This window comes from Microcaecilia unicolor, chromosome 12 (genome assembly GCF_901765095.1).
Source record: "Microcaecilia unicolor chromosome 12, aMicUni1.1, whole genome shotgun sequence".
Taxonomy (NCBI): Eukaryota; Metazoa; Chordata; class Amphibia; order Gymnophiona; family Siphonopidae; genus Microcaecilia; species Microcaecilia unicolor.
In genome coordinates, this window is record NC_044042.1 from 105,909,653 (window position 1) to 105,981,741 (window position 72,089).

The 72,089-nt window shown below is 47.4% G+C and overlaps 1 protein-coding gene across 1 annotated transcript; it reads right to left on the reverse strand.

Moving 5' to 3' along the window:
* Nucleotides 1-11,099: 11,099 nt before the first annotated feature.
* SGCA (sarcoglycan alpha) lies at nt 11,100-57,121 on the reverse strand. Its single transcript, XM_030220948.1, has 10 exons — nt 57,061-57,121; nt 37,178-37,309; nt 35,640-35,794; nt 35,268-35,340; nt 34,384-34,582; nt 32,964-33,126; nt 23,408-23,616; nt 19,134-19,160; nt 15,582-15,767; nt 11,100-11,454 (listed from the first exon to the last, which is right to left on the reverse strand). Exons 1-10 carry the CDS (start codon nt 57,095-57,097, stop codon nt 11,451-11,453), a joined length of 1,185 nt encoding a protein of 394 aa, XP_030076808.1. The 5' UTR covers nt 57,098-57,121; the 3' UTR covers nt 11,100-11,450.
* Nucleotides 57,122-72,089: the final 14,968 nt, after the last annotated feature.

A 72,089-nucleotide genomic window follows, 5' to 3' on the forward strand; every position in this document is an offset into this window, starting at 1 on the left:
GCATTGGATAAAAATAATACTTGGATTCTTACAAAATTACCTCCTGGCAAGAAAGCTATAGGATGCAAATGGGTATTCAAGTTAAAAAGGAATGCACAAGGAAAAGTGGAAAGGTATAAAGCCAGATTAGTGGCAAAGGGATATCTTCAAAAATATGGAGAAGATTTTGATGAAGTGTTTGCACCTGTAGTGAAACACACGACAATAAGAACACTTCTGAGCATTGCAGTCTCAAAAGGCATGCAAGTCAAACACATTGATGTGAAAACAGCGTTTCTTCACGGAGATATAACTGAAGACTTGTACATGGAACAACCAACAGGTTTCATAAATACAAAACAAAGACAGCTAGTGTGTAAATTAAACAAAGGTCTTTATGGATTAAAGCAAAGTGCAAAATGTTGGAATGAAAAATTGCATGAAATATTGACAAATTTAGGATTTAAGCAAGGTGAAGCAGATAAATGCTTGTACACTAGGTGCACAAATGGACAATATGCATACATTTTAGCTTTTGTTGATGATCTGCTCATTGCAAGCAAAAGTGAGCAAGAGTACAAGGACATTGTAAAGTGTTTAAACCACAATGTTGAGATAAAAGAACTTGGTAATGTGTCATACTATCTTGGTATAGAAATTGAGAAACAAAATGATGGTTCTTATCTTCTAAGCCAGAAGCAGAAAATAAATGAGCTTATTGAAAGTTTAGGTATGCAAGATGCCCAAGTTGTAAGCACTCCCATGATCACTGATTTTCTGAAAGATGAAACAGTAAGAGAACCTTTACCAGATAACATCCAATATAGATCAGCCATAGGTAAGCTTTTATATCTAGCTACCACATACAGGGCTGATATAGCAAATGCAGTAGGAATTTTGAGCAGAAGGGTCAGCTCACCTACCAAATCAGATTGGACTGCAGTTAAAAGGATGGTAAGGTATTTAAAGGGTACCATTGATTGTAAATTAAAGATTTCAGCCAATAGTAATCCAAAACTAATATGTTACTGTGATTCAGATTGGGCAGGGGATCATTCTGATTATAAGTCCACAAGTGGATATGTGTTTATGTATGGAAATGTACAAATTTCATGGGCCAGTCATAAACAAAGTATTGTGAGTTTGTCTTCTACAGAAGCTGAATATGTGGCCGTATCGGAAGCGTGCAGAGAACTGATGTGGATTGAAAAACTTTTGCTGGATTTTGGAATAGCTGAACAGAGACCAATCCAGATAATGGAAGATAATCAGAGCTGCATCCGACTGTCACAGAATGACAAGGTTCAGTCACGCACCAAGCACATCGCAACGAAATACCACAACGTGCGAGAGTTGGCGAAAGAAGGGGTCATCAGTCTACACTATTGTCACACCAGTGAGATGACAGCTGACATCATGACCAAACCGTTACCCAGAGAACATTTTGTGAATCTGCGTATAAAGCTTGGACTTTGTATGAATAAATAATTGCATGACAGTTATGCATGAGAAGGGGTTTGTTGGAATGTAATTGTATTTTACATGCATTGCCTGTCACCTATTATTTCTCTGTGATTACTCTGTGACCTCTGATGTGAATTACTTAGAGAGGTCACACTGCTATGCAACTTCCTGTGGGGGTTACACACAGCAGATGCAGCAGATGCAGCACATGGAGCACATGGAGCTCATGATCTCTCCTAACCTGAGAGGATCTATGGTGGTGTGAGCATCCATTACCATCTAAGCACATGGAAGGAGCTGATAATACAAATGTATAGTAATATGTATATATAAGCCTGTCTGATTATAATCTAACTACAAACTGTGAGTAAACAGATGTTTTGTTACTTCAACTTTAAAGTGACTCAGCAGTGAATCATTCAGGGGTGAATGAGAGAGAGATGAAGAAAGAAATTAACATTTCTAAAGCTGAAGCTGTGTGTACTAAAATCTGCTAATTATTTACTACAAATAATCCAACAAGAGGCTCAGCACCCGCCTCTTCCCCTTTACTGCGGCTGCCTGAGCCTCTGACGAAACAGGAAGTTACATCAGAGAGGCAGCCGCAGTAAAGGGAATAGGCGGGTGCTGAGCCTCTGACAAAACAGGAAGTTACATCAGAGAGGCAGCCGCAGTAAAGGGAAGAGGCGGGTGCTGAGCCTCTGACAAAACAGGAAGTTACATCAGAGAGGCAGCCGCAGTAAAGGGAAGAGGCGGGTGCTGAGCCTCTGACAAAACAGGAAGTTACATCAGAGAGGCAGCCACAGTAAAGGGAAGAGGCGGGTGCTGAGCCTCTGACAAAACAGGAAGTTACATCAGAGAGGCAGCCGCAGTAAAGGGAAGAGGCGGGTGCTGAGCCTCTGACAAAACAGGAAGTTACATCAGAGAGGCAGGCCACAGTAAAGGGAAGAGGCTGGTGCTGGCAGCAGCAGGGCAGCGTATGGGAATTGCTGCCACTGTGGGGTTTGGAACTTCTCCGTGATGAGATAAAATACCTGGGGGGGGGGGGGGGGGGCGGCATCTCAGCCCAGGAGGGGCAGAATTTCTGCCCGGGGAGGATGGCATGTTAACTCCGCTTCAGGTAGCATCTTGCCTTGGGCCGACCCTGATGGGCTTAGTAAAAGGGCTGCTTCACTGGCTATGCTTTAGCCAGCAAAATGCTGAACTCCACTGGCTGACTATGGACTCCATATATTTTAAACAATGCATGACGTGGTAGGAAAGAGGGGGGTGGGAGAGAAAGGATAAAGGAAAAGGGATAGAGGGACAAAAGTCAGGAGGGGCTGAATGGACAGGGAAGGGCAAGAAATAGAGGAACAAGCAGAGAGGACGGAGAGGGACAAAGGATGCCCAGATGCAAAATTCCTGCTTTCCTGATCTTTTGCATTCTTTCTCCAGTATGTAAATTAGAATTACAAGTCCCTGCATGCAATGGGGTAAAACCAGGGCCAGCATGGGGAGGGGGGGGACTGGGCTCCCATTCTACAGGGGAGCCACAGGCTGTCTGAAACTGAAGGCGATACAGCCTGCTACTGGGCTTTGGGCATGTTTAACCAGACCTGGATAAACGTGTCCTAAAAAACCTGAAGCCAGTTTGCAATCCTAGAAAGACAGACTTGAGACAAGAGAGAGAGAGAGGGAATAGAGAAGGCCGTTTTTGCATTTTATCCATGTGGGTTCCCAAGTTGGACATCAGTGTTACTATTCAGTGATGTTTCTTTATTACAGAACACACCCAGCCCTGTCCTTTCCTGCCCTGTCTTCTCCTTCCCCTTTCCAAAGGGCAAACCAGGAGAGAAGGGTTAGAGAACTGACAGGGAAGTTAGCAACCATTAGTCTGAGAAAGCCCTAGACATTCTTCACATCGGAATGTGCCTTCCTCATGGGATTTTACTCTGGAAAAAAATAAATAAATTTTTTTTGACTCTTCAGCCCTCTGCCGGTCAAATTTTTGTCTCTTCTTTTGGTCTCAGCTCTGGTCTTTTCAGGATGATTAAGCAATGCAAATGAACAAAGGGGCCCTTTGACTAAGCTGCGGTAAAAGGGGGCCTGTTTTTAACACGCTGAGGCCTTTACCGCAACAGGTAAAAAGCTGTCTTTTTTTTTTTTTTTAATAGAAATGGCTGTGCGGAAAGTGAACCACTTTCCGCCAGTCATTTCAGGGGAGAGAGCATTTACCACAACCCACTGCGCTGGCGGTAAGGACTCCCAAGCTAACCCGGTGGTAACCTGAGGCAGTGATTACCGCTGGGTAAGAGCCGGCGCTACAAAAATACAAAACTATTTTTGTAGCGTCAGAAATTGCGTGTGCTGGGGGTGGGAACCACCACCGGGCTCCTGCAGTAGCCCGACGATAGTTCCCATTGCTGCGTGCCAACCCTTTAGTAAAAATGCCCCTAAGTTCTTAGACCATTTATACACAAATGTGTCTGATAAATTCTCTTGGTGGATCTCCAGAAAATCAGACCTGTACGTAACCCTCATCGAAAAGAGATCAAACAACAGTCGTCAGACAGTCTGAGAGCCCTGTGGGGTTTTGGTTTATTAATACCTGGTCAGAAGGACTGACAGATTTCTGTCTTTGAGTTTTGCTTGGACAACTAGAGGAACTACAGATCACAGAATGCTTAGTGACCAGGACATGAAACCAAACACTGATAACCCAAAGGATGCTTTTCAGCTTAGAAATTAGTGATATTAATTTATCCACAAATTACAGCTGCACCCAACAGAAAGTGTCCATCATCTGACACCAATTTTAATTTTTGGAACTATACTGTTAGCACATCTTTCTTTTTTCCCCAGGCCTTCAACAACTAGTCAAGGTACAGGCTTGAGAGATCCAAGCAAACCAAACTCTATCCCAGGGGCGTAGCCAGACACCCAATTTTGGGTGGGCCTGGGCCCAAGATGGGTGGGCAGAAGAACCCCGCCTCATCCCACAGATGATGTGGTCTCTCCTTCTCTCACCTGCATGCCATATGGTCTCTCAAATATCCTCCCTCTCCCGCATACCTTTTAAATAGCAGATTCTCACCGGCAACGGGCAGCAACTAATACACACTGTTGATGTTGGCTCCATACCCTTCCCTCTGATGCAACTTCCTGTTTCCGCCTAGGCAAGAAGAATACATCAGAGGGAAGGCTGTGGGGCCAGTGTGAGCAGTATGCATCAGTCACTGCTCACTGCAGGCAAAGATCTGCTATTTACAAGGTATGCAGGAGGGACAGTTGTTGGGAGTTTTCGGCTGGTGGGGCTTGGGGATCCCTGCCAGCCACATTATAGCTATGCTGGTACTGGGTGGGCCTGAGCCCACCCAAGCCTACCCTTGGCTACACCACTGCTCTATCCCCAGCCCGCCCCAGCCCCGTGACCCGCCCCACCCTGTGCCTATGATCAAAGAAAGAAAAGATAAAGAAAAGTGTCAGCTCTTCACATCTGAAGGTAACAACTGAGACCTCCAGGAACCAGTCAAAGAGAAGGCATGAGAAGGTGTATAGATACCTGATGTTAATGGCTGGGACCTCCAGAAACCTGTCACGTTTTCAAAGCTGGAAACTGGGTTTGTGAGCCCTTGGGCCACTGCCGAGGCGCGGCAGTGGCAGGCAAAACCACCCCATGCTAGAGACAGGGCAGATCTCTGACAAACAGTTAGGCTTCACCTGCACCTGACCACTTTCTACCAAGAGTTGAGCTCAAGGCTTCAGCTGGCCGGCAGGACTTACTGGACAGGGCAGGACTGGCTAACAGCTAGGCAGCACAGGGACAGCAAGGCAGGGAAAGGATAGGCCAAAGGACAGGACTGAAAGCTGCGAGCAGCCACTGAAACAGGGAACAAACACAGATAAACCCAGAACTAGGCAAAGACATACAAACAAGACACAAGACTGGGAAACAAGCAATACCCTAAACTATACATAGACTAACTAGAACAGGCAAGACTTCAGGCAAGAACAAGAGCAAGGAAACAAACTCAGGCTGAAGTGCAAAAGCACCAACATACCAGGGCCTTAGACGCAATGCAAAGGCAACGTAGCAAGGTTTCAGAATGGCTAATAAGCCCAGCAGCACCTGGAGCTCACTGCAACAATCACCAAGAAAATACGGGTGCTGTGTAGGTTCAATCCAAGCAAGCAAGTCTGGCAGATCCGGACCGGACTAGCCTGAAATCTGGAACGGATGACGGTCCACAGCAGCCACCGGTTCTGGCCACCAGAGGGCGAGGTGAGCACAGACGTAACAAAACCGGTCAAAGAACAGATAAGGGAAGGGAATGGAAGGGAAATGGGACTTGATATACCACCTTTCTGTGGTTTTTACAACTACATTCAAAGTAATTTACATAGCATATACAGGTACTTATTTGTACCTGGGGCAATGGAGAGTTAAGTGACTTGCCCAGAGTCACAAGGCCCTGCAGTGGGAATCAAACCCAGTAACCCCAAGATCAAGAAGATATATAGATACCTGAACTTAATGACCAGGACATAAGTACATAAGTACATAAGTAGTGCCATACTGGGAAAGACCAAAGGTCCATCTAGCCCAGCATCCTGTCACCGACAGTGGCCAATCCAGGTCAAGGGCACCTGGCACGCTCCCCAAACGTAAAAACATTCCAGACAAGTTATACCTAAAAATGCGGAATTTTTCCAAGTCCATTTAATAGCGGTCTATGGACTTGTCCTTTAGGAATCTATCTAACCCCTTTTTAAACTCCGTCAAGCTAACTGCCCGTACCACGTTCTCCGGCAACGAATTCCAGAGTCTAATTACACGTTGGGTGAAGAAAAATTTTCTCCGATTCGTTTTAAATTTACCACACTGTAGCTTCAACTCATGCCCTCTAGTCCTAGTATTTTTGGATAGCGTGAACAGTCGCTTCACATCCACCCGATCCATTCCACTCATTATTTTATACACTTCTATCATATCTCCCCTCAGCCGTCTCTTCTCCAAGCTAAAAAGCCCTAGCCTTCTCAGCCTCTCTTCATAGGAAAGTCGTCCCATCCCCACTATCATTTTCGTCGCCCTTCGCTGTACCTTTTCCAATTCTACTATATCTTTTTTGAGATACGGAGACCAGTACTGAACACAATACTCCAGGTGCGGTCGCACCATGGAGCGATACAACGGCATTATAACATCCGCACACCTGGACTCCATACCCTTCCTAATAACACCCAACATTCTATTCGCTTTCCTAGCCGCAGCAGCACACTGAGCAGAAGGTTTCAGCGTATCATCGACGACGACACCCAGATCCCTTTCTTGATCCGTAACTCCTAACGCGGAACCTTGCAAGACGTAGCTATAATTCGGGTTCCTCTTACCCACATGCATCACTTTGCACTTGTCAACATTGAACTTCATCTGCCACTTGCACGCCCAATCTCCCAGTCTCGCAAGGTCCTCCTGTAATCGTTCACATTCCTCCTGCGACTTGACGACCCTGAATAATTTTGTGTCATCGGCGAATTTAATTACCTCACTAGTTATTCCCATCTCTAGGTCATTTATAAATACATTAAAAAGCAACGGACCCAGCACAGACCCCTGCGGGACCCCACTAACTACCCTCCTCCACTGAGAATACTGTCCACGCAATCCTACTCTCTGCTTCCTATCTTTCAACCAGTTCTTAATCCATAATAATACCCTACCTCCGATTCCATGACTCTGCAATTTCTTCAGGAGTCTTTCGTGCGGCACTTTGTCAAACGCCTTCTGAAAATCCAGATATACAATATCAACCGGCTCCCCATTGTCCACATGTTTGCTTACCCCCTCAAAAAAATGCATTAGATTGGTGAGGCAAGACTTCCCTTCACTAAATCCGTGCTGACTTTGTCTCATCAGTCCATGTTTTTGTATATGCTCTGCAATTTTATTCTTAATAATAGCCTCCACCATCTTGCCCGGCACCGACGTCAGACTCACCGGTCTATAATTTCCCGGATCTCCTCTGGAACCCTTCTTAAAAATCGGAGTAACATTGGCTACCCTCCAGTCTTCCGGTACTACACTCGATTTTAGGGACAGATTGCATATTTCTAACAGTAGCTCCGCAAGTTCATTTTTTAGTTCTATTAATACTCTGGGATGAATACCATCAGGTCCCGGTGATTTACTACTCTTCAGCTTGCTGAACTGACCCATTACATCCTCCAAGGTTACAGAGAATTCGTTTAGTTTCTCCGACTCCCCCGCTTCAAATATTCTTTCCGGCACCGGTGTCCCCCCCAAATCCTCCTCGGTGAAGACCGAAGCAAAGAATTCATTTAATTTCTCCGCTACGGCTTTGTCCTCCCTGATCGCCCCTTTAACACCATTTTCGTCCAGTGGCCCAACCGACTCTTTGGCCGGTTTCCTGCTTTTAATGTATCTAAAAAAATTTTTACTATGTATTTTTGCTTCCAACGCTAATTTCTTCTCAAAGTCCTTTTTTGCCCTCCTTATCTCCGCTTTGCATTTGGCTTGGCATTCCTTATGATCTATCCTGTTACTTTCAGTTGGTTCTCTTCTCCACTTTCTGAAGGATTGTTTTTTGGCTCTAATGACTTCCTTTATCTTACTGTTTAGCCACGCCGGCTGACGTTTAGTCTTTTTTCCCTTTTTTCTAATACGTGGAATATATTTGTCCTGAACCTCCAGGATGGTGTTTTTAAACAGCATCCACGCCTGACGCAAGTTTTTTACTCTGCGAGCTGCTCCTTTCAGTCTTTTTTTCACCATTTTTCTCATTTTGTCGTAATCACCTTTTCTATAGTTAAACGCTAGCGTACTTGATTTCCTAGTTTCACTTCCTTCAATGCCAATATCAAAACCGATCATATTATGATCACTGTTGTCAAGCGGCCCTCGTACCGTTACCCCCTGCACTAGATCATGAGCACCACTAAGGACTAAGTCTAGTATTTTTCCTTCTCTTGTCGGCTCCTGAACTAGCTGTTCCATGAAGCTGTCCTTGATTTCATCAAGAAATCTTATGTCCCTTGCGTGTACAGATGTTACATTAACCCAGTCTATATGCGGGTAATTGAAATCCCCCATTATTATTGTGTTGCCCAGTTTGTTTGCGTCCCTGATTTCCTTTAACATTTCCGCATCCGTCTGTTCGTCCTGGCCAGGCGGACGGTAGTACACTCCTATCACTATCCTTTTCCCCTTTGCACATGGAATTTCAATCCACAGTGATTCCAAGGAGTGTTTTGTTTCCTGCAGAATTTTCAATCTATTTGATTCAAGGCTCTCGTTAATATACAATGCTACCCCTCCACCAATCCGATTCACCCTATCACTACGATATAATTTGTACCCCGGTATGACAGTGTCCCACTGGTTATCCTCCTTCCACCAGGTCTCAGAGATGCCTATTATATCTAATTTTCATTTAGTGCAATATATTCTAACTCCCCCATCTTATTTCTTAGGCTCCTGGCATTCGCATATAGACATTTCAAACTATGTTTGTTGTTCCTAAGTACATCATGCTTAGTACTTGACAGTATTAATTGGCAATCTTTTGTCTGATTTTTATTGTTATTTAAGGATACCCGATCTACTACAATCTCTTTTGCAACCTCACTATCAGGATACTCTATCTTCCCTGTTATGGTGATATCTTTGAAAGATACCTTATCCCGAACCATGCTCTTTTGAGCGACTGTCGGCCTTCCCCCCATCCAGGACATCCAGGAACCAACTTATATGACAACTTTATTAACTTACGTTCATCTGTACCGCATTTTACGATGATCAAATCAATTGATGCTTAATTTTCCCTCAGTCAAGGGTGCTCCCTTCTACCACTAATAATAAGATATGACCCTAACTATTTGAGGTCTGGAAAAAAGCTGAAGCCTTACTTTGTACAGAGAGTTCTTAATCAATGTAATCTCTAAGATTTAAATGTGCATGTAGTATTGTAATAATGGTATTAATGTTTGGAAACCGCTTCGAATCAATATTGTTGGGTGATTGCGGTATATAAAACCCGTATTGTATTGTAATGGCCGGGACCTCCAGGAACCAGTCAAGGATAAGACGCGGGAAATGTAGGATTCCCTTGAAGGCTGCGGAACTTTTATTTCAGGCCCTTTCACTGTCTGCAGCTTGGAGTTTTCCTGTTGCCTATCCAAAGCTTTGAATAAGGCAGGGTTAGTCTCCTAGGATCTGTAGAAATAAATGCAAATCAAGAAATGTACATTGCTGAAAAACCAGCTCTCCAAAGCCAGTACAATAGAAGCAGCTGACCATCTGAGTTCTACATCTGCTCAATGTTACGTTTGTATTTGTGATTGGTTAAATGGAAATCGGGAGGAGAAGGGCTAGATAAGTGGGGAGAGAAGAGGTGGATTGTATTGAGGGAAATAGTGCTGATTCTATAAAATCCACCCCTATAGGATCCCAAAACAGACAGCTTTCAGAATGCTGGGGAGACATGTGTGCAGCCACTGCTGGGGTGGAAGGTCTGGTAGCACATAGTTGACATCTGGATTTCACATCTTCAATGTCGCCTTCGACACCTAACCTCTACACAGGAAATCTAGACTGTCCCAACTTGACATTTCGTTCTTTAGATTAAGTCGAGGAGTGTGGTAGCCGTGTTAGTCCACTCTTAAGGTTATCAATAGAAATCAAACAAATAAAAAATGGAAAAGAAAATAAGATGATACCTTTTTTATTGGACATAACTTAATACATTTCTTGATTAGCTTTCGAAGGTTGCCCTTCTTCCTCAATTTACATAGACATCAATTTACATAGACATCACATGAACAATACTGGTGCCAGCAGGGTTCCCACGCCTGTTGGTCAACATTTTACAGGACCGGGACACTGTACCAGTGACTTCACAGTGAGAATCCTCAAAGGTAACTTTAAAACCATACAAGAACGTAAGACCTTTGAAGTCAGAATGATTGAATATTTTAACACCCAACAGAAAGGACTTAACAAGGATCTGGGGTTTCTAGCCCATTATAAACTATAAAGCTGTATGTCTCTGTTGATCACCCTCCCCTCACCTATCCACACCCATCCTGTTAGAATATCAATGATATGCTTTGATGTCCCCATGCATACCTCCTACCCACCCACATCCTCCCACCTTGTCAGAGTGTCATAGTAATGCTTGAATGTTTTCACTTATATACACTGTCAGCTAGCACATTTGCTTATTTCCGATCTGAGGAAGAAGGGCAACCTTCGAAAGCTAATCAAGAAATGTATTAAGCTATGTCCAATAAAAAAGGTATCATCTTATTTTCTTTTCCATGTTTTATTTTGTTTGATTTCTATTGATAACGTTCTTTAGATTGTAAGCTCCTTTGAGCAGGGACCGTCCTTCCTTGTTTATTTTGTACAGCGCTGCGTAACCCTAGTAGCGCTCTAGAAATGTTAAGTAGTAGTAGTAGATGTACAGTATTATTGCCAGAAATTCCCTGCTTCAGAGGGAGAGGAGAAGGTGAAAAGGGCTTTTCTGTACCTACACAGAGAGTCAGCAGCAAGACTCCTTATCGTTTCCAGGCCACTTACACAGAACAAAATTTGTGGTCTGTGATAAAGCTTACAGAACTGGTTTTCTGGACATAGAGAAGCAGACAAAGCAAGTTTTAATCACACGTATATATTTTAAAAAAAGAATTCAGATTTGCTCAGCATTTCACCAAGTCAGCGCTCACCTTCACCCACAAGGCTGCTTCTGTTCATTCACACATTGCCTCTGTGTGCCAGCAATCACGAGCAGACAGTTGCTTAAAAGCCTTGGCATCAGGCTTCCTAAACCGAAGAGTTGATAACCAAATCCCGTCATTTTCTCTGTTTAATGTATGAGCACAGTGCTGGATTTGAACCTGAATTCCTGTACTTCGATTGTTGGCATACGCAGGTCAGAAATCTGAATGAAAAGTGAGGTGTTCATTCCTGCTTGACAAAGGCCATTATTACTCTGCAGGGTTTGTCTTTATCTGAAATGAATAAATAAAAGACAGCCTGTCAGAGGTTTCGAAGTGCTAATTCTGGACCAAAGTCTATAAATAGCGCTGAAATATCGGCACCGCAAAAGCTCTCCCTCTTCCTCCACTCTCTATCTCAGTTGATAACACCCTCATCCTCCCCGTCTCATCTGCCCGCAACCTCGGAGTCATCTTCGACTCCTCCCTCTCCTTCTCTGCGCATTTCCAGCAGATAGCCAAGACCTGTCGCTTCTTCCTCTTTAATATTAGCAAAATTCGCCCTTTCCTCTCTGAGCACACCACCCGAACTCTCATCCACTCACTCATTACCTCTCGCCTTGACTACTGCAACCTACTCCTCACTGGCCTCTCACTTAGCCATCTATGCCCCCTTCAGTCCATTCAGAACTCTGCTGCACGTCTTATCTTCCGCCTGGACTGATATACTCATATCACCCCTCTCCTCAAGTCACTTCACTGGCTTCCGATCAGGTACCACATACAGTTCAAGCTTCTCCTACTAACCTACAAATGCACTCAATCTGCAACCCCTCAATACCTCTCTACCCTTATCTCCCCCTAAGTTCCTACCCGTAACCTCCATTCTCAAGACAAATCCCTCCTCTCAGTACCCTTCTCCACCACCGCCAACTCCAGGCTCCGCCCTTTCTGCCTCGCCTCACCCCATGCTTGGAATAAACTCCCTGAGCCCATTCGCCAGGCCTCCTCCCTGCCCATCTTCAAATCCTTGCTCAAAACCCAACTCTTCAATGTCGCCTTCGGCACCTAACCACTACACCTCTATTCAGGAAATTTGACTGCCCCAACTTGACATTTCGTCCTTTAGATTGTAAGCTCCTTTGAGCAGGGACTGTCCTTCTTTGTTAAACTGTACAGCGCTGTGTAACCCTAGTAGCGCTCTAGAAATGTTAAGTAGTAATAGTAGTAGTTCTATAAGAGGTGCTGAAAGTTAGGCATCATTTATAGAACAGCGCTTAGCATGGCGATTGGCACCTACGTTAGACGTGAGGATTTGCACCAAGTAAACCCTAGTGTAAATCCTCGCACTTAAGCGCTGCTCGCCCGTATTCCATAACAGCGTGCATAAATTGTAGGAACGCCGCTGATCCACCCATGGAGCCGTTCATAAAAGTTACACACAGATCCCCAGAACTAAAAATCCGTACATAATAATTAGCGCCAATAATTGATCATTAGCGCTAATTTATTTTATTTATTTATTTAGATTTTGCTCACGCCTTTTTCAGAAGTAGCTCAAGGTGAGTTATATTCAGGTACACTGGATAATTGCCTTGTTATTCAATTAAATTGCGCGCACACAATTTTAAGTGCCATTTACAGAATTCGGGGAACTAAGCCTGCCCCAGGACAGGAGACACCCTCTTATTTTCTCCTTTTTCTTGCCTATTCCCCCTTCAGTTTAGCGATTGACCTGAAGAAGCACGCCCAGGCACTCGGACACAAATGGCGTTTTGCAGGTTTATCAGTGACCAGCCAAGGCAGACTGCTTATTGCTTGGCTGTGGCCTCAGAACTAATTTTTGGCGGAAATGTGGTTCATTGCTTGGAATGAGAGCTCCCAGCCCCACTATTCTCTGCGGGACTCTGGGTGCACCCAACCTGTCCCTGGGTCTCCAGTTCTAAATTGGTTCACCATCAGGCCCTGATGCTCAAAACACCAGTGCCGGAGAAATACCACTGGAACAGCGCCACAGAACAACTCCCTAATGCTCAACGCTAATGAGATGCAAATATGGGCATGCTCATAGCATTGAGCACCAGGAAGTTGTCCGGGCATTAGGGACATGATGGTGCCTGGCACGTACGCTCAAAAGTTGTATGTTAAGTACAACTTTTCACCGCACACCCAGGACGCCGGGTGTCACTAGCCCTGGTGGTCCGGTGGACCCCAGACCCCTCCAAACACTTCCAGCCCTGGTTGTCCAGTGGACCCCAGAACCCCCACCCCAAAAGACTTCCAGCTGTAGTGCTCTGGTGATCCCCAGACCCCCCCCCCCCCCAAAATAAATTAAAACTATGCTGGTCCAGTAGGACCCTTGGCCAGGACTCCTCTCCCCCAAAGAACAGCCTAGCCCTGGTGGTCTAGCAGTGGCCTCTCCCAAAAGCCCTCTTACCTTAAAAAGGAGGCGGGACTAGGACGCCTTCCCTCCTCCTGCTGGGTGTGTCCTCAAAATGGCGGCACCCTGTGCTGCCCGGTGCAACCTGGGATTCACTGGGCGGGGCTTAACCATTGGATTAATTTTATCAACAACGACAAAAACATCGCCCCAATAACACTAATATTCATAATCCACAACACATTACACCTGTACCTACTCACATCATTCGGACTCCTATCGATCCTAAATGACACATGATCCGGTTTAAACCAAACACAATTACAAAAAATCATAACCTACTCCTCCATTGCCCACCTTAGATGAACAGTAGCCATCCTACCACTCTCACCAAGCTTAACTGTACTAAACTTTGCATCATACCTGATCATATAACATTAATTTTCCTAAATACAACAAAAATGAATTCCCTAACAACCTCATGATCTAAGGCGTCAATCCTAGCTGCCACCTCATTATTGGCCAACCACCCTTATATGGTAGTTAAGCCCCACCCAGTCCTAGTTTGGGGGGGCCAATGCTAGACCACTGGGGCTAAGCTAGTCTTTGTGGGAAGGGGGTCCTGGCCAGGGGTCCCACTGGACCCCCTTTACTTTTACTTTTGGGGGGGGGGGAGTGGAGGGTCTGAGGTCCACTGGACCACCAGGGCTGGAAGTCTTTGAGGGATAGGGGGAGAGGTTCCCATCCCTTCCCTGTCTCCTCATTGGAGAGCCAATGGTGTAGCAAACCCTAACACCCGTTTCAAACTGGCGTAGAGTTTGCCAACGGAGGAGCACCCTTGTTTGGCACGCTGCCTGCTGATCATTGGGGAGCAATAGGGAATTAGCTGATCGGCATGCATTTGCATGCTTGATGCGCTATCCCTTAGCTCGCTCACTGTTCCCCTTGGTGGGGACCTTTAAGCATGGAGCACCAGCAAATGCGAGTGCTAGTCAAGCGTTAATGGCCTCTAGTGCCCATGTTTCCTTCTGAGCATCAGAGCCTCAGAGTTGACTTGAAGTCTGGATGTCAAACATCCTGACAGGCCATGCAACCCAGCTACAAAATTATAAGGGAACTGTAAACTCCAACCTTTTATAATATTAAGGACAAACGAGCATTTTGCTTCCAGTGAGAAGCTAACAATTCAAGCTGAATGCGTCTTTCAGGCCTAGAGTAAAAGCCTGCCAGATGAGCGCTGCTGGCTTCAGTCCACGAATGTAACAGGAAGCTGAGAAGGAAATGGTGAGAGCTGGTCTTATCATACAAACTACCGGGACCCATACCACAGCCGTCACATGGCCAAGAGCGGCAGCAGACACACAGACCAGGCAGGACAAGCAAGTAACACCCCCCTTCTCCCCCCCCCCCCAAAAAAAGCTCAATTGGAGCCCAGATACACAAAAGCTCTAGTAGGTACAGGCAGTTTATGTGAGTCCTGTGCTGCCTGAGTCATTATTTTTGACGAGGTGCATGGGGGGGAGGGGGGAAAGGGGAGGAGGCAGTGCTCAAAACCCTTTATTAAATTGCTCCTTTGTTGAATTTTGGAGCACACAGAGGTGATTCCCCCATGGACTCTGTAACCTGAGGATAATTTCTCCATTTCCCCCTCCTGCAATGGGTTTGCCTACTTCAGAGACCCAGGGACCACCTCCCGGATGGAGCAGTTTCTTTCTGAACTGTCTATGCTCACTTATATATGGTTTTTCTACACAATTTCCTGCTCGTCCAGGTCAACCGAGGTGTGAAATCTCCTGATCCGAGTTCCAATCCTCAGCTCTAGTCTCAGGCCCTGCCGGAAGAGCATGAATCAGAAATTCTTTTCAACCCCTGAGAAATGTGCTGGGCATCATGAGACATTTATATTAGTTTTGAGAGGCAAGGGGTGGGGGGGGAGGGGGAGTTCATTTTCAACAGAAGTTCTCTACCTGCCTCTAGTGGATGGTACCCCAGTTATGGAAAATGGCTCCCATGCTCGTCACACTATAGGGTGGGCACTCACTTTTGGGCCAGGATGAGAGGCACCCGGGAGGTGTCGTGGTGCCGTGGCATTGGTGACGTCCTCTCACCGGTCCTCACATTGAACATGGGCAGAGTGGAGAGTGGCCGTGGCACATCCCGTCCCTTTGCCATCTCCCTCAGCTCGTCTGTGTTGGCCAGTATGGAGTGATGATGGACCATCTGGATACTAGGAGAGAGAAAGAAGGATAGGAATCAGTTTTTGGCTTGGGATGGGAGGGGGGGAAAGAGGCTTTCATAATGTGACACTCCTCAAAATGGGAGAACCCCCAACATACCAGATATATACATTGTGTCTCCACAGTGTGAGTACACAGCCGTCTATGCTTCAGTGCACACAGAGGCATAAAGTGAATGTGCACCAAAGCACACATTGGGCTGGATTCAATATAATGGCATTGAAAAATAGGCCCCAGGAAAAATCAGTCGATAAAGGTCGCCCCAGGATGACTCCCCTTCTGGGGCGTAGCCAGACACCCAATTTTGGGTGGGCCTGGGCCCAAGATGGCTGGGTAGAAGAACTCCGCCTTGTCCCACAAGTGACTTGGTCTCTCCCTCTCTCGCCTGCATACCATATGGTCTCTCAAACATCCCCTCCCCCACGCATACCTTTTAAATAGATTTTCACCGGCAGCGAGCAGCAACTAATACGCACTGCTCATGTTGGCCTTACAGCATGTATCAGTCGCTGCTTGCTGCAGGTGAAGATCTATTTACAAGGTATGCAGGAGGGACAGTTGTTGGGAGTTTTCGGCTGGTGGGGCTTGGGAAGAATGCCTGCCAGCCACATCATAGGGATGGGCCTGAGCCCAAAGTGGGTGGGTCTGGGCCCACCTGGGCCCACCCTTGGCTATGCCACTGCTCCCCTTTATAGAATAGCATCTAGCAGGGATTCCCACACCCAACTTTAGGTTCGAGGACTTACGCCAACTGAAACCTGGTGTAAATCCTGGCACGCAATTGGGTGTGGATCCACAGAGTTCTATAGCACTGATCACATCGTTCGAGAACACCCCTGACCCTCCCATGACCCTCCCTTGGCCACACCTTCTTAGGATTTGGACACGTAGCCAGATACATGTGTAAATCCTAATTGTTGGCAGTTAACATCAATAATTGAATGTTAGTGCTCAATTAGTGTTGGGAATTGGCTCATTAAGCAATTAGGTTGTGCGCAATCAATGGCTGTGTCCTATAGTTACCTATTCTGTAAAGGAAACCAGACGCCTACTTTCATTGTACAGTACTGACATATACACACTTAGGAGTGTGTGTTTACATCGGCCAGAGAATGTCTAAACGCTGCAGATACATAACTAACGTAGTATTCTATGGATTTCTATAGTATTTCTGGGATAAGCAGCATAAAATGTATTGTACTGTTTTGGGATCTTGCCAGGTACTTGTGACCTGGATTGGCCACTGTTGGGAACAGGATGCTGGGCTTGATGGACCTTTGGTCTGTCCCAGTGTGGCAATACTTATGTACTTATAACATAGTAACATAGTAACCTAGTAGATGACGGCAGAAAAAGACCTGCATGGTCCATCCAGTCTGCCCAACAAGATAAACTCACATGTGCTACTTTTTGTGTATACCTTACCTTGATTTGTACCTGTCCTTTTCAGGGCACAGACCATATAAGTCTACCCAGCACTATCCCCGTCTCCCAACCACCAGTCCCGACTCCCACCACCGGTTCTGGCACAGACCATATAAGTCTGCCCAGCACTATCCCCGTCTCCCAACCACCAGTCCCGACTCCCACCACCAGTTCTGGCACAGACCGTATAAGTCTGCCCAGCACTATCCCCGCCTCCCAACCACCAGTCCCGCCTCCCACCACCGGCTCTGGCACAGACCGTATAAGTCTGCCCAGCACTATCCCTGCCTCCAAACCACCAAACCTAGCAGTAAAGTCTCATGCAGTAACCGGGTGGTAATGACCTACATGCATCAAATGCCACTTGACATGCATAGCTGATGCGTGCCAGAAAATAAAAAATATTTTTCGGACACGTATAGCAGATGCATGCCAAAGGCCACGCGGTAGCCGGGCAGTAACTCGGAATTGGCGTGCGTTTGGTGCTTATAGGCGCTTACGCGGCTTAGTAAAAGGGCCCCTAAAGCTTACAGAGAGTGGCAGAGATCCAGGTTATATCTCTGCACATTACTTGTTTTCTACTCTACCCGGCAAACTAGTAACGACTCTCTTGCTACTAACGAATGCCGAGATGGGACAACTTCCCTCTGAAAGAAGGCTAAAGCAGCTAGGGCTCTTCAGCTTGGAGAAGAGATGGCTGAGGGGAGATGATAGAGGTCTATAAAAGAATGAGTGGAGTGGAACGGGTAGACGTGAATCGTTTGTTTACTCTTTCCAAAAATACTAGCACTAGGGGGCACGCAATGAATTTACAAAGTAGTACATTTAAAATGAATTGGAGTAAATATTTCTTCACTCAATGTGTAATTAAACGCTGGAATTTATTGCCAGAGAATGTAGTAAAAGCAGTTAGCTTAGCGGGGTTTAAAAAAGGTTTGGCTAATTTCCTAAAAGAAAACTCCATAAGCCATTATTAACATAGACTTGGGAAATTCCACTGCTTATATCTAGCATAAGCAGTATAAAATCTGTTTTACTGTTCTGTGATCTTGCCAGGTACTTGTGATCTGGATAGGTCAGTTTTGGAAACATGGACCTTCGGCAACACTTATGTTCTTATGTACTTGGGTGTGATTGCTGCCCGTGTCCCGTCCAGAGTCTGCTTATGTGTATATCTACCTGTAAAATACACGCTCTGTAAAATATGTCTGTAAAGATATTTACAGAATAGAGTTTAGGTGCACTTTTCGTACTTTCACTCATATGTGCACACATTGATGCATATATGCCAGTGGCATAGCCACGGGTGGGCCCGGGTGGCACAGGCCCACCCAGCAGCAGCACAGCTGTGATGTGGCTGGTGGAGATCCCCAAGCCCCTCCAGCTGAAGACTCCCCTTATCTCTCCCTCTCCCCTCCCCAGACGATTGGGGGTCTCAATGCCACTCCCCCAACCCCCCCCCCCCCCCCATCCTTTAGTTCTTCACTAGTAGTGACTCAAATCTGCTGCTTGCACTGGCCTAAGCCTTCTCTGTGACACAAATCAGAAATTCCAGTTCGCGGGACCAGGAAGTTGCATTGGAGAGAAGGCTCAGGCCCGGCATAAGCAGCAGGTATGAGTCACTGTTTGCTGCCAGGAAAGAACTAAAGGACTTAAAAGGTACTAGGTGTAGGGGGAAATGATTGTAGGAGACCCCCAATTGCATGGGAGGACGGAGGGGCGGGAGAAATGCCGGGCAGGAGTTGGGGTTCTGAATGCCCACCCACTTTGGGTTCAGGCCCACGCAAAATTGGCTGTCTGGCTACACCCCTGATCTATTCTAGTATTGTAAACATTTACGCATGTAACTATAGTTTATAGAAATGCTCCCGCCCAGCAGGTCATCGGTGGGACTCGGTAGCAGGAAGCTGGCATCACTGGGTTTTACTTACTCAGAAGTCTGGGCGTCCCTTTTCTCCCTGCACAAAGGAGAAAATTCAGTTAAGATGGATTGAGGGGAGGACTGGGATACAGAGCACAGCAATAGCACATTCCTTACTGCCGTGTAAAGCTGAGCAACTCCAGTGCTGGAGAGGTCTGCTTTTCAGGCTAGCCAGGCTCTGTTAATTCAGCCAGAACTCACATCAAATGGACAGGAAATATTCAATGCTGCCATCCTGAAAATCTGACCTCGAGGGCCAAAGTTCACAACCTCTGACTGTACGGGCGTCCAATTAAAACTCCTAATGCCCTTCTTTGCTTTGTTCAGGGGTGGTTTACTTCCCTAAAAGCTTTTCTTTTGGGCTTATTTATCTCCTATGATAGAGTTCAGTTGACATGTTGCACTTGGCATCTTGGCTACATAGTAAGCTGTATTGTGGGAAAAGCATTAGTATTGTATCTATGTTAATTAAATGTTCTTATGTGGGGAGGAGGAGCCTAATGATTAGTGAAGTGGGTTGAGAACCAAGGGAACCGGGTTCGATTCCCACTGCAGCTGCTTGTGACTCTGGGCAAGTCACTTAACCCTCCATTGCCCCAGGAAATAAGCACCTATATATACTATGTAAACTGCTTTGAATGCAGTTGCAAAAACCATAGAAAGGCAGTACATCAAGTCCCATTAACAAGATTCCATGCAGAATCTCAAAAAGTAGCAACATTCCAGGTAGAACCCCAAAGAATAGCAAGATTCCGTAATCCAGGACTGCCCTACCCTAAGGAGGCTGCCAGAGGGCGCTTGTCACGTTTGTGACTGCTTTCCATGTGGGTGCTCTCCTTGCCCTCTGGTGGCCAGAACTGGTGGCTGCTATGGACTGTTTTCTGCTGTCTTCCATGTTCCAGACTTCAGTGAGTCCGGTCCGGGTTTTCCGGGTTGCCAGACTTGCTCTGCTGGTTTGTCCTTGAACAGCAACCTTACTTGGCTGGTGATTACTGCAGCTTGAGGGTCAGCTGCTGATGGGCTTATTAGCTTCTGTGAGCCTTGCTTGCCTTGCCTTGGTATCAAAGGTCATCCATGAGTTCCTGTTGGTTTGTTGGAGTTCCTGCTCTGCAAGTTTCCTGTGTGTTTGACCCTGCCTGTTCCTGGACCTGGACTTTGACTTTGCTTTCCGCCTGCCTAAAGACTCTGGTTAGTTTATGGATTACCCGTGTTTGCTGCCTGCCCCTTTGACCTTGCTGTGCTACTGGATAATGTTTACTGTCTACTATTAAAGCCTCTTCTAGTTATATTCTGTGGTTTCTGCCTGTTGTGTTCAGCACTGCTTTCTGCTTGGGTGATCTGCCTGCCGCTGCCGCTCCTCGGCAGTGGCCCAAGGGCTCACAAACCTAGTTCCTGCTTGGAGAACGCGACAGCGCTCTCCTACAGAAAGTTGGGAAAATGCCCGCTCTGGTCACTAGAGGGAACCAAGAGGGGTATGTTCCTGTAATGACCTGGAGGGACAGCTAGGGGGTGCTCATAGTATAGGACTGGCCCTTCCCTGAAGAGCCCACCAGGGGGAGCCCTCAGAGTAGGGGAGGAACAGGTGGAAATAGTTATGGGCATGGACCTTTCTGGAATCAGGGGGAGAGGTCTAAAGAAGTGGGGAGGATTATTAGCCACCCTATAAAGAGCCCCTCTGAGAAGTAAAAGGGAGGAAAATGAGATGGGGGACCTGAAACCAGCTACCGGAAAGCCAAAGAAGCCAGAAGCCTAGTGGAGGAGATGCCCTGGAAGCAGGGAGAGAAGGATCTCTCTAGAAGTCAAGAAGGTACTTACTGGACTAGGGACATGGAATTAATGGAACTGTGTATTGTTGAAAGTAACTAACAGCCGTGGAGTGGAGGACAGGACTGTAAAGTTGAAGTGAGTGAGGAAAGTCCTGTCCAGGGGAGGAGGCTGTTTACACTGAGACCCAGGTCTCCCAAGTAAGTGGGCTCAGTGGAGAAGAAACAAATTGGATAATAAGCTGGAAATAAGTTGTTCCCTGTAAGACTGGAGCAGAGTGCTAATAAAGTGAATTTGCATATGGCATGGAGTGAATTTGCATATTGAAAGCTGAGAAACCCAGGGTTATATTCCCAAAGAAGGTGTCAAGGGGCACCGCCGGAGTACCAGAAGGGTGACCGGTTACCAGAGGGTGTAACCAGTGAAGGATTCTCAGAAGCGGTGATAAATAGGGAACAGTCACCCTGAGTGCAAGAGGAGCCCCAAACCCTGAGGCTAGGATTACAGGCAACCATAGAGGAGACCTGTCTGATCCTTTTTCAGAAGCTAGGTGTTTGGGAGCCTGTGAGGCTGGACAGGAGCCACAAGAGCACCCCTGGGGGAGTTACAATTCCAAGGAGTAGAAAAGTAGCCTAATGGTTGCTACTATTTGAGATTCTACATGGAATGTTGCTAGTGGAATAGCCTAGTGGCTAGTGCAGTAGACCTTGATCCTGAGGAACTGGGTTCAATTCTCATTACAGCTCCTTGTGACTTTGGCCAAGTCACTTAATCCTCCATTGCCCCAGGTACAAATAAGTTCCAAAACCGCAGAAGTCAGTATATCAAGTCCCATTTCCCTATTTGCGATTCTACATGGAATGTTGCTAGTGGAGGAATAGCCTAGTGGTTATTGCAATGGACTTAACCATTAACCCTCCATTTCCCCAGGTACAAATAAGTACCACCGCTTTGATTGTAACCACAGAAAGGCAGTATATCAAGTTCCTTTCCTTATTAGATGTTTCATTAGTATTATTCTAACATTGTATTATATCGCTGTTATTTAAATTCCAGTGCTGTTAAATGTGCATATTTTTGATACAGTTTCATGATACCCTATTATTGTTTTAATTTGTTGTTTTCAAGTTTACCTCATTTATTGTATATATGTTTATATTTGGTCATTTTACTATTTTATTTATTTATTTATTTGTAGCATTTGTTTCCCACATTTTCCCACCAATTTGCAGGCTCAATGTGGCTTACATTTGCCATAGTGGCAATTGCCATTTCCGGTAACAGAATTACATTTGGTATTGCATTAAAGGTGCTGTTAGGTCGTCAATTATATAAAAATCATTTTGACGTTAGTATTAAAGTGGTATTGCTTGTTCGTTAATAGTAATGAGGTTGGTCAGTCAAGTGATAAGAGTTCGGGTCTGTCTGGTTCATGATAATTCTTATTATTTTAATAGTTAGATGGTTATTTATGGTATGCCTTCTTGAAGAGTTCAGTTTTCAGTAGCCTTCGGAAGATAGTTAGGTCTTGCGTTGCTTTATGGCCTTCGGTAGTGCGTTCCATAGTTGCGTGCAAATGTAGGAGAAGCTGGTTGCGTATGTGGATTTGTATTTTAGTCCTTTACAGTTGGGGTAGTATAGATTGAGGAATGTGCGTGCTGATCTTTTTGCGTTCCTAGTAGGTAGGTCTATAAGGTCTGAAATGTAGGTTGGGGCTTCCTCATGTGGACCAGGGTGCAAACTTTTAACGCGATTCATTCTTTTAATGGGAGCCAGTGTAGTTTTTCTCTTAGGGGTTTAGCGCTTTCGTATTTCGCTTTCCCAAATATGAGTCTGGCTGCTGTGTTTAGAGCTGTTTGTAGTTTCTTAATGATTTGTTCTTTGCATCCGGCATAAATGGCGTTACAGTAGTCTAGGTGGCCTTAGCACCATTGATTGTACTAAGCTGCGGAATATTTCTCTTGGGAAGAAAGGTTTGATCCTTTTAAGTTTCCACATTGAGTGGAACAATTTTTTGTTGTATTTTTCGCATGGTCTTCAAGTGTGAGATTTCGGTCAATTGTGACTCCCAGAATTTTCAGACTGTCAGAGACCGGAAGGGTGTAATCTGGGGTGTTTATGGTATTGTGTTTATTTGTGTTATATTGTGAGGATAGGATGCGACACTGTGTCTTTTCTGCGTTTAGCTTTAGTTGGAATGCATATTGTTATGCTGTTAACAAAATTGTAAGTTTTATGTTAAACTGTACCTGCTGAACACTGCCTTGGGTGAATCTCTTCATAAAGGTGGTTAATAAATCCCAATAAATAAATCTTGAGTGTGACGTGAGATGTTTGACTTCTGTTGTTTCCACTTTCTGATTTTTCCAGTAACATATACTCTGGACTGCAGACCCTGTACCCAGCCATCACCAATTCTGGCTGCAGGAGTGTAAGTGGAGCAACCTGGGACTTAATGCTGTGAGCTTCCTCACAGCAGTGTCCCTGATATTCACAGACCGTTGCTTGTACAGTACTTACAGCCCTTCCCTGCGACAGCACATGATGTAGGAAAGCAGGAGAGCGAGTAGTAATGCTATGAGCAGTGGGAGAAGGGTGGTGAGCAAGTAATCAGGTAGGAAATCCAGATCCTCAGAGTCTTCAGGTGGGTTGAATTCGCTGCCAGACTCCATCACCCCGTCTCCAATAAATGGATCCTCAATAGGGGCTTCTGTAGTCGACTTATCAATCTGAAAGGAGAAGGCCATGGAGGTCTCAGACTCTTGAGAGAAGTGTTTGGATATGCCTTACCTCCCACCACCCCAGTCACCTCCCTACGGGGCTGCCAGGAGATTTCATTTTTTATACTGCTCCAGCTCAGTGGACACCAGGGCCTGGGGTCTGGCACAGGGAGCATTTTGTTCACAACCTTTCTGGGATTTTTGCAGAGACCAGGGCTCCTTCCAGATCTCTGCAATCATGGACCCGAAATGCAGGTGCTATAACTCCATCCTCTCCCCATCCCCCAGCCCTGGCTGACCTGGAGAGCAGAAGACCAAAGCTGAAGGCTAGATCCCTTCATTGAGCTCAGAGCTGGTGCAAGGGTTGTGGGCACCCAAGGCAAACCTTTAGACCCGAACCTTCCAACAAGTAACTTTCAGGCCCCCTAAGATTTTGATAATTCCATTGAACAACTACGTTCATTCCACAAAAATCCTATAGACATGCAGGTTAAACTATGTGCTGACAGCGCTATGAGTTTGGTTTGTCAGGATCTAAATGCAGCATTTTTAGTGCATAACTCACAGTATTCTGTAAGTTAAGTATGTAATGTTTCTTGTGCTCATCTTTCTCCCCTGTGAATGCCCCAGTGGCATAGCTCGGGTGGGCACAGGCCCACCCACTTTGAACTCAGGCCCACCCAGCAGTGGCAAAGCTGTGATGTGGCTGCTGGGGATCCCCAAGCCCCATTATCTGAAGATTCCCGGCATCAATTCCTCCCCTCCCTCAGGTGATCGGGGGTCTCTTACCTCTACTCCCCCCAACTCCCGGTACCTTTTAAATCCTTCACTTCTTTGCCAGCAGCAACTCATACCCGCTGCTTGCAACGGTCCTGAGCCTTCCTTCTGACACAACTTCCTGTTCGCAGGACCAGGAAGTTGCATCAGAGGGAAGGCTCAGGGCCAATGTGAGCAACAGGTATGAGTCGCTGCTGGTGAAGAACTAAAGGACTTAGAAGGTATTGGGGGTCTGGGGGACTGGAAGTAAGAGATCCCCGATTGCAGGGGGGAAGGGGAGGGAGAGATGCCTAGCAGAGGATGGGGTTCTAGTGCCCACCCAGTTTGGGCTCAAGCCTGCCCAAAAGTGGGTGTCTGGCCATGCCCCTGGAATGCCCCTTGCATTTACACTCTAAGGGCCCTGTTTACTGAGCTGCGTTATAGGCAAGTTAACATTTTTAATGCGTGTTAACCATGTACATGCGTTAACTGTGTATGCACCTACAGGTGCAGACACGGTTAGCGGACACGCTAATTGTAGGCGCATTAAAAACGCTAACGTACCTTAGTAAACAGGGCCCTAAATGAGTTGTGACATCAATTATAGAATAAGGTTGAGCGATCACCTTGCACTTTCACGCCGAAATGTACAATTACACACATAACTGCTTATATTCTAGAAAATTAAGGGTACAACTGGCATTCACATTTGGCTGCCTATCTTGCTACTGCGGGAGCTCAAACTCTGTAATAACCTTAAGCAGAAATAGTTTGAAATTTGCATCGCATTCACCTGTTCTAGTCAAACCCAGCTTTGAAAAATAAAGACCTCAAATATACAAGGTATTGCAAAAAAACACTATGTTCATTGGGAGTAGGATATTATGATTGGTCAATCATAAAAGAAGATGAGGAAAAATAACGGAGAAAATCTACTGATTTAAAAAAAAACAACCGTCTTTTTTGCATTAAATAGAACAGAGTGAATGAACATGTAAAAAATTTATGTAAAAATGCTACAAAATCCTTCAAAACAAGTCCCCTCTTTTTGCATTAAATAGAACAGAGTGAATGAACATGTAAAAATGCTACAAAGTCCTGCACTCACTACTAAATCAAAAGGAACTTTCAAAATTAAGCTTATGCTATATAAATTAAAGTGTCCAAAATACAAAACTCAAAGGACCAAAATGGCACAATCCTTTGAATTTTATATTTTGGACACTTTACGCAGTGAGCTTACTTGCGGGGTTTAAGTTTATTTATTAGGATTTATTTACTGCCTTTTTGAAAGAATTCACTCAAGTACAGTAAGAATAGATCAAACATGAGCAATTACAGCAGTAAAAATATTCAAATAACAATACAAAGTATGACATGGAGGGGCATTTTCGAAAGAAACGTCCAAGTTGCGATTTGGACGTCCTTGCAAAACGCCCAAGTCCCGCCTTTGCTATGCCTCTGACATGCCCCCTTGAAATTTGGACGTCCTTGTGACGGACTGCAGTTGGAGATGTCCAAAATTGGGTTTCGATTATACCGATTTGGACGTCTCTGGGAGAAGGACGTCCGTCCATCTTCCGATTTATGTCAAAAGATGGACGTCCTTCTCTTTCGAAAATGCAAGAGAGTAAAAAGAGTTAGAAAGCAAGGAGAAGGAAAGTGGCCTACTGGTTAGAGCACCGGTCTTGCAATTCAGAGGTGGCCAGTTCAAATCCCGCTGCTGCTCCTTGTGATCTTGGCCAAGTCACTCAACCCTACATTGCCTCAGGTACAAACTCAGTTTGTGAGTCCTCCAGGGAAAAAGAAATACCAAACATTCCTGAATATAACTCACCTTGAGCTACTACTGGAAAAGGTGTGAGCTAAATCCAAGTTGCACATGAGATCTGAGATGGTTTAACATTATCCTAGCTAGGGTAGGAGTGGAGAAACATGAAAGTTCCTTTTCCATTTAGTAGCGAGCGCAGGATTTTTACATACGTTTTTTGTATGTTCATTCACTCTGTTCTATTTAGTGCAAAAAGAGGTTGTTTTTTTTTTTTTGAATCAGTGGATTTTCTCCGTTACTTTGGAGTTTTTAATGTTGATTCTTTTTTTCCTCTTCTTCTTTTGTGATTGACCAATGCTAATATCCTACTCCCATTGAAGATAGTGGTTTTTTTGCACTAAGAGCCCAGACGCTACCGTATGTCACAGTCCCCCTTTTCTCTGCCTTTCTTTCTCCAGGGGAAAGAGGCTCCAGCTGTTTCCTGAAGCACTGCCTCTCTCTGCTGGTGAGGAGCTGCAGTTCAGCCAACAGGACACTGTAATTAATAGATCCAGCACAGCCATAGTTCAGATCCTTAAAACTACTCTGACTTTCACCCATCTTCCAAATACTTTTGAGGCTCTACAGGGGAGGGCAGGGGGAAAAGTGAGAAGGACTCTCCTTAACTGGAAAACAGTAACAGCATGGACTGGAATTATTGAATTAAGACATAACATTTCTAGACTTTTTAAGGGCAATTCTGTAACTAGGCACCCACTTTTCAGTGCCACATCAGTGCCTAAATGTACAGAATATTCACTTTTGCAGGTAAGTGGCAGCAAAAAAACATATGCATTATTCTGTAAGGGCACACTTAAGTGGCATTACATGGGAAGGGCATGGAAAGTTTGTGGGTAGAGCATGGGAAGGGCATGGGTGGAGCACAAGAGAGGCATGAGTGGAGCACAGGAGAGGTATGGGTAGCACACAGGATGGGCAAGGGTGACACACAGGAGGGGCATGAGTGGGGCACAGGAGAGGTGTGGATAGAGCACAGGAGGGGCATGGGAGGGACAGAGGGTGTGAACATGGAGCTCAGGAAGGGCATGGGAAGGGTATTGGTGGAGCATAGGAGAGGCATGGATGGAGCACATGTGGGGCATGGGAGAGGTGTGGGTAGAGCAAAGGAGGGCCATGGGAAGGGTATGGGTGGAGCATAAGAGAGGCATGGGAGGGGCATGGATGGAGCACAGGAGGGGCATGAGTGGGGCATGAGAGAGGTGTGGATAGAGCACAGGAGGGGCATGGGAGGGACAGAGGGTGTGAACATGGAGCACAGGGAGGGGCATGAGAAGAGTATGGGTGGAGCATGAGGCATGGGAGGGGCATGGATGGAGCACAAGAGGGGCATGAGTGGGGCATGGGAGAGGTGTGGGTGGAGCATAGATGGAGCACGGCAGGGGTATAAATGGAGCACAGGAGGGCATGTGGGGAATTGGTGAAGAATGAGAGGGGCATGAGGGGTGTGGGTGGAGCACGGGAGGGGCATGGGGTGGGGCTACCAGTTACACATGCAACTTATGGAATACAGTAAGTTACACACACCCTTCCTGCTTTTGGGCTCCTGCAGTTATGTCAGCTGCATGGCCATTTTTGATCAGCCACCTACATTTTAGGTCCCTGATGCCAGGTTCCACTAGTTTTCTATAACAAAATCTGGCACCCAGATGCCCTTATAGATTAGGCTTTCACTGTGTGGCACTGGGGTGCTAAAAGGAGACCCCCCCCCCCCCCCCAGATATAAAATTACCCCTTTTACCTATTCTGCTAACCGTTTGTTTGTTTTTTGGCTAAAACTCAATACCTAGAGTGAAAAGAGGTAACTGGGGTGGGGGGGGGGGGGGGGGGAGGACAGGGGGTGCCCATGAAACTGGCTATGGCTAAAATCATTTGGAAATAAAGCCTGGCATTGCCTTTGGTTGCTAACGTCTGACTCCTTTTTGATGCATAGAAGATCCTGTTGAGAGCATTTAGTTTTCCTGAAGCAATATTCACTGTGTTGATCATAAAGGGATGTAGCAGGAAACCAGGATGTGGAAACGGATCCGTCCAAACAAAGACCAAGGAACACCCAAAATGAGATTAAAACTTTTCTCGATGACTCTTTCGACACGGCACCAATGGTCTCACAGGTTTGTGTTAACACAGCATTTCTCGGTAGCGCAAACCTTTGAGACCATGACTTTTTTAATCAACAGTCTTTTTCAGGCAGTGCAGCCTTTGAAGACAGACTCATTGGTGACTTTATTTTCACAATACAATACTTTTAAGAGACTCCTGAGGCAGGCACGTTGGAGCCGAAACACAGTGCCATGTCAAGTGTTTGAAGTGCCTGGATCCGTTTCCCACAACTGTTTTCCTGCTACGTGCTTCCCTGTGGGATTCTTTCCACATCTGTGGTTTGTCTGCATTGGCCATAAGAACCCCAAACAGAATGAGATGTAGTCATCTGAAATGTAACTGCTTGGATAGAATTACTACTACTACTATAGCGCTACTAGACGTATGCAACGCTGTACACATTATATGCAGGTACTTTCTCTGTCCCTAGAGGGCTCACAATCTAACTTTTCATACCTGGGGAAATGGAGGGTTAAGTGCAGTGGTGTGCTGGAGCAGGCTCTCACAGGCTCGCAAGAGCCGGTTGTTAAGTTTTTAAGAATTTTGGGAGCCGGTTGTTAAAGTAGGGCCCTCCATGGCTACTTTAACAACTGGCTCCCAAAATGTGGGCTTGGGCCCCCTGCTGAATTCTCTTTTACTTTGCTGGTGGGGATGCTGAGCCCTGCCAGCCAAGTCAATAGACTACTGCTGCTCCCCGCTCCTTGTTTCCAGCTCTGGGCATCAGGCTGAGACTTCTTGAGCATGGAGAGAAGTTCCAGCATGCTGCTCAGAGCAAGACGTTGGGAGTGGTGGCAGTCCATTTATTGGCTGCCAGCAAAGGTATGCCTAGCGTGCCCGCACGAAGGGAGGGAGGAGAGAGAGGCAAGTGTTGCTCCCCCCCCCCCGGCCCCCCCTGGCCCTTCCAACTGCAGAGCTGGCTACGTCCGGAGAAAGAGCTTGTTGTTAAAAATTTACCAGCACACCCCTGGTTAAGTGACTTGCCCAAGGTCACAACGAGCTGCAGTGGGAATCAAACCCAGGTTACCAGGATCACAGCCCACTGCACTAACCATAGAAGAGCTAGCTGCCTGGCTCTTAACCACGTCCAAAAATAATAGGGAGACCAACTGGCTTATTTTCGAAAGAGAAGGGCGCCCATCTTCCAACACAAATGGGGAGATGGGCCTCCTTCTCTCAGGGTCGTCCATAATCGAAAGCCGATTTTGGGCGTCTTCAAATGCTTCCCGTCGCGAAGACGACCAAAGTTCACGGGGGCGTGTTGGCACCGTAGCGAAGGCGGGACTGGGGCGTGATTACGAGATGGGCGTCCTCAGCCAATAACGGAAAAAAGAAGGGCGTCCCTGACGAGCACTTGGCCGACTTTACTTGGTCCATATTTTCTTTGAACCAAGCCATGAAAGGTGCCCGAACTGACCAGATGACCACCGGAGGGAATCGGGGATGACCTCCCGTTACTCCCCCAGTGGTCACCAACCCCCTCCCACCCTAAAATACAACTTAAAAAAAAATTTTCCCAGCCTAAAATGTCATACCGAGCTCCATGACAGCAGTATGCAGGTCCCTGGAGAAGTTTTAGTGGGTGCAGGCGGGCGGACCCAGGCCCATCCACCCCTACCTGTTACATTTGTGGTGGTAAATGTGAGCCCTCCAAAATCCACCCGAAACCCACTGTACCCACATGTACGTGCCCCCCTTCACCCCTTAGGGCTATGATAGTGGTGTACAGTTGTGGGGAGTGGATTTTCGGGGGCTCAGCACCCAAGGTAAGGGAGCTATGCACCTGGGAGCAATTTGTGAAGTCCACTGCAATGCCCCCTAGGGTGCCCGGTTGGTGTCCTGGCATGTGAGGGGGACCAGTGCACTACGAATTCTGGCTCCTCCCACGACCAAAGGGCTTGGATTTGGTCGTTTTTTGAGATGGGCGTCCTTGGTTTCCATTATGGCCGAAAACTGGGGACGACCATCTCTAAGGTCGACCATCTCAACATTTAGGTCGACCATCTATAAGGTCGACGTAGATGTTGAGATTTGGGGTCCCCGACCATATTATTGAAACGAAAGATGGACGCCCATCTTGTTTCGATAATACGGGTTTCTCCGCCCCTTCACTGGGACGTCCTTAGAGATGTGCGCCCTTAGAGATGGCCGTCCCCGTTCGATTATGCCCCTCCAAGTGACAAAAGAAGAGGTGAGTCTTGATCTTCAGTTCCAGAAGAAGACCACACCTGGGAATGAAGGGGCTGCAAGCTTAGATCTCCATGTCTGGGTCCAAACCTAGTGGTCGATATTCAGCCAGTGGGCTGAGTGTCAGGTACAATATATACTACTTAGATTGTGACCCATTAGAGACAGCACTAGTACGTGTATAGAAAATGGTACTTGTTAACCACTGAATGCCTGTTTGAAGGCCTCACAGTATATGAAATGCACTAAATAAATAAATAAATACCCTGAAGTTCAATGCTGGCCTATATCCAAGCTCCGGCAGGTTAAGTGCAATATTCAGCACTTAACCACATATAGATAGAACTAACTTTTTTTATGCGGTTACGTTCGCTTGTTAAGAGCTGAATATCGGCACTTAACTGACCAAGTCCTGACTCTGCCCTGGAACACCCCCAAACTAGCCGGTTTTGAGTTGGGCATTTACCAGACATTTTCAACATCACTAAGCAGTTAAGCCCAGAACAAGAGATTTAACCAGCCAGGATCCATTTCTGGCTGGTTAAATTACTTTGAATATTTACCCCCCCCCCCCCCCCCCCCCCACTAATTTTTAAGTTGTTCACTGGATTCTTGGTATCTTTGCTAAATTGGTTCCAATTTGGGTGCCATAGACCCAACCAGATAAGCCAGGTTTTCAGGCTGTTACTGACCGTCATCAGTGAGGCGAATGTATACTCTTAGTGAGCTTTGAGACAGGTTCATTGTCAGATTAGTCACTTCCTCTGATCACCGGGACTCGTTTGGGCGGAGGAAGACTCCTTAACAACCCTACTGCTTCGTTAGATAGTTCTGTGGCCTAAGCACCTTCTGTACTTTGTATTAAAGAAAGCCTCTCACCATACCAAGTTCTATTATCTAGTTTCTTTTCTCCTCGTACTTGCTATGGCATTACACTTGGATCAACTCACCGAGTAGTGCAGCCCCTAGGCTGGTGAAGGGAGATCTAGGTTCTAATCCCACCTCCCCAGTTTCCTTCTGCCTGATTGGTCCTATTTATTTGGTTAACCTGGAGGGTAATAATTGAACGGCGCCGGCCATCTCTATAGGCGGCCATCTCCGCGGATGGTTCTGCAAATGGGCGGAGCCAACCGTATTTTCGAAAAAGATGGCCGGCCATCTTTTTCTTCACTAGTACGGTTGGGCCCAGCCAAATGTCAGAGATGGCCAGGTTTGAGGTGGCCAGCATCGATTTTCGGCGATAATGGACACTAATGCCAGCGATCTCAAACCCGGTCAAATCCAAGGCATTTGGTCATGGGAGGAGCCAGCATTTGTAGTGCACTGGCCCCCTTCACATGCCAGGACACCAACCGGGCACCCTAGGAGGCACTTCTAAAAATTTAAAAAAAAAAAAAAAGCTCCCAGGTACATAGCTCCCTTACCTTGTGTGCTGAGCCCCCCAAATCTCCCCAAAACCCACTACCCACAACTGTACACCACTACCATAGCCCTTAGGGATGAAGGGGGGCACCTACATGTGGGTACAGTGGGTTTGGGAGGGGGTTGCAGTGATCCCATTTACCACCACAAGTGTAACAGGTAGGAGGGGGATGGGCCTGTGTCCACCTGCCTGAAGTGCACAGGACCCACTAAAAACTACTCCAGGGACCTGCATACTGCTGTCATGGAGCTGGGTATGACATTTCAAGCTGGCATAAAGGCTGGCAAAAAGGTTTTTTTTTTTTTAGTGTGGGAGGGGGTTGGTGACCACTGGGAGAGTATGGGGAGGTGATCCCCGATGCCCTCCAGTGGTCATTTGGTCAGTTGGGGCTCCTTTTTGAAGTTTGGTCGTGAAAAAAAAGGGGCCAAGTAAAGCCGGCGAAATGCTCGTCAAGCCTGGCTTTTTTTTTCCATTATCAGGCGAAGCTGGCCATCTAGTGAGCACGCCCCCGTCCTGCCTTCACTACCCTACCGACACGCCCCCTTGAAGTTTCGCCGGCTCCACGGAAAGCAGTTGAACCCGGCCCAAATCGGCTTTCGATTATACCGATTTGGCCGGTTTCAGGAGATCGCCGGTCATCTCCCAATTTGTGTCGGAAGATGGCCGAGGATCTCTTTCGAAAATGAGCTGGCTGGCCAGTTAAGTGCCGGATACTGACAGTTAACTAAATGTTGACTTTGCTCCCGGAGCGGCCACATATAGCCAGTTTTCAGTTCAGTGATAACCAGATATTTTCAGCGGCATTAACAGACGATTTAACTGGCCAGGAGTCATTTCTGGACGGTTAATTTACTTTGAATATTGACCCTTTAATGCATATGGTGCTGGGCAGACTTTTACAGTCTATGCCCTGAGAAAGGCAAGGACAAATCAAACTCAGGTATACATATAAAGTATCACATACCATGTAAAATGAGTTTATCTTGTTGGGCAGACTGGATGGACCATACAGGTCTTTATCTGTCGTCATTTACTATGTTACTATATAAATATTATTCTCACCAAGGTAATATTACACCAGTCGATCTTGAACGTAGGAAGAAAGCTATCGTAGCAGGGCAGGGGAGGCTGCTGCTCCACCCTGCAGCGATTCTGATTTATTGAGGACTGAATCTCCCTCAGGCATGTCGGGAAAGGAACATCGGCGCCAACCTTCACATAAACCCTAAAGAGGAGACAGGGTGACTACAGTGAGCGTGAGATAATTAATTACAAAGCAATTAGTTCTGGCTTAGATATAACAGACAAAATATTTCCCTAGGTGCAGTAAAATGGTATGGGCAAGGGTGCGGATTGCATTTTCAGCTTTTGACAGCAGGGGGCCCTAGAGGGAGCAATATATTATTTGGGCATCTCTACCTGTCCTAGTCTATCCCAGCAACAGTCACTGTAGGTGCACTGGTTCCAGGAGAATTAGGGTGGCAACTGGCATGCAGGGAAGGAGGGGAGGGGTTTCTTTGTGTCTTGAAACAATTCAACCAGGCTGAAACATTTCAGTGTATCTTTGAAGTTCCTCATTTCTACATGTCATATTTCCCAGCATGAAAGTATACAGTTCATAGCCTTGCATCCTCCCCTGCTCCTTTCTCCCACTGCAAGGGGAGTACATCCAGTGGTGTGCTGGAGCAGGCTCTCACAGGCTCGCAAGAGCCGGTTGTTAAGTTTTTAAGAATTTTGGGAGCCGGTTGTTAAAGTAGGGTCCTCCATGGCTACTTTAACAACTGGCTCCCAAAATGTGGGCTTGGGCCCCCTGCTGAATTCTCTTTTACTTTGCTGGTGGGGATGCTGAGCCCTGCCAGCCAAGTAAATAGGATACTGCTGCTCCCCGCTCCTTGTTTCCAGCTCTGGGCAGCAGGCTGGGACTTCTCGAGCATGTGAGAGAAGTTCCAGCATGCTGCTCAGAGCAAGACGTTGGGAGTGGTGGCAGTCCATTTATTGGCTGCCAGCAAAGGTATGCCTAGCATGCTTGCACGAAGGGAGGGAGGAGAGAGAGGTAAGAGTTGCCCCCCCCACCCCACCCCCGGACACCCCTGGCTCTTCCAACTGCAGAGCTGGCTACGTCCGGAGAAAGAGCCTGTTGTTAAAAATTTACCAGCACACCCCTGAGTACATCACTCCTCTTGTAATCTCAACATATCCTAGCTGAAGCCAATCTGGGGTGAAAGTAATCTGTGATATCATCAGTCAGGCAATGGTTTGTCTTGTTAAGCTCAGTCTGTTTAAAGTCCTGAACTGGATTTTTGATACCTTTTGTTGAAAATCTCAAGTACGGTCTTTTCTTTGAACAATTTTTTATCTCAGTCAAATTTTAAAAAGCAACAAAACCTGCAGAGTTCAGTTTTCACTAAGTCTGACTCTGTCCTTGAATGTCTGAAGAAAGAACATCCCTCTAAATCTGCTGAGTGCTTAAGGGTATACACACCCCTCTTTCCTTCCTTCGATGGGCAGCGGGACCCGACCCCCACGATCCAGTGCTGATGTGATGTTGACAATGGTCAGCCTGGCCAGATTCCAGATGTTATCCAGGGCATTTTGGAACTGCTCCTGCACAGTGGCAGGAAGCAGCTCCTCCACATCCCGGTTCTTCACGAATAATTCCACCTGGTACGGGAGATGGGAGTCTGCCAAAGTCAAGAGAGATCACACCAGGTCAACAGGCTTGACAGCAAATATGGAAGGAAGCATGATAGTGGGAGCACTGAGGGGACAATGGTATGGAAGAATTTTGTGTAGGGACAAGGGAAGACACTGAAGACCTTGCCTACATTGAGATGGTCTTGACCCACAGCTGAAAATACGCTTCGTCCCAGAGGTCAAACCTCTCTGTGGCTTGCATGTACCAGCGGGCTTTCCTGTTTTCCAACCTTTTGAAGGGCTGAGCACCATCTCTGAGCATGAGTCTTGAGTGTCAATAATCAGAGCTCATATTTAACCTGATGTTGGTCCCACCCTATCCCAGCCTGGGTCTCTTACATAACAGTGCTGGTATTGGGTAATGAGCCTGGGTAATAGAACACAAAATGTGCCATAACTGGGTCACACCAAAAGCCCAACAGACCTAGCATCATGTCTCTTAACATGGCCAATCAAAGTCACAAATACTCAGCAGGATCCCTTTACTGCTCACATCCGAACATAAGCCATGGCTTTCCCAAGCCTTGTAGGCTACTAACAGTTTATGAACTTTTCCTTCAGCTAAAGGCTTAATATCAAAATGGAGAATAGGCAGATGCGATGAAGCTGCAGAAATATTGGGGGCCAGCAGTAGGAACTGAAAGGTGGGGAGGGACGGGAGTGTTTGTTCACCTTTTCTAGAGTTGATATTGAAATTGAAGCTCTGTCTCAGGGTGTCGTAGGTGTCTCTGTTATACGCAGTCACCTGACAAACAGACAGGGAAGGAAGGAGAGCTGCTTCACGGTAATCTCTGGCAACAGCAAACCACACCAGCTAAATGCTGCTCATCTGTTATCATCATGCCCCTGGAAATGTGGCCTCTGGCCTTTTTCTTGTGGATACGCATGTGCACACACATACGCACGTACACTCACACACACATATACCTGCACTCTATCTCCCTCCCTCTTCCTCTCTCTACCACACACATGCTTGCTCGTATGTATCCCGGTCCTTCTGGTCCAGAAGCACTTGCTGGTGGTGTCAGAGCCCCAAACAAGTACCTCAATAATCTGTCTACCCATCTCTGAGAGAGTAGGGGAGCCATATAGGTATCCACTCTGGTAGGGTGTGCGCTGGGTGTAACGCAGCCATCGGGGAAGATCAGGGTGTCCCTCCAGATTGGCATGAAATGTCATAGGGGCAGTTGGAGAGATTCCTGGAAGAAACACACATCCTATGTTGAGTTGAGGTCATGTGTTGCGAGTCACTTCCCACTTCCACTCAACCTAACCCATAGCACCTGAGTGTTGACCCATTCCAGCCCAACCACATCCTCTCATTGTTAACCCATTCCATCCCAACCTATTCTCTGTTCCATCACAACTCATACTCCCTTAATGTTAACCCATTCCGTCCCAACCGTATCCTCTCATTGTTAACCCATTCCATCCCAACCTACATTCTCTCACTGTTGACCCATTCCATCCCAACCCATATTCCCTCACTATTAACTCATTCCATTTCAACCCATATTCTCTAACTGTTGACCTGCATTCTGTCCCTGTGCCCCACTTTCCATGACTCCTTATCATTTTTCCTTAGTATCAGCAACTTTAAGTTAGATCAGGGAATGTCACAGGGGGTGTTGCCTTTGAATCCTGTGCTTGCATTTTAACACTCCAGGTCCCTATGCCCCTTAATTAGGGTAACCAAATGGCTCCAGATTCACCAGATAGAGTCGATCCAGTCCTGGGTTTACCCCACTATATGCAGAGACTTGTAGGAGTCAATAATAAATCACTATAAATAAATAAATAAATATTCAAAATGATTTAAACAGCCAGGAGAGGCTCCTGTCCATTTGAATCACTTGTGCAGGGGCTATCCAGTGGAAAGTGCCACTGAATATCCCCCTCTAACTGCCTGTGCTGAAACTGGCTGGTTTGTGGGTGGTCCGGGGGCGGAGTAAGGATGGAGCAGAAACTTAGCTGGTTTGCAGTGATATTCAGTCTGCTAATCAGCTAAGTAAGTGCATAAAATTAGGACAGTCATACCTGGAGCCATACATATCCCAGCACTGAATAGCTGGGGTTAGTTTAGCCCACGACCAGAAGCGGTTTGCAAGTCACTCACCGCCTTGGGCTAAATATCGCCCAGGTGGTCTTTATTTCCAATTGCAATACCTAAGAAAAGCAGGACCCCAAGTCCCTGCATGCATCGCAGACTAAATCATCCCTATCAACACTATCGACAGACAAATCTAGAGCCAGTTGACAACCTGCCCTCAAAGTTCTTTCTTATTACACCTGGGCTATCAGGACCACATCTACACTCTTTTCAGCTGCCCTCATTCCCTTTTGGAACTTATTTCCTGTTGCTGGGCTGGTCTCACTCAGCATAATACCTCCTAACTTCCTCCCCATTAGACACTGAATTTTAGTTTGCATATCGGACCTGTGATTTCCATCCCATTTCTAAACCACTCAACCCCCTCCCTTGCCTCATTATCTGACCATACCAGGAACCTGGCCTTCCATCCCACCAGCTCACTGGATGGTTGTGTGAAAGTTTCCTGTTGACCCCTCTTCCCAGTACTCACTGTAGTTGTTGAAAGTAGGGGGCAGAGCCTTCTGGAAGTAGGCTGGATCCAACTCATGGACAAAGAGCATTCCTACCATAGGATGGACATTCTGAACTGTGTGTGCAGCTGGCAGGAGCCCCCCAAGGAGAACTACATGTGGGATTGAAGGTAAGGACAAAGGAAAAACAAGTCACATCTATGTTGGACTATAGCTGCCAACACTTCAAAGTGATTGGGGATGCCAAACACAATACAAAATGACCCCTCCCTGATACAGCAAAGGGGGTGCTCAGCTCCTACTGACACCCACAGAGCTGATCGTGGACAAGGCATGGCACCCTTCCCTTCAGTGGAGCCACACCAAGCCAACTTGAAGAGCATGACCGATATACACAGAGGATGGTGGGCGGAGGCCATACCTCCCCTCAAACGCAGAGATGCCCCCCCCCCCCCAGTTCCAGGCTGGAGATTTTGGGACAGTCCTGGATTTCTGACCGACCCATCCTGGTGCATTATGGGACTTGCAGCACTAATTTCAATGGGCAGGATCAGGCACTACAAATCCCACACTGCTTTGGGATGTAAGTTCAAAATCAGGACTGTCCCAAAATCTCCAGCCTGGAGCTGGGTAACTTGACATCTCTGCAAATGTGAAATCAAATCACGTGAATGCAGCACATTTGAACACTTAATATCTTCCTGATAAACTATTGACTCCTTTATTCTATTTCACCCCCATTTTATTCTATCCTACTAACACAAAAAAAACCCCTGTCCTTTCACTTGCAGAGGGTCTGACCTCTATAAGTTCCTTATCTGTCTCCATCTCATTGCCTGTGATTTTATATCTTTTTGCTGGTATTGTCTTAAAGGGATTTTATAGAACTGTGTTTTGAACATCTGTGCTAATGATTTCATCTTTTTATGCTGGAATTGTTTTAAAGGTGTTTTCGTTGGAACTGTGTTTTAACCTGTGCCAAGTATTTTAAACCTGTGACTTATCCAATCAATCTTATTACATAGAATCTGGTGACTCTGGTGTCTGTTTTAAAGGTGAATTGTGTGTTGAATCTACATTGCCAGAGACTTAATTCAATCAATTTGGTTACATAGCATCTGGTGACTCATAGCTCTGAAGGAGGGGCACTACTACTATTAAACATTTCTATAGCGCTACTAGACTTACGCAGCGCTGTACAAATCAACATGAAAAAGACAGTCCCTGCTCAACAGAGCTTACAATCTAAATTGGACAGACGAACAGACAGCTAGGGGTGATAAGTGAGGGTGTTGAGTAAGAGAGTCATGGTTAGGAGTCAAAAGCAGTAGCAAAGAGGTGGGCTTTAAGCCTAGACTTGAAGACAGCCAGAGACTGAGCCTGACGTACTGGCTCAGGGAGTCTATTCCAGGCATAGGGAGCAGCGAGATAGAAGGAACGGAGCCGGGAGTTAGCAGTGGGGGACAAGGGGGACGACAGGAGACATTTACCCAGCGAACGGAGTTCACGGGGAGGAGTGTAGGGAGAGATGAGAGCGGAAAGGTACTGAGGAGCTGCGGTGATTTAACCAGAGCTGACATTGTGATGTCATAATGCCTCAGTCCACCAATGCCTAAGAGCCAACCTCATCAGTGATGTCACAATGGCTTGACTGCCCTATACTTGGCTTTTTATTACATATAGCAGTGATTTAACCAGAGCTATATTGTGATGTCATAATGCCTCAGTCCACCAATGCCTAAGAGCCAACCTCATCAGTGATGTCACAATGGCTTGACTGTCCTATACTTGGCTCATACTACTACTACTACTACTATTAAACATTTCTATAGCGCTACTAGACTTACGCAGCGCTGTACAAATTAACATGAAAAAGACAGTCCCTGCTCAACAGAGCTTACAATCTAAATTGGACAGACGAACAGACAGCTAGGGGTGGGGAAATTGCAGTGGTAGGGGGTGATAAGTGAGGGTGTTGAGTAAAGAGAGTCATGGTTAGGAGTCGAAAGCAGTAGCAAAGAGGTGGGCTTTAAGCCTAGGCTTGAAGACAGCCAGAGACTGAGCCTGACGTACTGACTCAGGGAGTCTATTCCAGGCATTGGCAGCAGCGAGATAGAAGGAACGGAGCCTGGAGTTAGCAGTGGGGGAGAAGGGGGACGACAGGAGACATTTACCCAGCGAATGGAGTTCATGGGGAGTTTGTTTAGATCTGTTTGGAAAAAGAAAAAAACCCAGAACTTTAGTTTACATTTCAGACTTGGTTTACCCCTAGGTAACCTACCTTTATCTAGAGCAATCAAGGGACAAGTATCTTTATTACACTTAGTTGGTCAATCCTAAAGCGAATGCTACATACCTGTAGAAGGTATTCTCCGAGGACAGCAGGCTGATTGTTCTCACTGATGGGTGACGTCCACGGCAGCCCCTCCAATCGGAATCTTCACTAGCAAAGTCCTTTGCTAGCCCTCGCGCGCACCGCGCATGCGCGGCCGTCTTCCCGCCCGAAACCGGCTCGAGCCGGCCAGTCCAGTATGTAGCAAGACAATAGAAGGGAAGACACAACTCCAAAGGGGAGGCGGGCGGGTTTGTGAGAACAATCAGCCTGCTGTCCTCGGAGAATACCTTCTACAGGTATGTAGCATTCGCTTTCTCCGAGGACAAGCAGGCTGCTTGTTCTCACTGATGGGGTATCCCTAGCCCCCAGGCTCACTCAAAACAACAACCATGGTCAATTGGGCCTCGCAACGGCGAGGACATAACTGAGATTGACCTAAAAAATTTACCAACTAACTGAGAGTGCAGCCTGGAACAGAACAAACAGGGCCCTCGGGGGGTGGAGTTGGATCCTAAAGCCCAAACAGGTTCTGAAGAACTGACTGCCCGAACCGACTGTCGCGTCGGGTATCCTGCTGCAGGCAGTAATGAGATGTGAATGTGTGGACAGATGACCACGTCGCAGCTTTGCAAATTTCTTCAATGGAGGCTGACTTCAAGTGGGCTACCGACGCAGCCATGGCTCTAACATTATGAGCCGTGACATGACCCTCAAGAGTCAGCCCCGCCTGGGCGTAAGTGAAGGAAATGCAATCTGCTAGCCAATTGGATATGGTGCGTTTCCCTACAGCCACTCCCCTCCTATTGGGATCAAAAGAAACAAACAATTGGGCGGACTGTCTGTGGGGCTGTGTCCGCTCCAGGTAGAAGGCCAATGCTCTCTTGCAGTCCAATGTGTGCTGCTGACGTTCAGCAGGGCAGGAATGAGGACGGGGAAAAAATGTTGGCAAGACAACTGACTGGTTCAGATGGAACTCCGACACCACCTTCGGCAAGAACTTAGGGTGAGTGCGGAGGACTACTCTATTATGATGAAATTTGGTGTAAGGAGCATGAGCTACCAGGGCCTGAAGCTCACTGACTCCACGAGCTGAAGTTACTGCCACCAAGAAAATGACCTTCCAGGTCAAGTACTTCAGATGGCAGGAATTCAGTGGCTCAAAAGGAGGTTTCATCAGCTGGGTGAGAACGACATTGAGATCCCATGACACTGTAGGAGGCTTGACAGGGGGCTTTGACAAAAGCAAACCTCTCATGAAGCGAACAACTAAAGGCTGTCCTGAGATCGGCTTACCTTCCACATGGTAATGGTATGCACTGATTGCGCTAAGGTGAACTCTTACAGAGTTGGTCTTGAGACCAGACTCAGACAAGTGCAGAAGGTATTCAAGCAGGGTCTGTGTAGGACAAGAGCGAGGAGCTAGGGCCTTGCTGTCACACCAGACGGCAAACCTCCTCCACAGAAAGAAGTAACTCCTCTTAGTGGAATCTTTCCTGGAAGCAAGCAAGATGCGGGAGACACCCTCTGACAGACCCAAAGAGGCAAAGTCTACGCTCTCAACATCCAGGCCGTGAGAGCCAGGGACCGGAGGCTGGGATGCAGAAGAGCCCCTTCGTCCTGCGTGATGAGGGTCGGAAAACACTCCAATCTCCACGGTTCTTCGGAGGATAACTCCAGAAGAAGAGGGAACCAGATCTGACGTGGCCAAAAAGGAGCAATCAGAATCATGGTGCCTCGGTCTTGCTTGAGTTTCAACAAAGTCTTCCCCACCAGAGGAATGGGAGGATAAGCATACAGCAGGCCCTCCCCCCAATCCAGGAGGAAGGCATCCGATGCCAGTCTGCCGGGGGCCTGAAGCCTGGAACAGAACTGAGGGACTTTGTGGTTCGCTCAAGATGCAAAGAGATCCACCAAGGGGGTGCCCCACGCTTGGAAGATCTGGCGCACCACTCGGGAGTTGAGCGACCATTCGTGAGGTTGCATAATCCTGCTCAGTCTGTCGGCCAGACTGTTGTTTACGCCTGCCAGATATGTGGCTTGAAGCACCATGCCGAGACGGCGAGCCCAGAGCCACATGCTGACGGCTTCCTGACACAGGGGGCGAGATCCGGTGCCCCCCTGCTTGTTGACATAGTACATGGCAACCTGGTTGTCTGTCTGAATTTGGATAATTTGGTGGGACAGCCGATCTCTGAAAGCCTTCAGAGCGTTCCAGATCGCTCGCAACTCCAGGAGATTGATCTGTAGACCGCGTTCCTGGAGGGACCAGCTTCCTTGGGTGTGAAGCCCATCGACATGAGCTCCCCATCCCAGGAGAGACGCATCCGTGGTCAGCACTTTTTGTGGCTGAGGAATTTGGAAAGGACGTCCCAGAGTCAAATTGGACCAAATCATCCACCAATACAGGGATTCGAGAAAACTCGTGGACAGGTGGATCACGTCTTCTAGATCCCCAGCAGCCTGGAACCACTGGGAAGCTAGGGTCCATTGAGCAGATCTCATGTGAAGGCGGGCCATGGGAGTCACATGAACTGTGGAGGCCATGTGGCCCAGCAATCTCAACATCTGCCGAGCTGTGATCTGCTGGGACGCTCGCACCCGCGAGACGAGGGACAACAAGTTGTTGGCTCTCGTCTCTGGGAGATAGGCGCGAGCCGTCCGAGAATCCAGCAGAGCTCCTATGAATTCGAGTCTCTGCACTGGGCGAAGATGGGACTTTGGGTAATTTATTACAAACCCCAGTAGCTCCAGGAGGCGAATAGTCATCTGCATGGACTGCAGGGCTCCTGCCTCGGACGTGTTCTTCACCAGCCAATCGTCGAGATACGGGAACACGTGCACCCCCAGCCTGCGAAGTGCCGCTGCTACTACAGCCAGGCACTTTGTGAACACCCTGGGCGCAGAGGCGAGCCCAAAGGGTAGCACACAGTACTGGAAGTGACGTGTGCCCAGCTGAAATCGCAGATACTGTCTGTGAGCTGGCAGTATCGGGATGTGTGTGTAGGCATCCTTCAAGTCCAGAGAGCATAGCCAATCGTTTTCCTGAATCATGGGAAGAAGGGTGCCCAGGGAAAGCATCCTGAACTTTTCTTTTACGAGATATTTGTTCAGGGCCCTTAGGTCTAGGATGGGACGCATCCCCCCTGTTTTCTTTTCCACAAGGAAGTACCTGGAATAGAATCCCAGCCCTTCTTGCCCGGATGGCACGGGCTCGACCGCATTGGCGCTGAGAAGGGCGGAGAGTTCCTCTGCAAGTACCTGCTTGTGCTGGAAGCTGTAAGACTGAGCTCCCGGTGGACAATTTGGAGGTTTTGAGGCCAAATTGAGGGTGTATCCTTGCCGGACTATTTGCAGAACCCACTGATCGGAGGTTATGAGAGGCCACCTTTGGTGAAAAGCTTTCAACCTCCCCCCGACCGGCAGGTCGCCCGGCACTGACACTTGGATGTCGGCTATGCTCTGCTGGAGCCAGTCAAAAGCTCGCCCCTTGCTTTTGCTGGGGAGCCGCGGGGCCTTGCTGAGGCGCACGCTGCTGACGAGAGCGAGCGCGCTGGGGCTTAGCCTGGGCCGCAGGCTGTCGAGAAGGAGGATTGTACCTACGCTTGCCAGAAGAGTAGGGAACAGTCCTCCTTCCCCCAAAAAATCTTCTACCTGTAGAGGTAGATGCTGAAGGCTGCCGGCGGGAGAACTTGTCGAATGCGGTATCCCGCTGGTGGAGATGCTCTACCACCTGCTCGACCTTCTCTCCAAAAATATTGTCCGCACGGCAAGGCGAGTCCGCAATCCGCTGCTGGAGTCTATTCTCCAGGTCGGAGGCACGCAGCCATGAGAGCCTGCGCATCACCACACTTTGAGCAGCGGCCCTGGACGCAACATCAAAGGTGTCATACACCCCTCTGGCCAGGAATTTTCTGCACGCCTTCAGCTGCCTGACCACCTCCTGAAAAGGCTTGGCTTGCTCAGGGGAGAGAGCATCAACCAAGCCCGCCAACTGCCGCACATTGTTCCGCATGTGTATGCTCGTGTAGAGCTGGTAAGACTGGATTTTGGCCACGAGCATAGAGGAATGGTAGGCCTTCCTCCCAAAGGAGTCTAAGGTTCTAGAGTCTTTGCCCGGGGGCGCCGAAGCATGCTCCCTAGAACTCTTAGCCTTCTTTAGGGCCAGATCCACAACTCCAGAGTCGTGAGGCAACTGAGTGCGCATCAGCTCTGGGTCCCCATGGATCCGGTACTGGGACTCGATCTTCTTGGGGATGTGGGGATTACTTAGTGGCTTGGTCCAGTTCGCAAGCAATGTCTTTTTCAGGACATGGTGCAAGGGAACAGTGGACGCTTCCTTAGGTGGAGAAGGATAGTCCAGGAGCTCAAACATTTCAGCCCTGGGCTCGTCCTCCACAACCACCGGGAAGGGGATGGCCGTAGACATCTCCTGGACAAAGGAAGCAAAAGACAGACTCTCGGGAGGAGAAAGCTGTCTCTCAGGAGAGGGAGTGGGATCGGAAGGAAGACCCTCAGACTCCTCGTCAGAGAAATATCTGGGGTCTTCTTCCTCTTCCCACGAGGCCTCACCCTCGGTGTCAGACACAAGTTCACGGACCTGTGTCTGCAACCTCGCCCGGCTCGACTCCGTGGAGCCACGTCCACGATGGGGGCGTCGAGAGGTAGACTCCCTCGCCTGCATCGGCGAAGCTCCCTCCGCCGACGTAGTCGGGGAGCCCTCCTGGGAGGTGGCCGCAGTCGGCACCGCACGCGGTACCGACATCGGGGACCTCACCCCGGGCGATGGGCCAGCCGGCGCCACGCTCGACGGTACCGGAGGCGCAAGCACTGCCGGTACCGGAGGGGTAGGGCGCAACAGCTCTCCCAGAATCTCTGGGAGAACGGCCCGGAGGCTCTCGTTCAGAGCGGCTGCAGAGAAAGGCATGGAGGCCGATGCAGGCGTCGACGTCAGAACCTGTTCCGGGCGTGGAGGCTGTTCCGGGCTGTCCAGAGTGGAGCGCATCGACACCTCCTGAACAGAGGGTGAGCGGTCCTCTCGGTGCCGATGCCTGCTGGGTGCCGACTCCCTCGGCGACCCAGAGCTCTCGGTGCCGACGCGGGGAGGAGACCGGTGTCGATGCTTCTTCGACTTCTTCCGAAGCATGTCACCGGAGCTCCCCGGCACCGACGAGGAGGACGTAGAATCCATCCGTCGCTTCCTCGGGGCCGAGGTCGAAGCAGGTCGATCCCGGGGGGGCTGTACCGCAGGAGCCCTCAGGGTAGGGGGAGACCCACCCGAAGGCTCACCGCCACCAGCAGGGGAATGGACAGCCCTCACCTGCACTCCTGACGATGCACCACCGTCCGACGACATCAGCAGACGAGGTCCCGGTACCACCGACACCGATGCAGCTATCCGATGTCTCGGCGCCGATGCAGAGGGCCGATGCCTCGATGTACTCGATGCACTGGCGGCCGAGGATGAAGGTCTGGACGCTGACGACGTCGATGCACTCGATGACCCCGGTGCCGATGCCGACGAAGAGCCCGAGAACAAAACGTTCCACTGGGCCAATCTCGCTACCTGAGTCCGCCTTTGTAACAGGGAACACAGGCTACAGTTCTGAGGACGGTGCTCGGCCCCCAGACACTGAAGACACGAAGAGTGCCTATCAGTGAGCGAGATTACCCGGGTGCACTGGGTGCACTTCTTGAAGCCGCTGGAAGGCTTCGATGTCATGGGCGGAAAAATCACGCCGGCGAAATCAAAATCCGAAATGACGAATTTGAGCACCAAAAACTTTGAGGGAGAAAAATCTCGACCGAGGCCGAAAAGAGGCCTACCCCGACGACGAAAGAAAACTTACCGGGGCAAAGACTGGAAATACGGGAAGGGGCAAACGAAACCCAAGGGGGTTTGCGGAGCACTTTCCGAACGAATTTAAATCTTTTCCGAAGAAAAAACACGTTGATTTGTACAAAGGACGTGCGAGGTCGACTCTCCGGGGCTCGACACGGCAAAAAACACAGCCGGTTTCGGGCGGGAAGACGGCCGCGCATGCGCGCGAGGGCTAGCAAAGGACTTTGCTAGTGAAGATTCCGATTGGAGGGGCTGCCGTGGACGTCACCCATCAGTGAGAACAAGCAGCCTGCTTGTCCTCGGAGAATTCTTGTTACTCCCTGTCATACTTCACCTTTTCTCACTTGTGAATCACATCATTATGACCTTCATTAAGTGCAATACATGTTCTGCTTCAATCCTAAGGCAAACTATCTGGAGCCTTAGAGCTTGTCCTATCTATCTCCAAATGTCAGCCTTGAAAGAAGAGATCAACAAACCAAGGGGGGGGGGGCGGTGGGGGCAGTCCACCCCGGGTGCACGCCGCTGGGAGGCGTGCGCCGTGGCACTCCCTCCTAGCGGCGTACACCCGGGGGGGGGTGTCATTTCGCCGGGGGGGAAGGTGTCATTTCGCAGGCGGGGGGGGGGGGGCGCATTGGCGATCCACCCCGGGTGCCATCCAGGCTGGGAACGCCACTGCAACAAACTCAAGAAGGAATTAGCTACAATTAAAGAAGCATCCAGGATTACGCATTTCCCAGCTAATTTACCAGCACCATTGCCTCAGAGAATGAAACATCAGAGGAACAGATGGGTCACAGTAGGCTGTGGTAGACTAAGATCTGTGACACAGAAACACTCGCCCTCCCAAGCTTTGCCCCTGTCAAATTCTTTTGCAGCGCTGCATCATTATGATGGCGAAAAAAGAAGTACTGTGGAGGAACCAGAGGCAATGAAAGTAGCACAACCTCAGAAACATCCCCCAACTAATGACAGAATTGTGAAAAGCAGAAAATTATTACTGCTCGGAGACTCCATTATCAGAGACATTAACTTATGAACACAGTTCAGGGGTTCCAACCTAGTGAAATGTCTTCCAGGATCTTCAGCTACAAGATGTACAGACAGACCAAATACTGAAAGTGATCCGAGAAGAGAGCAAGGCTTCAAACACTGATGTTGTAATTCACCTGGGGACAAATGACCTGGCCAACAAAAGCAAGTTTACAGCACAGAGAGCGTTCCAGAAGCATGGGGAGGGACTGAAATCTTTGGTTCGGACTTTGGCTTTTTCTGAAGTAATTCCTACATGGGGGAGAGGAGAGAAAAGACTACGCAAAACAGAGGAAATCAATAAGTGGCTTGAGTCTTGGTGTAAAGAAGAAGGTTTTAAATACATAGGATCATAGGCTGTATAGAGAAAGGTGTGATCAGCAGAAGAAAGGAAGTGTTGATGCCCCTGTACAAGTCATTGGTGAGGCCCCACCTGGAGTATTGTGTTCAGTTTTGGAGGCCATACCTTGCGAAGGATGTAAAAAGAATTGAAGCGGTGCAAAGAAAAGCTACGAGGATGGTATGGGATTTGCGTTCCAAGACGTATGAGGAGAGACTTGCGGACCTGAACATGTATACCCTGGAGGAGAGGAGAAACAGGGGTGATATGATACAGACGTTCAAATATTTGAAAGGTATTAATCCGCAAACAAATCTTTTCCGGAGATGGGATGGCGGTAGAACGAGAGGACATGAAATGAGGTTGAAGGGGGGCAGCCTCAGGAAAGATGTCAGGAAGTATTTTTTCATGGAGAGGGTGGTGGATGCTTGGAATGCCCTCCCGCGGGAGGTGGTGGAGATGAAAACGGTAACGGAATTCAAACATGCGTGGGATATGCATAAAGGAATCCTGTGCAGAAGGAATGGATCCTCAGAAGCTTAGCCGAAATTGGGTGGCAGAGCAGGTGGGGGGAAGAGGGGTTGGTGGTTGGGAGGCGAGGATGGTGGAGGGCAGACTTGTACGGTCTGTGCCGGGGCCGGAGGTGGGACTGGTGATTGGGAGGCGGGAAGTACTGCTGCGCAGACTTGTACGGTCTGTGCCCTGAACAAGGCAGGTACAAATCAAGGTAAGGTTTACACATATGTTTGTCTTGTTGGGCAGACTGGATGGACCGTGCAGGTCTTTTTCTGCCGTCATCTACTATGTTACTATGTAATACGTGGAAAAATAACAGGCTGTAATGTAATGATGGGCTACATCTTTCTGTGATGGGAAAAAGGATCCTTGGAGAGAAATTCAGACAATATGTTTCTAAACATTTAAACTAGAGGGTGGGGGTGACAAAAAGAAACAGGGGATTTCGGAAAGTCACCCCCAGAATAAACAAGATGGCAGAGGGAAAAGTCATGTAAATATAAAAAAACCACCCAAACTCACTAAGCACATGGAAAGCAATGAGCACAAATGCTTGTAGTCTAAGTAAAAAGGTTCAAGACTTGCAAGCCCTGATGTTTGAAGAAAACTTGGATATTGTTGCTATTACGGAGACGTGGTTCAATGATTCCCATGAATGGGATGTGACTATACCGGGCTATAATCTTTTTAGGAAGGATAGAGAGGGCTGAAAGGGTGGAGGAGTGGCTCTGTATGTGAGAGACAATATCAGAGTGACTGAAATGCGGGGCAGCTGGGGAAAGGAAGAAGCTTTATGGATCATCCTGGAAAGCGAAGTTGGAACCTGTATCTACACGGGGAACATCTACAGACCTCCTGCGCAAATGGAGAAGTTAGACAAGGATCTGATAGAAGATATTCAAAAGATTGGTGTGAAAGGGGAGGTGCTACTGTTGAGAGATTTAAATTTGTATGACGTGGATTGGAACATCCCATCTGCGGAATCAGAAAGAAGTAGGGAGATTGTGGATGCCTGTCAAAATGCCTTGCTCACACAAATGGTGACGGAACCCACGAGGGAAGGGTCAATGCTGGATCTAGTGCTCATGAATGGAGGTAGTGTTTCCAATATCCGGGTGGGTGCCCACCTATGTAATAGTGATCATCACATCATACGGTTTGATATAAAGGACAAAGGCGGAGTGCAGACGCAGAAAACTCAAAGTACTGGATTTTAGATGTATTGATTTTGATAAAATGGGGGAATACCTGAAGAAGGAGCTGTTGGCTTGGGAAGGCACAGGAGATGTGGAAAAACAGTGGTCCAAGCTAAAGGCTGCTCTAAATATGGTGACTGATTTTTTGTGAGGAAATTAAACAAAAACAAGTGAAGCAGGTCGCCTATATGGTTCTCCAAACAAATAGCTGAAAAAATAAGAGCAAAAGAGGCTTTGTTGAAGAAATACAAAAGAACGCAACAAGAGGATCACGGAAAAGATTATCGGATTAAATTCAAAGAAACGAAGAGGGAAATATGGCTAGTGAAAGCGCAAGCGGAAGAAAAAATGACTAAAGATGAAAACAGAGGTGACGACCTTTTTCAGATATATTGGAGAAAGGAGAAGAGATAGGAATGGAATTGCTAGACTGAAAGATAATGAGAATGGCTATGTGGAGAGTGATGAAGATAAAGCGAACGTGCTAAACAATTATTTCTCTTCGGTGTTCACGGAGGAAAATCCTGGAGAAGGACCGCGGTCGGCTGCCGAGGGAACGTCTGGGAATGGAGGATACTGCGCCGTTTACGAAAGAAAGAGTTTATAAACAGCTGGAGAATCTGAAGGTGGACAAAGCTATGGGGCTGGATGGGATACATCCCAGGATACTGAGGGAGCTCAGAGAGGTCCTGGCGGGACCTCTTAAAGATTTATTTAATAGATCTTTACAGACAGGAGAGGTTCCGCGGGATTGGAGACGAGCAGATGTGGTCCCTCTTCACAAAAGTGGAGACAGAGAAGAAGTGAGAAACTACAGACCGATAAGTCTCACGTCAGTGGTAGGAAAAATAATGGAGTCGCTACTGAAAGGATAGTTAACTTTCTAGAAGCCGACGGGTTACAGGACCCCAGGCAACATGGCTTTACCAAAGGAAAATCCTGTCAAACGAATCTTATTGACTTTTTTGACTGGGTGATCAAAGAACTAGATGAAGGACATGCGCTAGATATAATCTACTTAGATTTCAGCAAAGCCTTTGATACGGTCCCCCACAGAAGACTCGTGAATAAGCTGAAAGGGCTGAACTGAGGACTGAAAGTGGTGAACTGGATAGGAAACTGGTTGACCGACAGGTAGCAGAGGGTGGTGGTAAATGGAATCTGCTCGGAGGAAAGGAAGGTGAGCAGTGGAGTTCCTGAGGGGTCGGTGCTGGGGCCCATTTTGTTTAATATATTTGTGAGAGATATTGCTGAAAGGTTGGAAGGAAAGGTTTGTCTTTTTACGGATGACACGAAAATAGCCAATAGAGTGGATACCCTGGAGGGAGTAGAAACGATGAGAAGGGATCTCCAAACCTTAGAAGAATGGTCGAGGGTCTGGCAGTTAAAATGTAATCAATATATACCAAAAGTACTCTAAATTTATATTAAATCAAATTTTAATTTACTGATACATGTACATATAATGACATTCTCAAATTGGATCTGCAGAGCCCACCTATTCAGTCTATCTGCCACTCTATTTTCAAACAGTTAATACAACTTCCAGTTCCATAGAATAATAAGTATACATTACTATAGCTCATACTACTTAAATTTCCTTCCCTGCATATTCAACGGGCATCAAAGTTCAAAGTCCGTACCCCTAAAGGGGAATTACTCCGATTAAGTTGCTTTTATGATCTTAAAGGGAAAGTGCTTATGATGAGAACTCAAGTCTTCATGGTAACGCACAGTCAAACCATCTATGATAGATTTTTAGGTATAACTTGTCTGGAATGTTTTTACGTTTGGGGAGCGTGCCAGGTGCCCTTGACCTGGATTGGCCACTGTCGGTGACAGGATGCTGGGCTAGATGGACCTTTGGTCTTTCCCAGTATGGCACTACTTATGTACTTATGTACTTATGTAGGTATATAAAATAATGAGTGGAGTGGAACAGGTGGATGTGAAGCGTCTGTTCACGCTTTCCAAAAATACTAGGACTAGGGGGCATGCGATGAAACTACAGTGTAGTAAATTTAAAACAAATCGGAGAAAAATTTTCTTCACCCAACGAATAATTAAACTCTGGAATTCGTTGCCGGAGAAAGTGGTGAAGGCGGTTAGCTTAGCAGAGTTTTAAAAGGGGTTGGACAGTTTCCTAAAGGACAAGTCCATAAACCGCTACTAAATGGACTTGGGAAAAATCCACAATTCCAGGAATAACATGTATAGAATGTTTGTACGTTTGGGAAGCTTGTCAGGTGCCCTTGGCCTGGATTGGCCGCTGTCAATGGAGCCTTGGTCTTTTCCCAGTATGGCATTACTTATGTACTTATGAAACATTTTGTCCACAATGAATGCAGTTCAAACAAATGTGGTTCCAATTTTTATCCGAGTTAAGCGGTTCAGTAAGGCTGAATGTGAAGCTGCATCCAAACCCAGCTGATATGCATAAGGTTATAATTGCAGTTCCTCAATGCGAGACCGCATTTCGGTACTCCTTCATCAGGAGGAACATAGTCTCGAAAACTTCGAGACTGCAGTCTAAGCGGGGTATCTCAGGTACTGCCCCTAAACGTCATGAAGTTAAAATTTAATGCCAAGAAGTGTAGAGTGATGCACTTGGGGTGCAGAAACCCAAAAGAGAGATACCGAATAGGAGGGGAGAAATTAGTAAGCTCGACTCAGGAGAGAGACCTTGGGGTGTTGGTGTCTGAGGATCTGAAGGTGAAGAAACAATGCGACAAGGCGATGGCCGTGGCCAGAAGAATGCTAGGCTGTGTAGAGAGGGGCATAACCAGCAGAAGAAAGCAAGTGTTGATGCCCAACAAGTCGTTGGTGAGGCCCCACTTGGAGTTTTGTGTTCAGGTTTGGAGGCCGTATCTTGCTAAAGATGTAAAAAGACTGGAAGCGGTGCAAAGAAAAGCTACAAAAATGGTATGGGATTTGCATTGCAAGCCGTTCAAGGAGAGACTTGCTGACCTGAACCATAGGAGCCAACTTTTCAAAATTATTGGGGATGCTAAGCCCAATGAAAATAACCCCTCCCTGGACACATACAAGGAATTTTCTCAATATTGGGGGTGCTCAAGCACCCACAGCACCCATAGAGTCGGCTCCAATGACCTGAACATGTATACCTTGGAGGAAAGGAGAAACAGGGGTGACATGATACAGACGTTCAAATATTTGAAAGGTATTAATCCACAAACGAACCTTTTTCGGAGACGGGAAGGCAGTAGAACTAGAGGACATAAATTGAGGTTGAAGGGGGCAGACTCAGGACTAATGTCAGGAAGTATTTTTCACGGAAAGGGTGGTGGATATGTGGAATGCCCTCCCACGGGAGATGGTGGAGATGAAAACGGTAATGGAATTCAAACGTGTGTGGGATAAACACAAAGGAATCCTGTTTAGAAGGAATGGTTCTGCGGAATCTTAGCGGAGATTGGGTGGCGACACCGGTAATTGGGAAATAAAATGGGAGCTGGGCAGACTTTCTACATTCTATGCCCTGATCGTGACTGAATAGATAGGGATGGGCTGGAGTGTTGTTTTTTAGGGGCTTTGACGTTAGCTTCAGAACTTAGTACAAGAACAGAGCTGGGCAGACTTCCACGGTCTGTGCCCCGAGAAAGGCAAGGACAAATCAAACTTGGGTATACATATAAAGTATCTTGTTGGGCAGACTGGATGGACCATACAGGTCTTTACCTGCCGTCATTTACTGTGTTACTATGTTACTATTTGCCCTTTTCAAGGCTTCCTGGGCCCCACAGCCTGTCAAGATATCCACAATGATATGCATGAGAGAGATTTACATGTGGAGATCCTGAAAATTGGGAGATCCAGAGGACAGATGGTAAACCTTGGCTGATTGTCTGGAAGGAGACTTTAAGCCAGTTTTGACTTTCACGCTTCTTTCTCTCCAGTGCGGTTTCAAACAATGGAGGAAACAGGGACTACAGCTCCCACAATGCACTGTGGGTGTAGGTTCAAATGCCAAAACTTATCTCCTTCCAGAATCTGGGAACTTAGGTAGCCCTGATTTCGCCCATCGTGCATTCAGCATGAAATTAGCCCCCGGTAAAACTCTTCTTTTTCAGCATCTGCAAATCTTCATCCTATATAATAATTCTCACCTCCAACGTTCTAATGTGCCTGGGACTGTGGATCCCTCGGAAGTGGTCTGCTAGGCAGCTTAGAATGCACTGTCGTCAGTGATGTCACTGACAGCTGATTCCAAGGAAAGGGGAGAAGTCCGCGTGTTTCCCTACTCCTCCCCCTGCCTGGGAATCAGCTATCAGTGCGCCGCTCCCTGCCACTTCGGAGCAAGTGGCAAGGAGCGGGGCAACACAGAACACACCCCCACCCGAAGAACATCAACACCCCCGCCCTCCCCCCCATCCCGTTCAAGGAGCGTGCGTTCCACCGGGCGCGGAGGCTCGAGCCCCACAGGATGGCAGCGGCGTGCAAAGCCTGCCACAAAGCGTAGGTAGAGCGGAGGGAAATGGGCACGCCTCCCTGGGGACCCGCCGCAGCACTCACCGGGCCCTCTTCACGCCGCTGAGGTGGCACCGATCACGGTCCGATGCCCGACTGTGCACAGGATGCTCCCGCTGCCACCCACTTCCGCTCAGCGCCCTTCTGACAGGCTGAGGGAAGCTGAGCCGGAGAACAAGATGGCGGCTCCACCATTCCCCTCCCCTCTCTACTGCTCCGTCCGAGGAGGTGGGTGCGCAGGCGCGGGGCATGGGTGGTGAGCGGCTGTGTGGCTCTTGCGAGAGTTCTGGGAAATGAGCAGGAGAGATAAAATAGCGAGCCGCGCTTAAGGAGGGACTGGACAGAGATGGAGTGAGAGGGAAGCTGGAGTAGATGCAACAGCACAGTTAATGCAGTGAGTAACCGATTGGGAGGGGCGTGAGGGGCCCTTGAACTGGGAGGGAGGGGCGTGAGGGGGCCTTGAACTGGGGGGGGGGGGTAGGAACTCAGAAGGAAGGAGGGGAGGGAGGGAGGTCTGGAACTCAGAAGGAATGGAAGAAGGGAGGGGGGTTTGCACTCAGAAGGAAGGAAAGCAAGGGAGGGGGAGTCTGGAACTCGGGAGGGAGGGGGGTCTGGAACTCGGAAGGAAGAGAGGAGGGAGGGAGGGTATCTGGATCAAGGGAGGGGGGTTTGGAGGGAGGGAGGGGGGATTACCTTGCTAGTGCCCGTTTCATTGCCTATCGAAATGGGCCTTTTATACTAGTTAACCATAAAATGCCCCGAAGATTCTGAATTCCAGCATGATTCCACCTTCTAAGAACTTCACTTTCAAATAGGGTTTCTCAGCTGCCCAAAATGTTCCAAAACTAATCCCCACTTTCCAGCAAAGTCAACAGCTTATTTGCCAAATGCAGACCTTCTAAATTACCCATCTCAAGAAAGATATAGTAGAATTGGAAAAGGTGCAGCGAAGGGCGACTAAAATGATAGCGGGGATGGGGTTTGAAGCACTGATTTTAATGGGTAGAATCAGGGACTACAAATCCCACACTGCTTTGAGGATGTAAGGTCAAAAGCAGGATTGGCCCAAAAATTTCCCTCCTGGAATTGGGTAACTTGGCAGTTTTGCAACCGATTTTCATAGCTGTCAATTTACCAGTTCCAGTAGGGACACTGTAGCCAGTCCTGGATTTCTGATAACCCCATTATGTGGCATTATGGGACTGATTTCATTGGACAGAATCATGGACTACAATCCCATACGAAAGCGCGAAACCTCTACGTGAAAAACTACACTGGCTGTAAAGAAGAAGGTTTTAAATACATAGGATCATAGGCTGTATAGAGAAAGGTGTGATCAGCAGAAGAAAGGCAGTGTTGATGCCCCTGTACAAGTCGTTGGTCAGGCCCCACCTGGAGTATTGTGTTCAGTTTTGGAGGCCGTACCTTGTAAAGGATGTTAAAAAAATGGAAGCGGTGCAGAGAAAAGCTACGAGAATGGTATGGGATTTGCGTTCCAAGACGTATGAGGAGAGACTTGCGGACCTGAACATGTATACCCTGGAGGAAAGGAGGAACAGGGGTGATACGATAGACGTTCAAATATTTGAAAGGTATTAATCCGCAAACGAATCTTTTCCGGAGATGGGAAGGCGGTAGAACGAGAGGACATGAAATGATATTGAAGGGGGGCAGACTCAGGAAAGATGTCAGGAAGTATTTTTTCACAGAGAGGGTGGTGGATGCTTGGAATGCCCTCCCGCGGGAGGTGGTGGAGATGAAAACGGTAACGGAATTCAAACATGCGTGGGATATGCATAAAGGAATCCTGTGCAGAAGGAATGGATCCTCAGAAGCTTAGCCGAAATTGGGTGGCGGAGCAGGTGGGGGGAAGAGGGGTTGGTGGTTGGGAGGCGAGGATAGTGGAGGGCAGACTTATACGGTCTGTGCCAGAGCCGGTGCTGGGAGGCGGGACTGGTGGTTGGGAGGCGGGAAGTACTGCTGGGCAGACTTGTATGGTCTGTGCCCTGAACAAGGTAAGGTTTACACATATGTTTGTCTTGTTGGGCAGACAGAATGGACCGTGCAGGTCTTTTTCTGCCGTCATCTACTATGTTACTGTGTAATACGTGGAAAAATAACAGGCTGTACTGTAATGATGGGCTACATCTTTCTGTGATGGGAAAAAGGATCCTTGGGGAGAAATTCAGACAATATGTTTCTAGACATTTAAACTAGAGGGTGGGGGTGACAAAAAGAAACAGGGGATTTCGGAAAGTCACCCCCAGAATAAACAAGATGGCAGAGGGAAAGGTCATGTAAATATAGTAAACCACCTAAACTCTCTATGCAGATGGAAACTTAAGGAACGGATCACATTCAAACTTTGCACCCTAGTCCATAAAATCATCCATGGTGACGCCCCAGCTTACATGTCGGACCTAATAGACCTACCACCCAGGAACGCAAAAAAATCTTCTCACACATTCCTCAGTCTTCATCCTCCTAAGTGCAAAGGCCTGAAATACAAACTAATGCACCCATCTTTGACTCTTCTCTCTCCTTCTCTGCTCATATCCAGCAGATTGCCAAGACCCGTCGTTTCTTTCTTTACAACATCCGTAAAATCCGCCCCTTTCTTTCCGAGCACTCTACCAAAACCCTCATCCACACCCTTGTCACCTTTCGTTTAGACTACTGCAATCTGCTTCTTGTTGGCCTCCCACTTAGTCACCTCTCCCCTCTCCAGTCGGTTCAAAACTCTGCTGCACGTCTCGTCTTCCGCCAGGGTCGCTTTACTCATACTACCCCTCTCCTCAAGTCCCTTCACTGGCTCCCTATCCGTTTTCACATCCTGTTCAAACTTCTACTACTAACCTATAAATGTACTCACTCTGCTACTCCCCAGTATCTCTCCACACTCGTCCTTCCCTACACCCCTTCCCGTGCACTCCGCTCCATGGATAAATCCTTCTTATCTGTTCCCTTCTCCACTACTGCCAACTCCAGACTTCGCGCCTTCTGTCTCGCTGCACCCTACGCCTGGAATAAACTTCCTGAGCCCCTACGTCTTGCCCCAACCTTGGCCACCTTTAAATCTAGACTGAAAGCCCACCTCTTTAACATTGCTTTTGACTCGTAACCACTTGTAACCACTCGCCTCCACCTACCCTCCTCTCCTCCTTCCTGTACACATTAATTGATTTGATTTGCTTACTTTATTTATTTTTTGCCTATTAGATTGTAAGCTCTTTGAGCAGGGACTGTCTTTCTTCTATGTTTGTGCAGCGCTGCGTACGCCTTGTAGTGCTATAGAAATGCTAAATAGTAGTAGTAGTAGTAGTAGTAGTCATCTACCTTCTCCTACATGAGTACGCAGTTCTGGAACGTGTTGCCACGTCACCTGAAAACGGTCTATGAATTGACCAACTTCCGTAAAGTATTGAAAACTTATCTCTTTGACAAGATATATCACAATGATCAACACATGTAACTGTACAACCTTAATACATCCAGCATTATCTTATAACGCCTTCTGCTCTTACACTATCATGTATTTCATCTTCATGTAACCCAAAACACTCTGTAAAACCAAATGTATACTCTCTTCTATTTCAGTATCCATGACGAATTGTAAGCCACATTGAGCCTGCAAAGAGGTGGGATACAAATGTAATAAATAAATACTGCTTTGGGATAATAAGTTCCAAACCAGAACTGGCCTGCGATGTTCTTACTGGAATAGGGTAAGTTGGTAGCTATAGATTTTTCAGACATTTTTAGCTCTGGTATGTGTGGCGGGGAAGGGAATCTGTCTCCAAACAAGCCACTGAAAGAAGCCTAAAGCACTGCCAGGGTCAGAGCCAAATTTAACCCGTGGCTCTAATTTGTCAGTATGTGACTTTCAGGAAGGCAGAAGAGAGAAACAAAAACAGAGAATGAGAGAGAGCAAGAGAAAGACACATAAAGAGCCATAATAAAGACTAAGAAACAGGGACAGACTTTTGAGTCACTGATAAGCATATCACTTTGACAGGACAGAGCAGCCTGGGCTCTGATTCTAGCTTTCACAGCCTAAGGGGGGAGGGAAGAGTCACCGGACGACCCTTGAAGCTATGCCCTGACACTGCTGTAGCCCCAGGCAAAATAACCCCAACCTTTGAAATGAGGGCACTTGCCTGTCAGGAAAACGGTCCACACCCTGTTTGCTGCCATCTTTCCTCTTGGCCTTGGAGGGACTGTGGGGCAGTTTGATTGACACGGACAGCTTGCTGCCAAGAGACTAGGAGAGGCTGGGACGGCTGGGTCCTAGCTCTATCCCTCAAATCCCCCCCACTCACACTATTTATAATTCAGCCTTGTCTCTGTATAACCCCCTCTCTCCCGCTCTGCTAACCTGCTGTGCCCAATATGCCCACTTAGCCCTTACCCCAAGGGTAGCAGAATCCCTGGCTAGCTGGCTCATAGCCAGAAGCCTTATGAGCTTTGTCATAAGCAGCTGCAGTTGATAAAGGCCTGAAAATGTTGATAAGGAGGGTGAGGGAAAGATATTGAGACAAAGCTAGCATGAATGGATGGGGCTAGGACAACTGAAGGAAAGTAATGCCCTGATAGAAGTGCTGTCTTGTTCCTGCCAAAGGCAATGGCTTTGGTGATGCCGAGAATCAGAGTAGGGCTGTCAAGTTACCCATTCTAGGAGGGAGACTTTTTGGCAGGTCTTGGTTTTAAACTTATATCCCAAAGCAGTGTAGCATTTGTAGTCCATGATTCTTTCTAAGGAGGTTTAATGACGGGAGATGGCATGACGTCAAAAAGTTGAAGCCATGCCCCCATCTCCCCCATGCAGCCACCATTTTGGTCAGAACAAACAATTCCTATTCAAAATAATAGCAAACCTGAGGTTTTATTAAACCTCCCAGATTTTGCATTCTCTCTGTTAGAAGGGAATGGGGGGTGGGGGGTGGGGGGGGGAGGGTGTTGGGGAGTTTTCAAGGGGTCAGTGAAGGAGGGGAGGGTTATATTCAAAATATATTTGTCAGTGCTCCAGAGCTTGCTTTGTTATTTGCAATGCTGTATAATGGATTTCAGTTCTGTGCTATATGTCTTTATTTTTTACCTCATGTTTGCTATTGTTTTCAATAGCGATAGCAATCGCTTTGTTCTGTCCAATATGGCGGTAAGCTCCGCCCACTGACTTCAGCCCAGATAATGGGCGAGATAGGCTCATACCTTCTCCTGTCATTAAACCTCCTTGATTCTGTCTGTTGAAATCAATGCTGCAGGTCCTATAATTTTATTTTGCATTCTGTATCCCACTGTTCTCCAAAAACAGGTTTCGGTTCAAAGTGGCTTACAATTTACATTCTGGTTCAAAATTACAAAGATGGTGTACAGTTTATGTTTTGGTTGAAAATTACATGATGGTTTTCAATTGTGAAGCAGAAAGGACGATGGCCTTTTTAGTTAATTGTAGAATTTTTTGAAAAGGTATGTTTTCCGTTCTTTTCTGAACTGAAGATAATTGCTGATGCTTCTCATGATCTTTGGTATTGAGTTCCACCACTTGGAACCCAGTTAATTAAATCCAACCAAGTAGATAGTTTTATAAGTTATGTTTCTGCAATTGGGTAGGTGGTCAAGTAGGTAAGTTCTGGTTTCTGGGCTTGTGTTTCTTGGGGATAGTTAGATCATATCTTGCATATATTCAGGAGACATACCAAATAATATCTTATAGGTGATGGTGCTAGCTTTGAAGATTAGTCTTGCCTTGATTGGCAGCCAGTATAGTATTATGAGCAGTGGAGTAGCTCTTTCATATTTCTTTTTATTTTTGTTACATTTGTACCCCGTGCTTTCCCACTCATGGCAGGCTCAATGCGGCTTACATGGGGCAATGGAGGGTTAAGTGACTTGCCCAGAGTCACAAGGAGCTGCCTGTGCCTGAAGTGGGAATTGAACTCAGTTCCTCAGGACCAAAGTCCACCACCCTAAAGGCCACTCCTCCACTGTTGCTACTATTTGAGGTTCTACATGGAATGTTGCTATTCCACTAGCAACATTCCATGTAGAAGTCGGCCCTTGCAGATCACCAATGTGGCCGCGCAGGCTTCTGCTTCTGCTTCTGTGAGTCTGACGTCCTGCACGTATGTGCAGGACGCCAGACTCACAGAAACAGAAGCCTGCGCAGCCTTCTACATGGAATGTTGCTAGTGGAATCTCTAATAGTAGCAATATTCCATGTAGAATATCCAATAGTAGCAACAGAATCTCAACATTCCATGTAGAATCTCCAATAGTAGCAACATTCCATGTAGAATCTCCAATAGTATCTATTTTATTTTTCTTACATTTGTACCCTGTGCTTTCCCACTCATGGCAGGCTCAATGCGGCTTACATGGGGCAATGGAGGGTTAAGTGACTTGCCCAGAGTCACAAGGAGCTGCCTGTGCCTGAAGTGGGAATTGAACTCAGTTCCTCAGGACCAAAGTCCACCACCCTAAAGGCCACTCCTCCACTGTTGCTACTATTTGAGGTTCTACATGGAATGTTGCTATTCCACTAGCAACATTCCATGTAGAAGTCGGCCCTTGCAGATCACCAATGTGGCCGCGCAGGCTTCTGCTTCTGTGAGTCTGACGTCCTGCACGTATGTGCAGGACGCCAGACTCACAGAAACAGAAGCCTGCGCAGCCTTCTACATGGAATGTTGCTAGTGGAATCTCTAATAGTAGCAATATTCCATGTAGAATATCCAATAGTAGCAACAGAATCTCAACATTCCATGTAGAATCTCCAATAGTAGCAACATTCCATGTAGAATCTCCAATAGTATCTATTTTATTTTTCTTACATTTGTACCCTGCGCTTTCCCACTCATGGCAGGCTGTGGGGCAATGGAAGGTTAAGTGACTTGCTCAGAGTCACAAGGAGCTGCCTGTGCCTGAAGTGGGAATCCAACTCAGTTCCTCAGTTCCCCAGGACCAAGGTCCACCACCCTAACCACTAGGCCACTCCTCCACTGTTGCTACTATTTGAGATTCTACATGGAATGTTGCTATTCCACTAGCAACATTCCATGTAGAAGTCAGCCCTTGCAGATCACCAATGTGGCCGCGGGTGCAGGCTTCTGCTTCTGTGAGTCTGACGTCCTGCACGTACGTGCAAGACGTCAGACTCACAGAAACAGAAGCCTGCGCAGCCTTCTACATGGAATGTTGCTAGTGGAATAGCAACATTCCATGTAGAATCTCCAATAGTATCTATTTTAGTTTTGTTACATTTGTACCCTGCGCTTTCCCACTCATGGCAGGCTCAATGCGGCTTACATGGGGCAATGGAGGGTTAAGTGACTTGCCCAGAGTCACAAGGAGCTGCCTGTGCCTGAAGTGGGAATGGAACTCAGTTCCCCAGGACCAGAGTCCACCACCCTAACCACTAGGCCACTCCTCCACTCTTCTTTTTAAATATTAGTCTTGCTGCCATGTTTTGGACTTTGCAGCAATTTCAGTGTGTTTTGCTTGCACTCTACGTATGCTGCATTACAGTAGTCTAGTTGTGATAGTATCATCATTTGAACTATTATCCAGCAAGATTGTCTAGGAAAATAGTCTCTGATCCTTCTCAGTGTCCATTGTGTTCTGAAGCATTTTGTTGTTACTGCTGCTGATATTTGACTGTCCAGTGATAGGTGTTTGTGAAGAAGGATTCCCAGTATTTTTAGTTGTGTTTCGATTTGGTGTGTTTGATGGTTAATTGTGAAGTCTTGTTACGGTGTGGGGTTGTACAGGCTTGATAGAACCAGGAATTTTATTTTGTCTCTTTCACTTTGAGTTTAAATGTTGCTGCCCAGTTTTCCATGAGGTCCAGACCTCTTTTACCTTTGTCCAGTATTTCTGTGACACTGTTGTTAGAAGGAATGTAAGTAGTGACATCATCTGCGTATATGAATGGGTTGAAATCCATTTGTTCCATTATTTTCTGAGTGGAGCCATCATTACATTGAACAATGTTGGTGATAATGGAGAACCTTGTGGTACCCCACACTCGGAGATCTAAGAGGCTGATATCTGGTTGGACATCTTTAAAATGTAGGATCTGGTTTTTAGGAAGCCATTGAACCATGCAGCAACTATGCCGTTGATGCCCATGTAATCAAGCATGGCCATTAGTGTTGCGTGGTCTACTACATTGAATGCACGTGACATGTCGAATTGAAGTAATAATATATTCTGACCTTGGCTTATTGGGTTTCTGAACTTCGTTATCAGAGTGGTTGTGACTGGTTTGGTACTGAGTTGTGGTCTGAATCCTGATTGGGATTTATGGAGGATTGGGAATTTTATCATGTATTCCATTAGTTGTTGTGCTACCAGACCCTCTATAATTATGGTCAGAAGTGTTATTGAGGCCATTGGTCTGTAGTTTGTGAGATCACTAATCTTGCTAATTGTGCTCCTGGGGATTGGAGTGAGTACTATTGCTATGACTGGAGAAATGTGAGCCCTTGTGCCCCAACTGAGCACGGCTAGGATGGAGTGACACCGCACTCGGTCAGGCAGCCAGACAACCCCTAGCTTCACCTGGGGAGCAACCGCCGTTCCCTGGGAGTTGAGCCCCCAGGTTCGGGCAGCCACCAGGACTTCTGGAACAGGCAGGGTTGCATGACCACTGACCAGACAGGCAGGCAAACAGACACAGTCCAAAAGCCAGGTAATCCATAGGGCAAAGAGCAGTCAAAAATAGTCCAAGGTCAAGGCAGGCAGCAAAACAAGCCGAGGTCCGGGGAAACAAGCTGAGGTCTCGAACACTGGAACTGAAAGCAAGGAGCACCAGCATGGATCTCAAACACAATTGAGGCTGAAGCAATGAAGGACTGAAGGCAGGGCCTTAAGTAGTGGAGGAATTAGGCTCAAGCATGTGCAGCTGATTCAAGATGGCTGCCCCCATCAGCAGAGGTGCCTACGTCCAAATATGGGCTTCCTTCCTGATCTCGTTACTCCAAGATGGCTGCCCCCTCCTGAGCTAGCCAAGATGGCTGCTGTCCTTGATCCAACCAAGATGACGGCTGCCAGAAACAGGAAACAGAAGCAGACCCATCCTGGAGAAACCACATCCATAATAGCCGGCTATCTCAGCCGGACCGCACCTCGCCGGCGAATCGGCCGCGCAGGCCTGGAACCAGGTGAGGAACGTAACAACTATTTCGTCTTTATCTTTTGGGACTTGTCCTTTTGATAACATGTATGTGATGTGTTTCGTGACGTATTCGATGAACCATTCTGGTGGGTTTTGTTGGGGCATTTGCATATTTTGTCAGTAGTGCCTTTGTTGTGCTTAGTTTGGGTGGTTCAAATGAGGACCAGATTCTGTCTCTCGTGACGTGGGTGTCGTTGGTTTCGTATTCTTGTAAGAAGTCTGTGATGGATGCCTGATGTGACGCATCTTGTCTTTATTGTTTTTTGTTCGAAATATTGTGAGAGTTCGTCTGCAGTAGGTGGTGTTTCAGTTGATGCCAGTATGTCCTGGGATTTCAGTAGATTGTTCGTGAATTCAAAATTTTTTTTGTGTGTTATTCTGTTCTGGATTCTGATATAGTAACATATAACATAGTAGATGACGGCAGAAAAAGACCTGCACAGTCCATCCAGTCTGCCCAACAAGATAACTCATATTTGCTGCTTTTTGTGTATACCCTACTTTGATTTGTACCTGTGCTCATCAGGGCACAGACCGTATAAGTCTGCCCAGCACTATCCCCGCCTCCCAACCTCCCGCCCCTCCTCCCAACCACCGGCTCCGGCACAGACCCCACAAGTCTGCCCAGCACCATCCCCACCTCCCAACCACCAGCCCCGCCTCCCAACCCCGGCTCCGGCACAGACCGTACAAGTCTGTCCAGCACTATCCCCGCCTCCCAACCACCAGTCCCGCTGCCCACCACCGGCCCTGGCACAGACCGTACAAGTCTGTCCAGCACTATCCCCGCCTCCCAACCACTAGCCCCGCCTCCCGATCCTGACTAAGCTCCTGAGGATCCATTCCTTCGGCACAGGATTCCTTTATGCTTATCCCACGCATGTTTGAATTCCGTTACCGTTTTCATTTCCACCACCCTCCCGTGGGAGGGCATTCCAAGCATCCACTACTCTCTCTGTGAAAAAATACTTCCTGACATTTTTCTTGAGTCTGCCCCCCTTCAATCTCATTTCATGTCCTCTCGTTCTACCATCTTCCCATCTCCGGAAAAGGGTCGTTTGCGGATTAATACCTTTCAAATATTTGAATGTCTGTATCATATCACCCCTGTTTCGCCTTTCCTCCAGAGTATACATGTTTAGTTCAGCAAGTCTCTCCTCATACAGTACGTCTTGTAACGCAAATCCCATACCATTCTCGTAGCTTTTCTTTGCACCGCTTCAATTCTTTTTACATCCTTAACAAGATACGGCCTCCAAAACTGAACACAATACTCCAGGTGGGGCCTCACCAACGACTTATACAGGGGCATCAACACCCCCTTTCTTCTGCTGGTCACACCTCTCTCTATACAGCCTAACAACCTTCTAGCTACGGCCACCGCCTTGTCACACTGTTTCGTCGCCTTCAAATCCTCAGATCCCTCTCTCCGCCCGTACCTATCAGAATCTCCCCGCCTAACACATACGTCTCCCGTGGATTTCTATTCCCTAAGTGCATCACTTTGCATTTCTTCGCATTGAATTTTAATTGCCAAACCTTAGACCATTCTTCTAGTTTCCGTAGGTCCTTTTTCATGTTTTCCACTCCCTCCGTGGTGTCCACTCTGTTACAGATCTTAGTATCATCCGTAAATAGGCAAACTTTACCTTCTAACTCTTTGGCAATGTCACTCACAAATATATTGAACAGAATCGGCCCCAGCACCGATCCTTGAGGCACACCACTACTCACCTTTCCCTCCGAGCGAATTCCATTCACCACCACCCTCTGGCTTCTGTCCATCAACCAGTTCCTAATCCAGTTCACCACTTCAGGTATTCTTCGTTGGCTTTCTTTGTGTTGTGTTTATATGTTCTTATAGCTTTTCTCCATACACCGTTGTTTATTTCTGTTTTGTTTTTGGCCCATGTTCATTTTAGTTTCCTGCATAGTTTTTTTCATGTGTAGTAGCTCGTCATTAAACCAGGGTCTTGGTTGTTTTTTATTTCTTGTTTTCGTTTTAAGTGGTGCTATTTTGTTAGTGTATTTTCGCTTGTTTCATCCCAATTTCTCATAAAGTGGATTGTCATTTGGTGCTAGGTTGCTATGTTCGTTGTCCAGCGGGTGTAGTCGTCCACCTTCCCTCTGGATGCGAATGTATGTAGCGGATTTGATTTTCTGTTCTTTCCGTTCGTTTTCCATTTTAATATAAAAGTGAGCTTGCTGTGGTCTGGCCATCACACTTCTTCCCATTTGTGGTTTTCTAATGTATGATTGTTGTTTGCTGGGAACCTGTGAGCTAGTAGGTCCAATAGGTGGCTTTTTGTGTGAGATGAGGTGTCTTGTGCTGTTGTGAAGTTCCATTGGTTTAGGGTTCTGGAGGGTTTCTGTTTGTCCAAGTGCAGATTGATATCTTCTATTAGAAGGATATTTTGTTGGTTTGTGCAGTGGCGTAGCAAGGGGGGGCGGGAGGGGCGGTCCGCCCCGGGTGTCAGCTCAGGGGGGGTGCTCCCTGCCAGCTCCCCCCCTCGGTGCATCGACCAGCTCCCGCACCCTACCTTTAAAAGGAATATCGGAATCTGAGGCAAGGTGCAGCGCCTCGCGCCTGCCCTGCACGTAAAAGAAATGTGGACCGTCGGGCCTTCCCTCGCTCTATCTGTCCCGTCCTTCGCTGACGCAACTTCCTATTTCCGCAAGGGCGGGACAGATAGAGCGAGGGAAGGCCCGACGGTCCACATTTCTTTTACGTGCAGGGCTGGCACGAGGCGCTGCGCCTCGCCTCGGATTCCGATATTCTTTTTAAAGGTAGGGTGCAGGAGCTGGTCGGGAGGGGGGAGGGGGATGTCATCGTGCTGCACCCGGGGGGGGGGGGGGTGTGACGGCAAACCGCCCCGCCCCGGGTGGCAGCCCCCCCTGCTACGCCACTGGGTTTGTGCAAGTGTTTGATACAAAGTCCAGGAAATCGTCTCAGACATTTGTCCAGCTTCCTGGGGGTTGATAAAACAGTATGAAACATAATTGACCCTCTAGTGTTGTGTCGGTGATTTTGCATGCCATAATTTCAATTGCTGAGGATATGTGTTTAGCAACAGGCTCTAGGGTGAAAGTGGGTTAGTAAATTATTGAAGCTCCACCTCCCTTCTTTTTGGTTCTGTTGATAATACACATCAACAGAACCAAAAAGAAGGGGGTGGAGCTTCGTTTTGTATCCCAGAGGGCATAGGTCATGTTCGAGGTGTTATGAGCAGTAAACCTAGTTGGTCCATTTCTATCCAATCTCTCAGCAATGCTCTTTTGTTTACTGCCAATCTTGCATTTATATATCCTATGGGAATGGAGGCATATCTACCGTGATTAATTTTAGTATGTTTAACAGTTTGTAATTGTCTGCATGGTTTGTTTGTTTTAAGTTTGTGGGCTTGTTGATTGTTGTTCTGTCTTGGCTTTTTTATTATTGGTTGTTGTTTTTGTCTCAGTTTTGTCGTGAGGATTGTATTTAGGCTCTTTCAGTTGATGGTGTCATTGTCGTTTGTCAGTGAGTTCCATTCATTGGGCAATGCAGCTTGTATTCCAGTTATCATATAATAAAAAACCCACGTCCTTATGTTGGCCATTTGAGGGGTGTTTAGGCATGAGGGGCTTCCCTGTGGTTATTCTCCAAGTCACTTACTTTCCCAGACTGGTCTGTGTTGTTGTTGTTGGGGTTTTATTCCTGTGATTTCTTTTAGGAGTCCACAGGGCCCAGCAGGGGACTGGGAATGGAAAGAAGGCTGGGACCTGCCTTTAACAGCATCCCTGCTTCAAATAATCAATTCATTATCTCTCTCTGGCAGGCCTGTTTCCAGGTTCCTGTGCTTCTGATGGGTATCTGTATTTAGACTGGCATGAATCGATGCTTGTTTAAGGTGGAATGGCCATGATGCAGTCCTGCACCAGCCCAGCAGATGCATCTGCCCCGCCCTGCCTTCCAGGGGCAGTGCCTTGCTTACAGATGGATAGGAGCCCAGCAGATACCAGTTCTGTGTCTGTGCTCATAGAGGCCCTGAATGTACTGCAACAGGCACCCCCTGCCCACTCAGACTCCCTCATTATCCTGCTTTGCATTTAGCTCCAGGCCTGCAAGAAATCTCTCAGGCCCAGATGCACTAAACGTTTTTCATCCTTAAATGAGCCCTTAAGGAAGAATTTCCTATCCTTTCCATGCACTAAAGCCTATTTTCCGAGGACAGTAGCAGCTAACGAAAACTGAATGCAGATGAGCAATTCTTCTACAAATCCCATTGAAATGACATGCACTAACCTTTTCCGATTCGTTTAACACAGGAAAACACCGTGAAATCTAAGGAGAGTCTGTACCTCTCATTAGGGCTGTCTGTCTGCTAGAAGTTTACAAAATCCATTTTAAAAAAATAACTGGGGGGGGGGCGAAAACGCGTCAGGGGCGTCTTTTATTGACACCCCAGGTCGCCGCTGCTCCCCTCTCCCTCAGCACCAAAAAAGAAAAAAAAAAGGATCGGGAGGGGGCAAGGGCGCTCGTCATGAGCGTCCTGTATGGACGCCTTGCCCCCCCCCCCCGCACGAAAAAACTCCAATTTTAGCAGCCCCGGGCCGGCCCTCCTCCCTTCCTGTGTATTCTCCCACACTAGCTCCGCCTCCTGCCATGCTCTGGTCCCGTGCCCCACCCCCGCCGCCCCCCCTTTGGTCGTGGCTGCCTCTCCCCCCTCCAACAACCCCCCCCCCCCCTTTGCCTTACCGGCCCGTGCAGCGCCTGTCACCTCTGCTGCATGGGCAAGAACAGCTCATTGGCGATTCAGAAGGCCTCCTCAGACGTCCCTTCTTTCTTCCTGGGCCCGCCCTCCTCTGACAGAGGTGACAGGCGCTGCACGGGCCGGTAAGGCAAAGGGGGGGGGTTGTTGGAGGGGGGAGAGGCAGCCACGACCAAAGGGGGGGCGGCGGGGGTGGGGCACGGGACCAGAGCATGGCAGGAGGCGGAGCTAGTGTGGGAGAATACACAGGAAGGGAGGAGGGCCGGCCCGGGGCTGGGGCTGCTAAAATTGGAGTTTTTTTCGTGCGGGGGGGGGGGGGGGGGGGGGAAGCGGGGAGCAGCGGGGGTGGCAATGCGTCCATACAGGACGCTCATGACGAGCGCCTTTGCCCCCTCCCGAAACACACGTGTTTGTGGGGTTTTTTTTTTTTGACAGCTGGGCCTTTGTGGCATGCGCAGAGCAGCCAGCATAACGCTTGGCTGCTTTGCGCATGCTTTAGGCGCTGATTAACGACGGGTTTAACAATGCTGTGATACATCCTACTTTGCAATACCGCTCCGAACATTTCTGGAGTGTTTTTGTAGTGCATTCCTCGTTTTTAAAAAATCGTTAAGCACTTTTACGTTTCTTATTTTTTTAACGTTTGGTTGATGCATCTGGCCCTCACTGTTTTGGCTGCTGCCAGCTTTGCTGGTGGTGACTATAGGCGTCCATTGTCCTCGAGCAGAGGTGCGCAATGTTGGTCCTTGAGATCCACAACCCTGTCCGGTTTTCAGGATTTCCCCAATGAATATACATTCTAGAACAATTTCCCACACCTCGAATACTCTGTGCAGTTCTGGTCACTACATCTCAAAAAAGATATAGGAGAATTAGAAAAGGTACAGAGAAGGGCAATGAAAACGATAAAGGGGATGGGACGACTTCCCTATGAGGAAAGGCTGAAGCGTCTAGGGCTCTTCAGCTTGGAGAAAAGACGGCTGAGGGGAGATAAGATAGAGGTCTATAAAATAATGAGTGGAGTTGAACGGGTAGACGTGAATCATTTGTTTTATTCTTTCCAAAAATAGGGGCATGTAAAGAAGCTACTAAGTAGTAAATTTAAAATGAATTGTAGAAAATATTTCTTCATTCAGGGGGTCTTTTAAAAAAGGTTTGCTGGAGTTATCTGTAGCAGGTCCCATTTTATTCCTATGGGCCCTGCTGCAGATAACTCAAGCTAATCTTTAGTAAAAGACCCCTTCAATGAATATTTAAACTCTGGAATTCGTTGCCAGAGAATATGGTAAAAGCAGTTAGCTTATCAGGGTTTAAAAAAGGATTGGCTAATTTCCTTAAAAAAAAAAAAGACCATACGCCATTATTAAGATGGACTTGGGAAAACCCATTGCGTATTCTAGGATAAGCAGCATAAAATATGTTTTGCTGATCTGAGATCTTGCCGGGTGCTTGTGACCTGGGCTGGCCACTGTTCGGAACAGGATATTGGGCTTGATTGACCTTCGGTCTGTCCCAGTATGGCAGTGCTTATCAAACATATAAACGGCGAGTGACCGACTCACTCGCAAATGCGCAGTAGAAACTTCCCTCTCTGTCCCGCCCCCGCATCAATATGTGATGACGAGGGCGGGACAGAGAGGGAAACTGCGCCACCGAGGTTGATACCGCTCCCCCCCCCACCCGCCCACCTGAGGTCGTCGCTACCGTTCCCCCCCCCCCCCACACACACACACACACACCTGGCCCGGGCCCTCTCTCCGCTACTAAACTTACACATCCATTTGCCGGAACGCAGCACGCACATCAGCTAAGCTGCCGTCGGCCTGCCTGTGTCCCTCCCTCGCTGACGTTACGTCACAGGAGGGCGGGACACAGGCAGAGAAGGAAGGGCTGACGGCAGCTCAGCTGATGTGCGTGCTGCGTTCCGGCGAATGGATGTGTAAGTTTAGTAGCGGAGAGAGAGAGGGCCCAGGCCGGATAGAGGGATGGCGGCGACTCCGGGGGGGGGGGGGGGGGGAACGGTAGCGGTGGCGACCTCGCGGGGAAGGAAGGAAAACCCCAATACCAGCCCGTTTTTACGGGCTCAACTGCTAGTGTTCTTATAATGAACTTTAAAACTTTTTAGTGACTGTGCTCACAAAATCCATGTAACCTTTAAGTGAATAATTTCTCTTATTGTAAGGCCACTGTCACTGCACTTCCTCATTATTTAATAGCAAAAGAATAAGTGTCCAAAGTTCACAGTTCGCTGTCCACAGTTCTACAATCAAAGTCCAAAAAACTGCCTTTAAAAAAAAAAAAAAGGGAAGAACACTTATCTTTGAAGTTGAAACCAGAGGAATGTTTCCATAACCTTTCTTCCACTGTGACAAGATAGATACAGGGGTCCTTTTACTAAGGTGCGCCGCAAAATAGCCTGCGCTGGTGTAGACTCGTGTATTGGAGGCTCGCAGGTCCATTTTTCATCGCACCTGCAAAAAAGGCCTTTTTTTGGCTGAAAATGGAAGTGCGGCAAAATTAAAATTGGCACACGTCCATTTTGGGCCTATGACCTTACCGCCACTCATTGACTTAGCGGTAAGGTCTCACGCGTTAACCGGCAGTAATCGTCAGCATGTTTACAATGCCAATTACTGCCCAGTTAACACCACGTGCTGGAAAATGCTCTTAAAAAATGAAATTACCGCCTGGCCCACGCAGTAGCTGGGTGGTAGTTGAAAATTGGCTCATGTAGGATGCATATACATGCATACATAGCTTAGTAAACATGCCTCACAGTGCATTATCACTCCAATGAACCCTGAGGAGGGGAGATATGATAGAGGTCTATAAAATAATGAGTGGAGTAGAACGGGTAGATGTGAATCGTTTGTTTACTCTCTCCAAAAATACTAGGACTAGGGGGCATGCGATGAAGCTACAAAGTAGTAAATTTAATACGAATTGGAGAAAATCTTTCTTCACTCAACGTGTAATTAAACTCTGGAATTTGTTGCTAGAGAATGTGGTAAAGGTGGTTAGCTTAGTCGGGTTTTAAAAGGTCTGGACAGCTTCCTGTAGGAAAAGTCCATAGACCTTTATTAAATTGACTTGGGGAAAATCCATTGCTTATTTTTGGGATAAGTAGCAGGGTGGTGGGCTTTGGTCCTGGGGAACTGAGGAACTGAGTTTGATTCCCACTTCAGGCACAGGCAGCTCCTTGTGACTCTGGGCAAGTCACTTAACCCTCCATTGCCCCAGGTACAAATAAGTACCTGTATACAATATGTAAGCCGCATTGAGCCTGCCATTAGTGGGAAAGCGCGGGGTACAAATGTAACAAAAAAAATGTATTGAACTTTTTTGGGATCTTGCCAGGTATTTGTAACCTGGATTGGCCACTATTGGAAGCAGGATGCTGGGCTTGATGGACCTTTGGTCTGTCCCAGTGTGGCAATACTTATGTAATGTACTTATGATTTGGATCCAAGTTTCGCTGTAATAGCTTCTTCAGGGGACACCTTGAATAATAAATCATAATCAATAACTAATACTCGTTTTAAATCAAAAAGTACACATCAAAATCTACAGTCTTACTAGGGGTGCAGGAACAAGCCTGCCTCAAAAACTGTGAGCTTTCAACACATGCTTTTGCAGTTAAATAATGAGGTAACAGTGACCTTACAATAAGAGAAATTATTTACTTAAAGGTTACGTGGGTTTTCTGAGTATGTTCACTAAAAAATGTTAACGTTCATTATAGTCCTTGGGAAATTGTTCTAGAATTATTTGATGCTTATAAAAATAGTTTTTATTTTTGAATCCCATTTTTTTGCAATGAATGTGTATGAGATCTGTTTGCACGCACATTGTATGCAAATAGATCTCATGCATATTCATTGCTTTGTAAACTATTTTGAATGATTTTTAAAAAAATCAAAAACGGGTCTAAAAATTGTAATAAATAAATAAAAACATATGTTTATATAATGCCTTTTCTTACACCTTCTGTGCCTGGACTCTGCATTATACTGGAGGAGGCTCCGGTGATTTCAACCCCAGCATCTTGGCCTGAGTTTCCCCAGGGTTGCCTCAATAAATCTACATGAGATTTATTTCCATGCACTGCTTCCATTGCAAGCAAATAGATCTCCTGCGTATTCGTTGTGGATATCCTGAAAACCCGAATGGGTTGCGGCTCTTTGAGGACCGACAATGAGCATCCCTGTGCTAGATGTAAAGAAACATTTCTTGACATTTCCTCTGAGTCTTCCCTCTTCCCACATCTTCTCACAACTCTGTCCTTGAGCTGCAAATATCACATATTTGTATTTTATCAACACCAGCCAGTGGCGTAGCCACAGGTGGGCCTGGGTGGGCCGGGACCCATCCACTTAGGGCCCACCCAACAGCTTCTCCTTTTAACCTACAAATGCACTCGATCTACAGCCCCTCCCTACCTCTCTACCCTCATCTCCCCTTACATTCCTACCCGTAACCTCCGTTCTCAAGACAAATCCCTCCTCTCAGTACCCTTCTCCACCACCGCCAACTCCAGGCTCTGCCTTTTCTGCCTCGCCTCACCCCATGCCTGGAATAAACTCCCTGAGCCCATACGCCAGGCCCCCTCCCTGCCCATCTTCAAAGCCTTGCTCAAAGCCCACCTCTTCAATGTCACCTTCGGCACCTAACCATCATACCTCTATTCAGGAAATCTAGACTGCCCCAACTTGACATTTCGCCCATTAGATTGTAAGCTCCTTGAGCAGGGACTGTCCTTTTTGTTAATCTGTACAGCGCTGCGTAACCCTAGTAGCGCTCTAGAAATGTTAAGTAGTAGTAGTAGTAGTGCTAGCTAGTGGGGATTCCAAGCTCCGCCAGCTGAAGACCTCCCCCTGATGGTGCTGAAAACACTGCTCTCCACTTCAGCAGTCTAAGTTTCCTAAGCTGCTGATACTGGCCTCATCGAATTGGGGTGGGGGGGGGGGGGAGGTGAACACTTGGTGCCCACCCACTTCTTGACTAGGCCCACCCAAAATCTGCTGTCTGGCTAGGCCCCTGACACCAGCTCAGTATTTAAATGTCTCTTTCACTTCCCTTCTTAATCTGCCTTCATAGAACATCCTTTGAAAAATTTCCCAGAACTACCAAGTTACTTGGTTAAATGAGGGACATGTTTCGAGCCTGAATTCCAGAACAGTATGGGATTTGTAGTCCTAATTCAACCCATCAGAATCAGAGCTGCAGGTCCGAAACTCAGGTCAAGATGCTGGGGGTGAAATTA

Excerpts from the sequence above, each read along its gene's own strand:
- SGCA (XM_030220948.1), bottom strand. The coding sequence starts at position 57,097 with ATGGCAGCAAACAGGGTGTGGACCGTTTTCCTGACAG. Across the intron at positions 33,127-34,383 it reads ATCGAAGGAAGGAAAGAGGG|GGTTTATGTGAAGGTTGGCG; the intron begins GTGTGTATACCC and ends TCTCCTCTTTAG. Across the intron at positions 19,161-23,407 it reads TGCTGTCGCAGGGAAGGGCT|GGAGAAAAGGGACGCCCAGA; the intron begins GTAAGTACTGTA and ends TCCTTTGTGCAG.